The sequence below is a fragment of the Atta colombica genome, unplaced genomic scaffold (genome assembly GCF_001594045.1).
Source record: "Atta colombica isolate Treedump-2 unplaced genomic scaffold, Acol1.0 scaffold96, whole genome shotgun sequence".
Taxonomy (NCBI): Eukaryota; Metazoa; Arthropoda; class Insecta; order Hymenoptera; family Formicidae; genus Atta; species Atta colombica.
Window position 1 is genome coordinate 2,257,726 of NW_017259590.1, and position 72,089 is coordinate 2,329,814.

At 31.2% G+C, this 72,089-nt stretch overlaps 2 protein-coding genes across 2 annotated transcripts in view; both read left to right on the plus strand.

Moving 5' to 3' along the window:
- The window catches only part of LOC108693709 (neural-cadherin-like), an 18,711-nt gene extending 9,717 nt beyond the window's left edge, over window positions 1–8,994 (plus strand). Inside the window, exons 8-10 of the mRNA XM_018202781.1 lie at window positions 168–314; window positions 1,135–1,326; window positions 8,633–8,994. Of these exons, the coding sequence (XP_018058270.1) occupies window positions 168–314; window positions 1,135–1,326; window positions 8,633–8,917 (624 nt within the window). The 3' untranslated portion in view covers window positions 8,918–8,994. The remainder of the gene's footprint in view (window positions 1–167; window positions 315–1,134; window positions 1,327–8,632) is intronic.
- Window positions 8,995–23,486: 14,492 nt separating this feature from the next.
- Window positions 23,487–28,471, plus strand: LOC108693617 (neural-cadherin-like). The gene is made up of 4 exons (XM_018202651.1): window positions 23,487–23,636; window positions 24,372–24,554; window positions 28,149–28,338; window positions 28,425–28,471. The coding sequence occupies exons 1-4, from the start codon at window positions 23,487–23,489 to the stop codon at window positions 28,469–28,471; spliced, it is 570 nt and encodes a 189-aa protein (XP_018058140.1).
- Window positions 28,472–72,089: the final 43,618 nt, after the last annotated feature.

Genomic DNA, 72,089 nt, shown 5'->3' on the forward strand with positions numbered 1-72,089 from the left:
TCATATAGTTTACTATTGTTTCCTATAACAGCAATTTTTTTCTATAATTTTCGTTCTATCGTGACAATTTTTTAAATTTCATATTGCTCGTAGAGTGGTTGTACAATATTGTAAATATTAAGATTTCGTTATGTATTTGCATTTAATAATAAACATGACTGTTCTAGGTGTTTGATCGCGAAGGCGACGATGGAAAATTTGTATCCGTCACCGTTAAGGCGACGGATCAGGGTGAGCCCTCGTTGGAAGGTGTTTGCTCATTTACCGTCGAAATAACGGACGTGAACGACAACCCACCGTTGTTTGACCGACAGGTGGGTACACTTTACCTCAAACCAAGCATTTAGGAAGCCATACGGGTTAGAAACGCTGCAGCAGATGTCCGGAAATAAGACTGAGCGTGACAAAGCCACCATCAGTACGTTATGCATCGATGCATGTAACTCAAGATTATTCGCGAAGTAACTTTGGACTAGTTTTATCGCGTTTACTCAATCAAAGTACATACATTCTGCATACTACCTACATCAATTTAATATACGTACAGAGAATTTGTATAGCGAACGGAGAACAAGTCCATAATTTGTTAAGTTCACAACACGAAGCCATATCTAAAGTGGATCTCGTAAATTATGAACTCAGTTCATTTCTATTTTAAACACGCTTGTTATGTGAATATTTGAGAAGAAATTTAAGTTACATTTTCTTTTCTTTAGTCAATAAAATCCCGCTATATTAAGTAAAAAGAAATGCTTCATGAGAGACGACTATTATTTAATTTTGCAGATATAGCATAAAGAAAATTGAAATTGTTTAATATTGTTTTGACAAAGAAATTTATAATTGAATACTAACTTACTTTATACTTTAATAAGAATAATTTTGTAAATGTATAATAAGTTTGTAAATGTAATGTAAAGAAAATTGAATTGTTTGACATTTTTGACAAAGAGTATTTGTAATTAAGTGGGTTCAATAGATGTCCGCTCCAAAGGATTAATTTTAAAAACTGAATATTTTATAATTTTCGCTCTTAAATAACTATATCATATATTTGTATTTTATAAAAATGTAACTAAATATCTCTAAAAATATCAAATTGACGTATGAAATATATTTTCTGTCCTTTCGCAGAGGTATGTGGAAAACGTGAAGCAGGACGCGAGCATTGGAACAAACATATTAAGAGTGTCGGCATCCGACGAGGATGCTGACAACAACGGTGCAATCGTGTACTCGCTGAGCTCACCCAATAACGAGCAGAATCTGGAATACTTTGAAATCCAACCAGAGTCTGGTTGGATCGTATTAAAGAAACCCCTAGACGTGAGTATCCTCATTAAATCGCTGATCTACATATCGTCTCTCTTTAGCAGTATGGACAGCATCGTTTTCCTGGAACACACCCACTTTTTCGTGGGCGAGGCTTGCAATTTTTCTTTGCGGCTTGCCAGCTTCTTTTGCTCTCAGATACACTGGATACCACGGGAAACGAAAGTCTCAGCAATATAAGCCATCTCGCGATGTTGACAACGCGCGCAATAATGTTTGATGCTTTAACTAAATATATTTAATATTATTATTCGCGACATTTTCGAGAATGATATCCTGCGGATTCTACTCGTCCCGAACAAGTGTCGCGTGTCCCAGGAATATGTAAGCTATATACGTAGTATATTATATCTATTTATATATACATATATACGTATATATATATATATGATCTCGTATAAATATAAAACTTGAGTGTACACCTTCTGCCGATATATTGTACGTTTACGTTGACTTACGTTATATTTAATACGAATCCGTTTTGTTGCTGAGCGGATAAACTTGTATACTAATATACGTTTGGTCGGCAATTATTTCTCTCATCACTAATATGCAACGAAATGAGTTTCCTTTTTACGGCACATGTATAGAACTTTTTAATTCCCATTGATATGCACAATGTGTTCACTATGGTAAATACTTAGCTATGCCTGATTTCCTCAAACGCTTCATGTACCTGAATCGATCGACCGTTCGGGCTATTTTTGCAACAAAACACTCTCTCTCTGTCTCTCTCATTCTCTCTATTGAGAACATACTCGCGGCGCGAGTACCTTTTTAAATGATTCCAAACGAAGCCTCTTGTCCAGTTTTTTCATTCACTTTTCATCGAAAATCGGTCGTCGAGTTACGTATGAGCGGTCGAAAAAAAAAAAGAAAAAAAAATAACGCGCGCGTACATACTTTTTCTTTTCCGTCCTTCTTTTTCTCTTCACTTCATTTCTTTTGTTCGCTATTCGTTTTGCCCGCGTTTTCCGGTTTTATGCCGCGACGCCAATCATGATTTTCGATCAATTTGGCGAGTTGTAAAATGCCGACCCGTGTGATTTTGCAAAAAAAAAAAAGACGCGTGCGGATCGACGTGCGTGTGCACGGTCGACCGAACGCGAACGTGTGCACTTTTCATACTTTTCCCAAAAGTAGCCAAGAAAAGGATATGTGTGATTTTTGTACGTGTTACGCGTTGTGGAGAAACGGGAAAAAAATGGAAAGGAAAGATGCAAAACAATGATAAGAGACATGACAAAAGAGATGGAAACGTTCGGAGGAAACTAATGATCTTTAATTAATCAACTAACATTATTAATTGTGAATGTTTTTCAAAAGGGAAGTGATGTTTTTTGAACTTCCAGGAGCAGGTGGGAACAACATTTTTTGAGCCCCACGTACGGTGTACTTCAACCTCTACGCATTTTGTGGTGCATCAGACATAAACAATTTTTGACAATGCTTGCATATTTTATATGAATGTGTTTTTGATTCCTTTACAGGAACGGATCTCGCTCTCGCTCCTACATCCATCCTCGCCTTCTCTCTCTCTCTCTCTCTCTCTCTCTCTCTCTCTCTCTCTCTCTCTCTATTATCTTTATCTCTATCTTTATCTATATCTTATGTCTATCTCTAATTTCTGAATCATTATCTTTTTTCCTTTTTGTACAAAAAATATTTTTCAGTATGTTGCATTTTGTTGTAATGTCGATGATCGAATTATTTTTCCTGAATATTTTGCCTGCCCTATCATTACTTTTATAAGTTTGATAAGTTTTTCTTTCTATTTATCTATTTTAATTGATTTGTATGTTAGACGAAGCCTGCGTTCCTTGTTTAATTACTATTTCTTTTAATTCATAACATAATAATAATTTATTTCATCTTTCTTTTTACATTTCACTCTTCCTATTTCTTTTCTCTCTTTCTCTAATATACTTTCTTTCTCTGACGTTTCCTGATTTTCATCCCACTCTCCCGGTGTACCACGACGTGACTGACAAAGAAAAGGAAAAGAACATGAAAAGTATTTTTGATTGAGAGCGTTTACCAATATATAGATATGTGTACATATGTATAGATCATAAGAGAACTGTCCGTGGTGTGACATTTTTTCTTCTGTGATTGGGGCGGCATACCACTGTCGTGAAAACGGGAAGAATGAAAGTGAACGGAACTAATCACGGAATGAAAGGAAAGCCGAAAACGTGCGGATTAACTATCACGACGATCAGAAATAACGTCCATCGGTTTTTGAGTGTCGTTAACGAGAACGAATCAGACGAGGGGTCGTCATAATTTTTTTTTCTCCCCGTCTTAACTCTCTCTCCCCCAAAAACCTTCCAACCTCTGTCACCAATCTCTCTATATATCCCGCCCTTTCTTTTCCCTTCCTCGTCGATCCCGATGCCTCTTTATCGCATTCTCGCTTGCATGAAAATGCCTGCATTGGTTGATTTCGTAAAGAAACTAATTTGAACTTCTTATTGTTTATGTTTGTGTTCATTGCACCATTTACTTTCTTCGGATTTGATGATGACAAAAAAAAAGGGCTGTTTTCCAGTAAGTAGGATCTATATTCTTGTGTTTCACACCTTGCATCGAGACACATCATGATGTGACCATTGTTATACCAGCGTAAAAGAAAAGTATAATATTCGTTGCTAATACTAGAGCGCCTTTCCGTTCGATTATTCAACATTCTATCGTTTCGATGATTTTTCGCCTCTGTTATTATCGTTGTCACTCGGAGACGTCACTCTCTTTTTCTCTCTTTCTCTCTCTATTTCTATCTGTCTATTCTGCTCTATTCTTTTTCTCTTCTTGTTGCTCAATTTCTACTAAATATCTTTATATCTAATCATTTCTTTTCGAGCATTTTTCGAAACTCTTTATATCATGCGCGATGTATTTTTTATGTATATACACACGTGCTACCGCGCTGTCTACTTTCGCTCTTTCATCCTGGTCTCGTATGTATTCATAGGTGAAGGATGCCTTTATTGTGCTGATCTGCGCCACCAGTGATCTGTCAATTTGTCCGCGGTGAATATCCAATGAACGTTTCACAAACTTTAATATAAATAGTTATCCTTATATATAGGATGTCCTTTTCTATATTAAATTTTCTTTATATATTGAATTTAGAAAAATTCATCTTCCCCTAAATTATTTAAAAATTATATTGTTTTATGTTAAAAATTAACATTTTGATGCAATTTTAATGTAAAAATTCTCGAATACGTTGATTTTTAAACAAAATAAATTTATTATTACACAAGTTTAGAGTTATAATTAAATTAATTTATAATACTGTAATAAATTTTTTTTAAATTTAATTGTGCACTAAATACGATCTGCTTCTCTAAAAATCACATAAGGATGTGTTTTTATTTATTACTTTATGTATAATAAATAGCATCATTTGTGATAGTATTTCACATAAGCACTTTTTAAAATACTAATCAGCGTATTTATTAATGAAATTATGATTAAAATGTAAATATTTTATTTGTAATATATTTAAACTGTCCGTTGGATATTGACTATTATGGGGATCTAGTTCCATTTTACTGGAACAGCTTCAATAATTACTTTTAATGTTCCAGGAAGAGTGCTGATAGATTTTCGTTACTAAAAATCTTATGAGATAGCAAGATTATAGACAAATGTTCGCAAACAAATGTTCACTTGGAGACGAAGGATGCCGATTGTATGATCGGTTTCCAAATAATTGTTATGCGACGCTTTTATTAACATAAATCGCGATGTCGATGTTTACTACCTTAAGATCAGCGGGTGAATAGAGAGAATGTTGAAGAGAATTTTACAGTAAAGATTAAGCATTGAAAATTAAATTTTCACTCAGCTGTTCAATTCAATTTAATTCTATTAATTTTTCTGGATTATATTTTCGTTTATTAAATTTTTTACGATACGCAAGTTTTTAATATAACTCATAATATTTGTAACTTTAATATTTATCTTCTATTACTATTCACCCGCTATTGTACTTTATACTAGATAGTTTAGAAATATCTGCTACTTTTTAAATATAGATTCTCTGATGCTTGTAGATACTCTACAAAGAATTTGTATTATTTAAAAACAAAGTGGACATTCATAAATTCGGTATATAGTGAGGTGCGAAAAATCTGTTGTTCCTCAAGGAAAATTTTACTAAAATTTACTAGATTCTTAGAATCTAGAATTTTAGAATCTAGCTTTACATAATTATCAAATATAAGGCATTTGATAACAATAGGATAAAATATTAACTTAACTTAAGATAAAATATATTTAATCGAAGAATCTATAGATAGAAAGAAGCAATTCTAAAACATTTAGTATATCTTCCGCTTTCGTGTTATCTCGGATAAGCACAGTATTTCTCCAATGCAATCAACTAGTCAGCTAGTATTCAATGATTTTTAAAAATGCATTTTTTCATTAAAAAAAATTTTTATATAATTTAATATTTGCGATATATTATGTTATGCAATTATCAAATATCTTTGTTGACATAAAATCAAATTAAATCAAATAACATCACATTGATAAAAGTGTGTTTGCATCAACTAATATCAGTATAGCAATGAGCTCAAATATGCAAGCGTGTACATTTAACAGGTAGGTATTATCTATACCAACTACATCGTCTACATTTGTCTATGATCTTCGTAATCTACTTTTAATTAAATTTGATTTAATTAAATTGATTTTATTTAATTAAAATTAATTACTCTAAATGTCTATATCGATGTTTGTCATTGCTTTGTTAATCAACAAAAGTCGGCGATGTAATATTTTCATCGTTATTATCATTATAATCATCATCATCATCATCATCATCATCATCATCATGATTTTCATCATCACCGTCATCACATCACTGTATATTTATAATTACTTACGAAAAAATCTCACAGCATGTTTGAGTTCATTGCAGTAAACCTTGTTCTTATATGAGCGATGCGTTTGTGTTAAATTGAGCAAAAATTATTAGGAAAATTAATGGATTTGTACGTTAGGAAGGTAGTAAATCTATCACCGAGATAATACGCAGCGGAGTCACCCATGTCCACCAGGATACCTACGAGACTGCACGGTCCTTTATCTCTCTGTTTTTCTTTCTATCTATCTTTTCTATCTGTTCGTCTTTTTCTCTCTTCTTCTTCTGTTTCAATTTCACTCGCGAAAAAAGAAGAAAGACCGTCGAAGGTACTTTCTCATATGGACGCGCTCGACGCCGAGTGACGCCTTTAGCTCTTTCGTAAACTCCAACGGAAAAGAAACGAATAAAAAAAAAAACGAAAGAAAAGAAAAGTAAAAAGAGTGACGAAACGGAAAACAAAATCGCAAAAACAAAAAAAAACCGCCAACTATAAAATCCCGAAAGAAAATGTCCTATAAGTTGACGGCCCAATGTTTTGCCACTAGCGTGACAGCTATCGCCTGCGAGTACGGGCCTCCGACAGAGGGATGCCAGTCTTGTCCGCAGACGTGGACGTTGAGTTAGACGTCGTAGACAGAAACAATAAACCACCTGTGTGGGATGCGAATGTATACGGCCCCATTCACATCAAAGAAAATGTCACAGTGGGTACTGTAGTGACGTCGGTGAAAGCCAGGTTTGTATGCCACGACATGACCGAGACAAGACACGTGACATGCCGTGCCGTGCCATGCAGTGCTATCCCTCCTATCTCTCTTTTTCTCTCTCACTCTCTTTCTCTTTGATCTGTTAACCATCCCTAACTTATTTTGTCTCTTTCTCTTTTTTTGTTTCTTCCCCATTCAATTACTTACGTATTGTATTTGTCTTTCTGTCCCATTGATTTCCTTTATGGATTTACTCTCTGATACACTCTGGATTACTCTCTGGATTCTCTTTTTACCTCTGTTCTATTCTCTTTCCGACCCTATCACAACATTCAATCTCTATTTTGTTCATTTTCTTTTTACCTATTTCTCTTTTTAAACACACTCTTTTTACAGAACATACAATCTTTGTTCCTATTTTTAGTTGCGGAAGCACTTATGGTTAAGCGCGGCGCGGTAGATCGCTGATTGGCGGACACTCCTTCTCCTATTACTACAACAACTACTATTACTATACTGCTATCACTATCTTTTCCCAATATGTACTGTAGCGAGCCGCGGTGATCGCTCTTCGACGATATTTGAAGGCAGCGAGGATTCAATCGGGAAATCACTCGAAAATAATCGAGTCTTTTAATTTCTAAGTGGAGTAAGTTTTAACTATCGTATATAAACGATAATTTATAATATAAATTTTACAATTGATTATCCTGATCACCTGATACATCACATTACAATTTTCGAATGGCTGAATAATTTCCTTAGCATTTTTATTTTTTTGTAAAATGGGAAATTTATGAAACTTTTCATGAAATTATATACGTTCTGATTTATATATTATAGTTTTTCTCCATTTATTATTAGTAACATGGATACTATCGTAGAGAAATCTTTATCTTCAAATTGATCTTGAAGTACCACATAATCAGATCTTCTTGTTTTTTGTTGAAAATTTATAACAGATAATTACAGGACTGTTACAAATTGCGCGGCATCAAACGATACCGATCTGTGTAAAGATCTCTTTTACTACTGTATTAATAGATTTATTTCATAATTCTAAACTTACTTTACTTGAAAATTGAACAGGCTCTCGACAAACAAATCACTCGACAAGGAGTGACAAGAACCATGCTCCTTCAAAGACTCCGAAGACGCAGCGACCATCACGCGGATCATAGCGAATATACGCAATAACAACCACAATTGTGCAAATGCGGAAAGGCGGAGCGGTGATCCACAGACGTTTCTAGCGTGGTCATATAGTTTAAGCAAGGATGTAGCGAGAGAACCTGCTGTGCCTTTGCGATATTCTCGCGCAGAAATACAGGTTGCGGATCGTCGATCGTCCATCACGCCGCTCGTCACCCGGAGCTCGTACTGTTCGAGAACCACGTATCGCAATCGCGATTGCGAGCGCTTTTGCTATAACCTCACCGAACGTGCAAATTTGGCACGAGGGTGCGTGCATAATGCGAGCTCGCGCTCGCGTCAAAACCTTCCAGGCGTTGGCGGATAACCGAAGCAGGGCGTCCGCGAGTGACTGCCTAGCGGACTCAAGAGAGAGAGAAGCTTCTTCCCCTCCTCTCTCGAAAAGAACAACGGGGAGCAACATGTACCATGCACTCTCCCCCTGCCACGGGCCTTGGCGCCTTGACACTAACGCCGTTGTTTTTTGTTCCCGTTTGTTATACACGCGGTCTGGCCGTAGCGCGAGACGTACAAGCTGGAGGCGATGGCCAAAGACAGGGGCTACCCACCCTTGTCGCGAACGGTGGAGGTTCAGATTGACGTTGTGGACCGTGCGAATAATCCGCCCGTATGGGACCACGTAGTGTATGGCCCGATCTACATTAAAGAGAACATGGCCGTCGGGGCTAAAGTTGTGTCTATTAAAGCCAGGTCTGTCACACTGTCAATGCTCCGTGCGGCTCTCTGCACGAACCCGCCCTGCACGCAATCTCGTGGCAGTATTGTTCTTGTGCACGTTAATTGATATTGTGTACGAATCCACATTACACGCATCTCAAACACATTCATACACACAACACACGTGTCATGACTCGCAGAGGCGGCGCGCGCCACTACTCGCTCGCTCGCTCGCTCGCAAGCATACGCAGTATACACTTATGTTCGCATATAGGGTTGACTCGTAGAAGACACGATCGGAATGTCGAGTGTACAGGAGACGCACGATCGAGGATCGTGGAGAATATTGGAGGATCCTCGGCGCAGGACGTGGACATTAAAGCGATGGTTCTTGATGGATCGAGAAACTTGGAAACAGATTAGCGAGAGATAATTCATTACGTAAAGAAAGTTCAAATATCGAGGTATTTTGATTTTAAGAAACTTGGAAATAGATTAGCGAGAGATAATTCATTACGTAAAGAAAGTTCAAATATCGATCAAAATATATTTCGATTTTAAGAGAATTCTAAGAGAAGTAACAAACAAAGAAACAACACTTAGCTTCGAAGAGAATAAAATGACAATGGTAAAAATTAACAAAATCATTTCTGTAGATATCCGAAAGTAATTAGATTTATATTAACCACCGCGAATATCAAGAGCAATTAAAATCTTTGGTTATTTTTTAAAATATATAACTTAACTAAATTTTACTTTGCGAAATCTAGGTTCTCCTTCTGAGAAACATTGCGTAGGAACCATCGCTTCAGATTCGGAATCACTCTTGTTCAAGTCTTTTGCATTTGTACAAACACGCGAGACGTATTCAAACAGGCCAGGATACACCAATGTATGCATATTTATAGGCGCGGTGCACGTATATATAACTGTTCGCGAGATATCGGCTTCGTTAGCGTTGGCGTTTTATCTTTTTCGGCTTAAACGTGAACGCACTTGCGAACAATGCGATTATGTAGATTCCGCTAAGCGGATTATGTTCTTGAAACATTTTGCTGCATCTCAACACGCAGATATGAAGCTATTTTCATCGTTTCACGAGTGCTTTAATCAATTCCGCGCAGCGAGATTTAATTTCTTCCTACCATGACGTCAGTAAGACGTCTCTCTCGTGTAAACTAAATTGAATAAACGACATAACCGCTTTTCATCTGTAGACCGTAATTCATGGGAATATAAGAAACGGTTTGAGAACCGAGGAAGAGCCGTGTCGAGTATCTCGGCGCGTTTATCACTACGGTAAAGTGCATTTCTCCGAACAAAGCACAAAATCCTATTATTGCATAATAATCGACACAAGTAGAGCCATGTTATTATCACTACGATAAATAATACTTATTTGTCGCTTACACTGAAAAAAAAATTTATTAAATCTTGATACAAATTTTCTGAATAGTACTAAGTAAACATTTACTTACAGTAAATAAATATTTATTTAAAGAAATGATAGATTGATTAAATCAATGTGATAGTATATCAAATATAAATATATGTTTATATTTAGTAAGTATTTACTTTGAATTATTCAAAGAAATACTTATTAAAATTTAGTATATTGTTTTTCAGTATTGTTGCATGAAGATTATTGTTACTCGCATGAACAAGAAAAGCAAATACAATAGTTTTGCAAATCATGAGATATCGATTGCATTAATAGAATGTATTTAGTAACTTATGATCAAAAAAAGATTAGAAAAAATTATATTGTAATACAATTAGTATTATAACTTTTATGATCAGTTTTTTAGATACATATATATTATTTTACATCATATATCACATTTATTGCTTCATAAAGAATAAAAAAAATATTTTATATCTTACTCCAAAAGATACCGTATAATTTAATTATACGAAAAATTTAGTCTTGATAAAATAAAACAGTTTTACAATATAAAATAGTTTGTAATATGATGAACAAAGATCATAGACAACACACAAAACTCAATAATATAATGGATAATTTCTGAAATATATTAGATGTAGTAAAAAGAAATCCATTATTTTTGCATGAAATTGAATGGAAAAATAATGGATTTCTTTTTACTATATACCTAATATGATGCCAAAGATGAAAATTTGTGCTAATAGCGCACCTTTGATCTACATCATAGTTCAAAAATTATCCATTATTGAGTCTTGTGTGATATCTTCTATATCTTTTGCTCATATAAGTTACATGTAAAAACCAACTCATTTCACCGAGATTTTGCAATTTTGCATATAATTAGTGTGAGATCCTTTCATAATATATGACTTTGTAAAAAATATAGCGAATAAGTCATGTCGGATTGCGTGATAGCCAGTTGGTGGAAAAATATAGCTTACTGGTGCAAATGCGTCTTTTTGTAGCGGGATACCAAAAGCCGTGTCGAAAAAACGTTAGTAATGGGTTTGCGCTTGACGTACCGCTTTTAACGGTGGTCTCTCGCGGAGACACATGGACTTCCGGCGAGAACGTATTGGCTAATTACATATGTACATGCTGCACGAGAAGTGCCAGATGCAACGGTCACGCGTTGTCGGTGCAAGATAATACATTTTATTGTAAATTCAGTATATGAGTTTTGTACTATGAGTTCTGTGCGCAAATATTTCGCTTATCTCGTTTGAACACGCGCCAATTCGATTCTTCGCGAGTATATTAGCAAGAAGCAATGTCAATGCATAATCGGAAGTGCAAAGCTATAATTTGATTTGAATTTATAAAGAGAGTACGCATTGCATGGTGTAAATTGTACACGGAAAGAACGATTTTGCTGAAGTACCAAAAAAATTTAATTAAATATATAACTAAAAATAATTTTGTTGAACCTTCAAAATAATTATATATAGGAAGAATTATATATAGGAATATATAGGAAGCTCACTGGTTGCTAGAATATCAAATTTTTTGTAACATAGCTTATTATTCTTGAGTTTTCTATATAATTATTTTGATAGTTTAACAAATTATTTTTAAATCTAGCTAAATTTTCAAATATTTCATCAAAATCTTTTTTTTTTGGATTCTTATAATTCTCTTATAATTCTATAATTCTTGTTTATAATTTTTTGATTATTATTTTTGACGTATTTCTTTTATAAGAGAATAGTATATTATTAGAATGTATCATATATTGTACCTTAATTTAACAAAAATTAATAATTTTTACGTAATATTTGGATTAAATTCTGTTACGGTTTAAAAAAAAATGTCTATTTTATATCACAAATTTTTTATAGAATTTCTTTGTTTAATATTCTTATAATAAATATTCGTATTGAACTAGATCTCACCAAATTTATGCATTCACGCGCGTTCTGACGGGTACCACAAATTCCACACACCAGGTTGTTAGTAATGTTAGTGACATTTCGGAGGATTAATTCCGGAGAGTTTACTCGTTAGGATCTCGCTTTAATGGCAACTGGAAAGGGATGCAGCAAAACGTTTCGTCATTCGCGTTTAGTCCGCCATTTTCCGCGAACTTTCCCCATCAACGTTGTGGGCATAGATGAGCCTCAATGCAAAGATGTCATCAGCTATAATTATTACACACACACACACACACACACTAAAATATTATCCGCCGATAGTCTGCTTCTCTTATCGGGATTCGCGGTTCAGCAAGAAACGCATTAACATTAATTCGTGCCACACAGCGCGTTAAGTCGCAACGTTAACGAGCGATGGGTGTTTGAGTCACGTGTTTGTTTCTGCGCTGCGATTCAATAGCGTATATTGTATACTATAGTAATTTGCCAGCTATTTTGTATCACGATCAACTTTCGCGCCCGGAATTAGACGCAGAACTTTCTGTCTATCTATCTATCTATCTATCTATCTATCTTTCATACATTTGTTGTGTGTGCCGTAAACATATTTTTGGGCATGTTTTACGAATAGATGCTTCCCTGGATTATATATTATTAATTTTGACCAAACCGTTGTCGTTTTCTTATTTCTCTCTCATCATAATTTATCATGCGTGCCTCGTTTATTACTTCCTTCGTTTGAGTTATATCTTCATTCTTTTCGCACCGGATTGGCTTTTTTCAAAATTTACTTTGGTCTCATTTTCGTTATGTGTGCTCGTTTTGAGATTCCATCACCTATACGGTGAGTCAGTTAAGTATTATAGTTGCGGCCTCAAATAATTCAGCAGTTTATAATTTTCGTTGATCCTCCCCCCCGATGCCTGACTTCGCAGTCGAACGTATTACCCAAGTATGTCATATGTACATACATTTCGTTTTTATTCCTCCTTGGTTCTTATAAATTTGTCCGTTATCGCTATCGATTCACATCTTAGTTCGTCGCAAGGACATGCATACTCATTCAATATCCAGTCATCGACATACGTTTCATGAATGCCGTAATTAATTTTTGGGCATGTTTCGTCAGTTGCTTACCTTACGTTAGGTTACGACGTGTAATCACGTTTTTCTAATTTCTTTTTTCCTTTTTTTGCCCCTTTATTCTTCGAGAGCGTAGTGTATTCTCGTAGTGTCTTTTTGTCGGCGAGACCTTGTACGACCTTGTTCGACAGCAAGTTGAGTAACGATTTAGATTGAAGTTGATGAACATAGTTAGAACATCTTTGATTGCTGAAGTCACCGTCTTGTATTACGTCGGACAGTATAGTAGTGATTATACATATATATATTTCTCTCCAATTAAAATTGAGCGAGCAAGAGCATTTGCTAATTGACCTGCGCCGCTACGTAACGCTCGCGGATCGAAACGTACCGGACAGGCGAGAAATTTTATTTCTATTCTTCTCTTTATCGAAAGAGAGAAGCATTATGGATTGACGAAACTCGAAATGAAAACGGTTATCGATTTCCCACATCTCTCTCTGGCAAGTGAGCTGATAAATTTTTCCAATACGATTTTATCATTACAGAAAAACATTTCTTTCGAAAACACAGTATGTTGTCACAAAACAAATATCGCCGCTGTTACATTTTCATATCTAATTGTATATGTATGTTACATGGAACATATATTGACAAAAAAATTCTAGAACACCTATAAAGTTCTATAATGGCGAAAAATTTTTCGGAGATAAAGACGGAAATAAAATTGTAATTGGAATTATTTAATAATATGCTCACATATTCGTAAAATCACACAATACACATACATACATATACACAGACACATTTGCATTGTCACCGCGCACCAATGGTTCAAGGGTGGTTTATGCACAAATTGGGGTTGTAAGGTTTTCTAACTTTGTCCTTTTTATCATAACTTAATTACACGTATCACTCTATGCGACAGTCTTACTTCTACAAGCTCGCTTACTGCCCACATACTTGACGTAGTTGTATAACATGTGCGTGCACATACTCACACATTCACAATATGCAAACTTTCGGACTAAGAATCACGCTTATGAGCTATATTATCATACTAACCGAGACTATACGGTATATACACAACTCGACGCGAACGTTATACCGTCCGTCAGACGTCGTCAACAGATAACGAGCAATTAAAATCGCCGTATGAGCGTCATTTGTCAGGGACACGAGTTGCACTATTATTCCGGTAGTAATGTGGAAATTTTCCTAAATTAACATTTGGCTTGAATGACGCCGCTAACGAGCAATCGGAATTAATCAGCGAAAAGTTGTACGGCGACGTGAATTTATTTTACACGTGTGCTGATCGCGTGATTAATAAAGCATTGAATTAAATTTCACGGAAAAACTGAGATTTTATCCAAACGGAGAACGGCCAATCAATATTGACATTACGAGATACTGGCGTTTTCATGTGAGCTAACATTAACAATGTGTAACTTCCTACGTTCGTACGGAAGGTAAACCAATATGCTTTTTAAAGCCACTCTTTTTCTTGTCAGCTCAATTTCAGCGAATGTATTTTTTCAACATACGAATAATATAAAATGAGATAATTGCAAAAAAAATTTTGACAAATAAAAATTGGGAAAAATATTTATTCATAAAACTACATTTGTATGTATATGTAGAGATATTAGAAACGCAAAACACGCGTCTGTTCTACTTCTAAAGACATTCATATTGATAAATATTACTTTATATTTACATTTAACTGTGTTCATTTATATTATAAAATTATTTTTCAGATCTGTAACTAATTAAATTTGTAAATATTTCAACAAAATCGTTCTTTCTATGTATATGATAAGAAGATGATAACAATCGAAAGCTAAATTTGATTGATTGTAAATCGTAAAAATTAGAACACGTGCTTTCTAGTAGTCCAGGATACGTAATGATCGCTGGTTGCAATTTATCTCCCAAAGATGTAATATAATAAATGGCAGCATTGTTAGAACCTTTTGTGTTTAATGACAAGCTTGAAATTTGATCGAGTTGCATCGTCATATATTCCGTGATATTAATCGCGCGTTTCAAAGCTGCTTCGATTTTGTCGATATTAATGTATACTATATGTATTCCATGTTTTAAACGAATTTTAAATGAGTGTTTCAGAACAGTTTCGATATTGCAAAAATTATCTTTTGATCGAAATAATCTCGCTATGGAGTATCCAATATCGCCGGTCTGATAATCATTCGAACCATTATTTATTTGATATGCTGTACACTATGTCCTAGATTTTTCTTTTTTTTTAAACGATAAATTCTTTGCAGTCGTTTCGACTGCAAAGAATTTATCATTTCAACTATCAGTCGTTTTTTACTTGATGTAAATTTAATTGAAAGTTATTACTTTCATCATATTTTCGTTAATGTTAATATTAAATATCTTGATAATAAAATTTTAAATATAATTTTTATTAAAGGAAGGATATCTGGATCTTGAAAATCACGAGATTTTTATGAATTTATAGTATGCATTAATTGTTTTAAGGCAATATAAATATAACCTTTTATGTTATTATTTAATTTCGCAACGAAGAGTTTGCAATAAAATTGGTTAACTTTGAAGCAATATATTTGCACACATATATTATAAAGAAAAAATATACATTTATAATTAGAAATTCTGAGAATAAAAAAGATCATGATTATGCTAAGCATATATTTATAATAGCAGCAGGTTAAATATTTAATATTCGCGTGTATGCGTGCGCGTTTAAGTTTCGCTAGAAATTTATTTTGAAATTCAATATTGACAGTCTGTCAATATGAAAAAGCGACGCGATGTACACATCGCGTATGGTGAAAAAATTGCCGTTTTTTCGTATTCTATTAAATTGCGACAAAGTACCTTTCGCGAGTTTTAATGATCAAAAATGTTTGTGTCTCTCAATATTACTTTCTGTTCGTTCAATATATCGCGGTATTTCTCGTCAACTACTGCCAATTGCAGAATTCGATATACTCGGTTTGACACATAGCTTTCGACGTCCTGCAGATTTTGGCGCGACAAATATAAAAAAAAAGAAATATATATTTCCTGTAGTAAATGGATTATTGACAAAAATCTAAAATACTGATAGTTCAATCATAGAATCGCGAGAAAAATCGCTTTAAGTGTGACTAAATGTATAAATAGAATTACATCAATATATACATTTAATACATTTAATATATACAAGAGAGGATTTTTATCGCGAAATGCAATTACATTTTGTACATAACTAACAGTTTATTAATGATTTTTATACATATTTATTCAATACATTTAAATGAATATTTTCGCGTAATAGGATACATATTATATTGTATGTGTAAGATATTTACACACACGTATATGATTTTTTGTTGTAAATTTATTACTTTAAAGATAACCAAGTTATTGTGTAAGACTAAAAAATTTTTGTGGAATTATTCAACACAAAATACAAACTTGAAATCAACTTGTAAATTGTAAAAGCATGACAAAATGTTTTCTCAATTTTAATAGAACGTCGATTTTTCATGTATAATTTTCTCTTTAATTGCTTCTATTACTCACTAAATTAAAAATAATAAACGTTTCAGATTCCGTGAATAAAATATTATAAAAGTCAAAGTTTCTATGAAATCGCTTTTGATTCGTTAATATAGTCGACTTTATTCAATATTAACATACCACAGCATAAAGATGATTAAATAAACAGGATTTACAACTCCGGTTATATTGGTTGCTATCGCAATGAAAGAGAAACATCGCTCGATTTTTACGTTAGGTCAGAAAAAATACGGCTGACGTAAAAAAGAGGTGCTATAGGGATTAATCGTAAAATATGTCGAGCCACGCCAATTTTATCATCTCCAGAAAAAAAATACTAACACTTTTCACGGAAAATTCTTCTAACTACACATAAAAGTGCCATTTTTCGCAATTTAAACATACTTTCGCGTAGGTGTTTAAATAAAGCTCGAAATGTGTTCGCGCGAAACTATCTGTTCTATATTTTTCAAATAAAATCTTTGCTCTGACGTAATTTCTAGTAAATCCGAATATAAAATCGTTCTTAAAACGTGTTCAGCAGATACGTTCTCTCTCTCTCTCTCTCTCTCTCTCTCTCTCTCTCTCTCTCTCTCTCGACGAACGTGACTTAAGATCCGGATGACGTTTTAAGAATTCCCAGGAAATGACATTTTAATACTGAAACTCGCTTTCTGTTGAAAGTTAAGCGACGAGAAGGGAAGATAGTGCACGTTTCGTGATATCTAGTTCCGGGCAACTTAAACGCGACGATGTTTAAAACGTAACAGAGCGCCGCGTAAATGATTGAGAGCTCGGGGCGCAACATGAGCACTTAATAGATTCGCGTATTCACAAACGAGCTGTTCCGCTAACGGCGCTACCGGGGCGATGCCCGAAGATTAAATCTTTCAAAGATCTCGTTAAGCGTGATGTACAATGGCTGAGACGTTTGCTACATTTAACTCTTAAAATTCAGGATTTATGTCTGCAAACTGGAGATCGCGTGTGTTTAACGATGCGTTTGATTTAATTTTCACGAGTTTACTACCTATAATCTCGTTTAATAGAAATTATATATCTCATTTGATAATGGATAATACGGAGTTGTAGAAAATACAATTCACTAACCAAAGTTACGACATTAAAATTATTATATGGTTACGTTATCAAGTTGCATTATCTTATGCTATTTTATCTGGCTCTCGATTTTATATTATATTATAAAAAGATATTCATCAAGATTACATTAACTTTCAAAAAAATGTGCAGTATGTTCCATATTAATTAAATATTAATTACTGCTGCATAATTAAAGTTACACAATTTCGTTTTTATTTGCATTTGAAATCTCTTCAAAGTATATATTACAACAAGATGCAAAGTGCAGATAAATCTTTAAGTTTTGTTCCCGTTTCAGCTTCTATATTATGTTTGCAATAATCTTCCTATAAAAGGCAATGGATTTCATGGTTGACATTTATATAGGTATTTTAATACCGTACTGTAAATCATAATAAAAGAGATATTCTGCGAGAGCGAACTTCGACTTTTACGAGCGGCTATTAACTATAACGCGTTGAATTCAAAATTCTGTAATATAAGGGTTACATCCAGAAAGGAGAGAATCACATTTATACAAGAGTTGTGATAAGAATATATTCTCTAAAATAATTCTTTCATTTCATAAATTAAAAGATCTATTTAATATCAGAGATCCATCAGTTTTAAAGAATTAAATTTTCACGAAAAAAATAGTAAAATTTAATTAAATTTTTTTATTTAATTTCTCATCATAACTCACTCGATATTTATGATAAGATCATAGGTTTAAAAAATAAAGTAAAAAAAAAATAATGCTCGAATTTTAAGGAAAAATCGTCGAGAAAAATAAGAATTTTATTTTTCTTTGCCTTGTTTCTATCCGTTTTTCGGATAGAATATAGCCTATTCCAGATCTGACTATAATTTTAATAATAGATTACTTTGCGAATTTGGAGTTTTCCTACAATAATAAGACTATCATTTGCCGGCAACTTATTACAATGCAATATTAAATGTCTTAATAGTCAAATCTTTAACTGAAGTCTAGAAAACAGAAAAAGATCTTTTAAAATAACGTAAATAACATATGGTATTTCTTCATTTAATTTCTGAAGTATATACTAATTTAATTAAGAAAATTCTTATTTTCAATATCGTTTTACATTCTCTCATTTTTTAAAACACACTCTCTCATTTTTTATTTCATAACTTAGAAACTATTTCTTCTCGGAGATATTCTAATTAAATATAAACAAATTCTCTTCAAATTGACCAATGAATTATTAAAATTGATGGGCGATTCTGGGACATTTTGCGGGGAAGAGTCAATGTGTACGCTCGTGTTTGAACTGACAAATGGCGCTGTCAATTTCTGTCGTGTGCTCTTTGAATCAGGGAGAAATTCCTTTCGGGAGACAGTGAGATCCTTTCGGATCAATGAACATTTCGTGGACGTCGACGGATGACACGACGGCTGTCTAAAGCCATGTGTACACGAGGTACATCGTTCATACGCGCGGAACAAGGAACACACGCACTACATGCATAATACACACATAAACACATTCGTAACACACATGCGCAAGCGCGTGTATAAACGGTACACACCGGACGAGAGGACGATCGAACACGCATGTAATACAGCTATGCGGTTCGTTCGACCAATGAGATGAGAGCTCGGACATGCGGATGATTATATTGAATCAGACTGTTACGGTTTCTCAGAAATTAATTAGAAAAGAGATCCTTGAGATAATCCCCAGGTATTTGTTTCAATAAAATATATTAAAAGCTATGTATATTCTTGAGAAAATTTTAATATTTAACACATTTACAAAATGGAGATTAAGTCAATTCGTACCATATACTGATTTATAACTGTAATATGTAACTGTGATATGTAATTAAATAAAAATATATACTATTAATATTTTGTAATAATACACAATTTTTGATGTGCAAAATAAATTTCGATATAATATACTTAGTGGTATAATAATTAATTTAACTTAATTCAATTTAAATCAAAGATTAGGAGATTATGCATAATCGTGAAATAATTAATTTCGAATGAGTTACTATGCAAATCGCAAATTAGTAAATGAAAGCTAATTGTTGTTAATGAATTCTGTATAATTTTCGTTGCCTTGAAACGCGATAATTGTTCGAGCGAAATTTCAAAGGCAAAAGTTTATCCCACATCTTTTATTTAATTATGATATTAATATTTTATACATTATATATATTTCTCTTATAAGAACAATTTCAATAATTTATTTAAAATCAAACATTTAAAACTAAAATTAAAAATTAAACATTTGATCGTGTAAATATCTACATACTATTTATTGATTGACTTCATTAATTAGCGGTTTATTTTATATCTACAAAAAATGAATTTAATTTATGAATGAAAATAGCCATATTTTATCGAAAGATTTAAATGTATAATAAGTTACTAAAAAATATCGTGAATAGTTATATTCAAAAAAATATCTTTATTTGATGATATTGAAGATATTTAAATAAAAATTGATTGTAACGTGCATTTGTTAATTAATTACATCCTCTAATTGCGTTTTAAATAAACTTTACAGTTAATGGAATTTTAATGTAATATGTCAATTTCAATTCAACTTTAGCACGATTGAAATTAATTTTACCTAACAATATGTGCCTACAATGTTAGTTTTTATATTTCATATTATACTATCAGAATGTTTTATATTTCATATTATACTATCAGTTTTCTAATTATGACATATTAAATTAATAAATAAATTTCATGAAGAATGTCGTAATAATGCAATAATCTTCAAATAACAATACTAATTTAACATACTGTTTTCTTACACCACAAAAAAATTTTCTTATCTTTTTCAATATATATAAATATATATAAATAATCTTCACATTTTAAACTCGATCATAATGTCATCGTGATGTTTATATAATTCTCTCTCTCTCTCTCTCTCTCTCTCTCTCTCTCTCTCTCTCTCTCTCTCTCTCTGATGCTCTCAGGTAAAATTTCATGAATTTTATTAATCTAGTTACATTATTAAACTGACAGCTCTTTAATATAATTATATTATTAATGAGATATGAATATGACGCGTCGTGATAAATTCGTTATTGTCAAACGTAAATATTAATAATATTATTAAATTTAAAAAAAGTTGCACATCGATATAATCAATATAATCAGTAGTAATTTATTAAATTTTAAGCAGATTAATACGTGTATTATACATTAATTATATATTAATTACATTTATAATATTATAAAATAATAGAAAATAATAGAAGAAAAAGATATCTAAAAAGATCGCGCTTCAAATATCGGTATTTAATTTAAATTTTGTCTAACATTAATAAATTTCAATGGTTATACTTGTAGTTAGGTAAAGATATATATAATATAATAGTTTAGAGAGAAATAATTATCTTATATTACTCAAGAGTAGAACAGTTTACAGTCTACGATAACAATACGTCACCGAATAACAGTCTGATCGACGAATCACTCATTCACGAAGCTCGACTCTGCGCTCCGAGCTCCAACTGCATTTTAACACACAGCACATACAATAAGGTTGTAACACTTCTACCACTAAATTAACAGCGATAACAGTCGTGGATAGTAATTGGCCCGCGCGAGCGAACGGGAACGTAGCTAGAACAGCAAATGTGTGCCTTTTGATTGCGTGAACTTTGCCTAGGGTTATGATCACTTCTCGGTAAGAGCTCGCTCTTATTTACGTGCATATACATTTTACAATTATACACACACGCGCAGTTGTGTGTCAAGCGCATCGAATAGAGAAACGGAAGGGAAACAAAAAAAAAGGAACGGGCGACGACGGGAAGCAAAAGACGTGCGGCGCGTTAGGTAAAATCATCACTGATCACTATACATATTAATTAATTTTGACCGGTATAATTTTACTTATTTAACTTTTGCATAGCAGAAATAATAACTAAAAACTATATTATTAATTGTTATTAATCGTACAATTTTAGGTATCATAATAAAGAGATCAGCTTCGTGCACAGAATAGAAGAAAACGGTGTTATGGAAAAGTAGATTAACTCATTGTAAGCAGAGTAGTTTTCAGTAAATTAAGTTTGAAATGCGGAGTTTCATGTTGCTGGCTCAGCTGTGTGTATAACTCCTTTTTCTTCCTTTTTATTTCGCGGATTAACCCACTTTTGCACAACACCGTTCGGAGATTCTTTAATCACCGAGATTATACCGGTCCCGATCGTTGTACCGAGCGATATTGAAGATAATGAGAAAAAGATACGGTTGATGGAGTTGCCGCATATGCTTAATGTGTAGAGATCAGTGAGAATCCATTGTCGAACTATTATCTCTCGTTTTATCCTAGATGTATCAATACACTCCAGCGAAGGAGTCTCTTTTTTCCATAACGACGATCGAACTCATTTACTTGTCTCTTTCTCTTTTTCTCTCTTTTTTGGTCGTGTACGCATACGCTCGCGCGTGAATGAACGCGTATGCGACACACATCGCATGATGTTTTATTTCAAGATATGTTTTCTCTCATTATATCAGTAATAATTTATTTTCAATATACATATGTACAGGATGTATCAAAACATCTGCTATTCCTTTTGTCTATGGATAAATTAACGACTGATTTTTTTCTCATCATTAACAATATTTAATAAAATACTACATTCTAACATATTATTAAAAAATATGCTAGATATTGTATATTTATTATCCTTGTTAATTTATGATTTATAAATCTATTCGTAATAATTATATTTGTTATTTATATTAATTTATTATAGTATATATCTATAAATAACTAAGAACAAGTTTTTACAATTTTTGCTTTTATGAAATATTTTAATAATTAAATGATATTGCCATTTGAAATTAATTTAAAATAATGTATATTGGGTCTAATGAGAAAATAAAGCAACACATATAAATTAAGAACATTATACTCCAAGATATTAAAAAAGGCTGGATATATTTATTATTTCTATTGATTTTTGCTATCATATGTAATAAGTTAAAATTAAGATTTAAGACTCAAGTATCATAATGCAACAAATTATTTTGTAACAAGCAAATGGTTACGTATTGATTCAGCTGAATTATCTTTTGTCTTGTAAAAATTGCAAAATTTGTGTAAATATAATTTTTTTTTATACAAATCGGTATTCAAATCTTATATTTGGAGCTAAAAATAATCACATTCTCAGTACGACAACAATAAATGCAATCCTTACATAAAAAGATCAAAAATTTTATTTATTTTCCTATTTAACATTTAAATGCATGATGTGAAATGCGAATCGCAGCATCGGCAAAAGGGACAGCGGTTATAGGTTATTCCGTATATCCGTATCTTGAAACTAGAACAACCAATATCATTTTATGAATCGGAAAGAGCAGGTTCAACATTACATAACATACGTAACAATTGCCTCTCGATTTCCGAGTCACGTAAAGATATCAGTTGTTTTAACTCAAAATATCGATATGTGCATATATGTATATACGCGAGTCCCTCTCTCTTTTTCTCTTCTATCTTAGGAAATTTCCGTTCTCGTTTCTGTTTTTCCGTTTTCCGTTTCCGTTTCCGTTTCGTTAAGTTGTTCTCGGCGCTCCCGGGCAGCCGGTACGCTTTGTAATATGCCCCTTTGTGTGTGTCGACAGCTCTGGAATCGACAATAATCCGACGGTCTTTTACCACTTAATGCCGGGTTCCACGGCGCAGACGAACAAGTTTCATACGTTTTACCTTCAGCAACGCGGTGAACAGTCGACAACTTGGGCTGATATTAAGGTTAATCATCCACTAGACTACGAGAGCATAAAAGAATACAATCTCACCATACGAGTGGAGGTATGACTCGTCTTTTATCTACATGCTCGCTTTTGTGAGTGAAAAAGTCTTTACATAATCAAAGTATCTTTTAGAAAAATAACATATTTTCTGATGATAAAAACCTATACAAAAATAATCTAATCGTATATTAGCTAAGAATTAACCGCTTGGACTTTAAAAGCATAGTCAATTTTTTTATTATAAATTCTGATATAAGATAAATTTAAATCGATAAAAAAATAAATAAAATACAATCCAACCACTAATACTAAAAACTTAAAGTTAAAGTTTTCAAACATATAATTTTTTTCTAATTTTTATTTATTCTGGAAGAAAATACAAAAATCTGAAATTCAAAGATCCGGGTTACAGACGAAGGATGAAAATTTCACATTGCTAACGGAGGATTAATGGCAATAAAATTTTAGCATGATAATGTTCTATTACATTGACGATAACAAATTTTATGCAATTGATGCAATGTTAAATGTAAATATAGATGCATTAAAGTCCAATTTGAATATTAAATAATATAAGCATCTATAAAAAGAGAAACAAAGACTGATATAATCAAAAAGTAACGTTTACATCTTTGTATTAGAATAATGAATGCAGATCGAGAAAAGCTTAAAATAAATGTATTCAAATATAAATACATTCGTAATTTTACACGAGAATAAAAAGGAAGAGTCGGCATCAAGAAGCACACGAACGTGAATCGTTTTGTAATCGCGGTCAACTTAATCCCACCAGAATAATGGAGCCCAGCAGCTGGCTTCTGAGGCTACCGTGTACATCATGCTGGAGGATGTTAACGATGAGATACCGCTGTTCACCGAACGAGAACAGGAAACCGTACTCGAGGGTGAGCCAGTGGGCAGCAAAGTCACCCAAGTAAACGCCATCGACAAGGACGGGACATTCCCCAATAATCAGGTAAATCGATATCATGCGCTATTGCACACTAAACAAATTGACGCATCCTGAGAGAGTAATTAATTTCGATACTAGCTAATTACTTAAGAAATAACATATGGGTTCCAAACACTTGTTCTAAATTTCTTCTGCGTTTATGTTATGTGGTATCATTTTAATAACAAAATCTTAAAAGATAAACTGATATAAAAAACATATATATAAATCATAATTTTTAATTATTTTTCTCAATTTTTGCATAATAAATATATAAGTTGTGTATTTTGTATTAAACAATCTAAATTTCTACATTTTATTACATTTGATTCAATAAATACATATATGATTATATTTGTATTTGTAATGAATTTTATATTTAGAATATGTGAGAATAAATACGCATAGAATATTTCTTCGTTAAATTAATTTAAATTAATAATACTTATTCGTTTTTTTAATTTGAAATATGGCTATTGTATCCAATTAAATTTATCAAAGAAGTACACATTTTAAATATTTATGTCCAATTATTATATAAAATGCAATTAACGAAAAACTAAATTAAAATTAGCAAAGAAATTCGGTTATAATGAAAAATGGCTGAGAAAAGCGCATCACATGTTCAACACAGTTCTTTCTACATTTCTTTACTGCAGAGATCCGATTTCGCGTAGATCGATTGCAGGAGAATTGCGGCAAAGCTATACAAAAGAACTAAAGAACATGTTCGGGAACATGTATCGCGCTATTGCGGGGACCCTTGAGAAGGATTTAAAGGAGCTCAGTCATCAAAGTCCTGATTGAGGAGAGACGAAGGACAGCTGGGAATTGGGGAATAAGAGCGGTTACAGAGTGCTTAAACACATAGCCATAACTTAGACTGTCGTATAGAAACTTTAATGTTTCATGCGAAAATGCATTGCCGCCATTGGCAGAATGTTATAAACTCTGTAACGGAGTAACGCAATTCCGACGAGCACACGTTTGAGTGGCGTTGAATTTATCACGTATGATCGCATTATCGGATATGCCAGCAACACGAATGTATATCGCGCCGACATTTAATCGCGTGATTATCATTCGTTTTACATTGAAACCGAGTTGCTATGCTACCAAACGCATTTTGTAATGCCGATACAACTACCGATTAGGTGTAAACGTGCTGAATATTATGAAACAAGCTGCTAGTTTCTGAGGGAGATATTGTAAATAACTTTCAAATCTGGGCTTAAATTAGATGAATTTTGTCTTTCGATTTAAAACTTTTAATAATATACATACTTAATGGAACTTTTCTTGCCATTGTGGAGTTTTTGTAAAATCTTTAAACTTTTTAAATCAACGCACTGATAAGTATTTTATTATAACTTCATTATCAGTTTCTTCATCAAGATGTTAAATTTTCAATTTTTTTATTAATTAAATATTACATTTTTTTTCATAATTTACAATTCTTTGACAAAAAATTATAAATTTTTATATATATAAAATCAGAAAAAGTTTTAATTTCTGTTAAATTATAGAAAATTATTCTTTATTATATTTTATCTCATACACACATTTGTAAATTTTATCTTCTTTTACATACCCTTTTAAGAGAAACAAAGAAATGAAAAGCTGTTAAACAAAAAAAAATCATAGAGAATTTTACTACACATTTATCTTTTTTTCGTTAAACAAAAATGGGATAATTCTTAGCTAAGCAACTCTGTGAAAATGATATGCAACGCAACTGCCAAAAAAAACTTTACCTCCGTAGTAAAACGGAAACGGAGCAACCGTGAAATATCACGAAATTTCCAAGTGGAAATTTGCCGATTAAATAGCATGAGATGCGCAACTGTAAATTTCACCGATTACGTGAAATTCTTCGCGCGCAAAGGATCTGTCAAATATGCACATTCTATTTGTACGTATTATACACGTATATACATATGTACATATTGTACATACATATATATTTTATACATATATATATATATATATATATATATATGTGTGTGTGTATGTATATGTATATATACGGATCTAGAGTTGCGGGGCGGAAATGCGCACAACTACCAAGACAAAAGGATACAACGTGAATCCGACATGTAGTCGAGCACAGTAATCGCGTTGCTGCAAACTCGATATCTTCTTTTCCTCGCTCCTTCATCCGTTCTTTCTTGCATGCGCACCATTATTGGCGATAGCAAATAAAGACTTTTATAAAAATAAAGAAACGGAAATTGAGAAATTGGTTGTATAATAAATAATATATAAGATAAAATTGGGTGGTAAATTTCTAAATTATTTATAAATTTTTCACGCTTAATAAAAACTGGTCTAATTTAATGTAAAATTCATAATTTCAACAAGAAAACATGTACGTAATTATCAATTCCGTCAGTTTAAATGTTACTGTAATGAATATATAGGAAATATTAATCGTAACGATAAAATTTATATAAAATCCAACGAAAGTGTGTTCCACAACATACTTTAGGATTTGCTAAATAATCTATAACCAGAACATTGTTAACATCAATTTAATCAAGTTTTTCCGTTTTCGTCTAATTAAGGGATCACAAAGAAGTACCGAGTACGTTGAAAGAAAACCATTCCATCATTACATAAAATTGCACCGTTCCGTTCGGGTTACAGTAACGTTGTTTGCCGTTTCATTAAAGTAAAATTGGAAGGCACAAAGTGCCGACACGTTCGCAACTTGTGCAAGTAAAGTCTTGCAGTGCGAATTTCATTCAAATTTTCTTCCGCGATAACTATCTCAAAGTTTCGAGCTCTCGACGCCATTATACACCTCAGACGACGACATTTTTATGCGTTTCGCGTACTTTATACATACATGCATTTTAATATGAAACAGGGAGTTTCCACGAATAAAAGTAAAACAAGTCGAATAGATCATACACTCGCAATATACTGCGTGAGAGAACCGAAATTTATTCAGAGTTCAAACTACGTTTTGGATGGATATGTTAATGATTTATGCCGATTATTACGAATTGATTTTAAAAAATTTTTATAAAACAAAAAGAATAGAGACTAAAAAAGTCATTACCTGTTAACGTAAAACACACATTAATATAGGAAATGGAATATAACGTAATGTTATTACAATGCCGTTACGCTTTATTATTAATTTTTAAGTAGGTAGGTGATTTACTCATAACACTCCAAACAATTTAATTTTATAGTTTTATATTTTTTAATAATACATACAGAGTGTGTTAAATTTATATTACTTATACCTTTATGAGATAGAAGAATGTAAAAATAATGAACTTTAAGATTTAAACTTTTCTGAATAATACTTTTCCTTTTTCAGAGAGAATAAAGTTTTTAAAATAATTATTATGCTGTGACTACCTATCTACTTAAAGATTAAATCTTTGGATGTTCCACATTTTGTACAAAACATCTTCAAATTTTTAATAAATTAAAGAATTTCACTTGAGATTTGTCGTCTATAATATTATACTATTAAACTAGCAAATAAGTACATTTTTTTCTTCGTTAATGGCGCGATGTCGAACGGAATTATGATATTCTTTCAGTTACTTGCGCATGCGAGACACGTAGATAGAGTCAATAAACTTCACATTATTTATCCAGGTCACATATTACGTGGTAAACAGCGAGAGGAACGAAGGCAAGGATTACTTCGAGATCAACAGGGAAACTGGTGAGATCTTCACGAAAGTAATGTTCGATCGCGAGAAGCAGGGTGCTTACGCCCTGGAGGTGGAGGCCCGAGACGGAGCACCTTCCGCACGACCTAACGGCAACGGCCAACCTAACTCAGGTAGGTGGTACGGAAAATTTTATTTAAAAGCCGTCTGCGCGCGCCATACAGACTGTATTGCTCGTACTATAAATTCTGTTAAATAGCAGATTATAGGAACAATGTATTTATATTCAAGTTTATGAACGATTGAGGGCGTACCAGCTATACAAAGTTATCGTATAAAATGGTATTACAACAGGAACAAATTGCTCAGTTGGAAATTATAAATGAGTTCTCAAAATAATTTATTCAATGGATATTATATAGAGAGCTTATTATAAAAATTATGCAATGACATCACAGTGCCAACCATCATACTTTAGGTTACTTAATTTTCACTTCAAAAAGCACATGAAAAATATTTGCAATTTTTAAAATACAAGAAAAGATTAATTGTACGTTAAAAAATAACGTTTTTTAATTAATTTTATATAAAGTATGAAACATTACTTCATCGAAATCAATGAAATATGAAAAAAATATACAATAGAAGTATATTCTTTGTGCAAGTATTTTATAAAGTTGAGTAAATAATAGATTGTAAAAGAATGATATTTATATTCATGCAGAATATATGTACAAATCAGACAAAATCATCATATAAAATTGGAATAGAACTCGTTTATCGTTCGGCCAGTATGATTCAATACCGAAGAAAAAAAATCATGTAGATCCGAAACTTTATAGATTTGAAAAAGAACGTTTTAAAAATATAAAATATATTAATTGTATACATTCATGTTCCTATTTATTATAATTACGTATAGCTCTCTTTGATGAAAAATTGTTTGAAATTGTTTACATACTTTTATCTCCTTTGAGAAAAAAACAAAGTTATGAACTTTTATGTACTTCTTTTAATATTATAATTGTGATCTATTTTTGTGACATTATATGTTTTGTTTTTCTTAAAGAAAAGTTTTTATTCATATTCAGAGACACTCATAAAATTTTATGTCTGTTTTAGACATCATATTAAATAAATGCTTTAAAAAATATCAGAAATTAACTATATATCATTATATATTATAAACATCAAATTATATTAAAAACTCGATAGTATAAATACAAGAATTTTATTATACTAAATGATTATTGATTTGTAGTGATAAGTGAATTACCAGTGAAATTAATATCATTTGAGGGGAAAAGAGCTCTCGGGAAAATTCACTAAAGCGCTTTCGGCCGGCAAAGCATCTTAAGGATTTTTCACACAACATGTGATTTGCATTATCAAACTTTTATGGTATGAACTTTCGTGCATTAACATGATTACGATGTCGTCTTTCGTCTTCCGCAAGAGCTTGCATCTTGCATTAGTTGATTACATGCTTATACATTTACTCGCAATTTTGAGGGAACGGAATTGATTGGAAATAATTATAAATAAATGTTATACGTTTCTATGTAAAAGAGTTATAAACGATAATCGCCAGTATTTCGCGTAACGGGATAATACTCATTCATGTAATGTAATAACTTTTCCATAAGAATTTTTGTACATAATATTTTGAATATTAAGCTTTTTTCAAATAATATAATAAAACAGAAACGATAATCGTGTAAAGCTGATTATAATGATAGAATATAAAAGATATTAATGTATTCTGCAATTAAATTTGTATTCCTGTTGAATTTTGATCAATTAGAGAGATGAAAAATAATCAAAGACCTTGAAGGGTTTTTAATACAAATTGTGAATCGCTTTGAGTCAATTCGTGTAATTATTACAGTATTGTAAAATTAACAATAGTTATGTAATGCGATTGTTAGTTTAATGGAATGCAATGCAATTTGCATGTAATGCAAATCATTAATCTTGCATTACTGTTTATAACTTGTTGCAAATTGTATAACGTTAATTTCCGCGTTGCTCAGTATCTTACTTGGAGGTTAAAAAATTTAATCCAATATTGCATACGAAATTTATTGTCATTTATTGGATTAAATAAAAGACAATTGCTTCATTTTTTGATGTATCAATATATCCAATAAAATAAATGCTATCGTCTCTTATTCAATCCAACAAATGACTTTTATGTATTTAGTAGATTAAATGTTGATTTTATTCAATTCTCTTTTCTCTAAATAGAAAATGAAAATGTTTATTTAGAGATTTAGAGATTTAGAAATAATAAACGAAAAAGAGAGAGAGTAACCCGACTAAAAATTTATCTATGTTATATTTTTTTTTATATCTCTTCCTTAAATATTCAAAGATTCATAAAGAAATAGTAGACTTTTTTTTAATACTTCGACAGATTTTCTCTGTGAAATGGATACATTTCATCGCTAAAGTGGCACGTTGCACTTTTCATGAAATTTTAAACACTGAAGTTCCAATTCATCGATCGATATTAACGTACAGTTACTTTCCCTTCTCGCTACCGATATGAAATAGGGGAGACCGGGGCTAATAGACTAATTTTTTAGTTTCAAATTTTTACACACGAAATTAAAAAAACTTATCGAAAAAATGAATTCTACACCAGTTACTACATTTGATTATCTAATAATATTTTAATATTATAATAAGGGGAAACTGATAACTAATATAAAATATAAAAAATATAATATAAAAAAAAAATGCATTTTTCTAATGCATTCCATCTGATTCGACTAGCCCCGGGATCGGGGTAATTCAACTAAGATTATTAAAATAAAGATTAATAATTAATATTTTAAGCTACATCTTTGGCTACATATTAATAAAACTTTTATAAAAATATATTTTAAACACAAACATTCTCTTCGCAAAACAATGCTTCTTTTTGTAAAATTTGTTCATTTCAAAATGAACATTTCAAAAATACGTCGAATGAGCCTAGTTTTTGAGATTGGACATGAGGGAACTAAACTTATAACCACTTATTTACCACTGAGGAAAATCTCTTTAAAAGAATAAAATTTTGAGTAAGTACTATAAGAGTTGTTACTAAATGAGTACAGTTTCAAGCTGTGATTAGTCTATTATACTCCCCCAGTCCGTTCATTTTTTAAAAACATTAACAATATACGATAACAAAGACACATAAATAAAAAAAATCTGTTGTACTTTATTAAGTAAGAACTACACTTACTATCTAAGTAGAAATCAAATATTTTAAACAATCATATATGAAAACAAAAACTTCGAGAATAAAAATATTTATTTAGGTACGATTTTTTAAAATTGTGACATAACTTCTATCATAGATGTGTTCGCAACAAGATATTACAGCAGACTTAGCAGCAGTCGCTGCTGTGTGCTCAGACACGTTTTTACGCGAGTCTCGCGTGTTTTGTTGGGCGGAAAAAATTCATTATTATATTAAAAATTCATTATGCTTGAATTTCCTACATAATTATTTTGATGGTCCAACAAAATTATTTTCAGATCTTTATTTACTTCAATTTTTAGATATTTCAGCAAAATCGTTTTTTTCCATATATATATATATACGATAATTGACGGATAATTAACGTGGTTATAATCAAGATTTTACGAAGATAATGCGCACTTTCGTTAATTAAAAGTTAAACCTAAGAACTTCGAACGGATAGTTAAGTCTTAATAACATAATTTTCATTAAGCATCGAATTGCGCGATGTCACGCGATTATAATGCACGCACATATAGTGCACATACTGTTAAATAAGATTGATATATGGTCGATATGCGTCCCTTTCTCATTATTTGTTCGCAGAGAAAATTGAACATTGAAGAAGATATACAACAATTTGAAAGCTGTGTATAAGATTAAATATTTCTCAGCATTGCTGAGTCAGCAAACCTCCTGAGAATTTTTACATGCTACATTAAGACGATATATTACTTATTTTACAGGCTTCAGTTCGGGTTCTCAAATTATTGAGAGATAGGTTACTATCCGTCCGTTCTTTCATCTCTTTTGAAAGTTTAGCAGAAACGGGCTTTATATTCAAGTGAATATCTTCCTCAGAGGTGAATATTCTTCTTCTTCCTGAGGCTATATTTTCAGTAAAAGCCATGTAGAAATTGTTTTAATATCCAATTAATATATAAAACTCAAGAATAATATATGTAAATGCTAATAATCGAGCAACAAAATTTTAATCAAGTATTATTTACATAGTACTGGATCTCTATAAATGCGATATTATTACTTTATCAAATTACTTATTATTAGATTATTAGATTATTACTTTTAACGATTAAACAACACTTAAATATTGTTTTACTTAAACTATTTAAATAGCAAAATCTATTTAATATTTATTAACTAAATATTCAGCAGTATAAAGTGTAAATTTTAATATATAATAATATGTCAGAAATTTAAAACAAATTTTATTAAAGCGCAAAAATAAATTTCGTGTAAATATTTCGTATAAAGCCGCTTTATTTGAAGAAATATAAACACATTGCAAATGTTTCAATGATAAAATTTAGCTCGCTTAATAAATTTTAACATCACTCAAAATTGCAAATATAAAATTGCCTTCAAAACATATACGATACTCAATATCGCTATCTACAAAAAGAATATGAAAAAAAATTGATGATATTAAACTCGTAAGATAAATGATATATAAAATTAAAAAATATGAAATAATAATCGCTTTATTTTATGGATTTATTACGGAATCGCGAGAATTACATATGGATATCTAAAAAGTCGATATGAAGTTCAAATTACTATTCGTTGAAAGAGTAAATTTATTCGCCTCGCGTTTGTCAAACTTTTTCATATAACCATTAAAAGAACCGAATTTTATTGATTCTTATTTTTACAAAAAGTACATATGCGTATGCAAGATTTTATCGCGTGATCTCAAGCGATCTATATATTTATGCGTTCATATATATTTGTATTTCTATTAATTAATTTATTCGTTTCTTTCTATTTTTCACTGTTATTTAAATAATAAATTCAAAATCATGTTTAATAAATCATGAAATATCCTATTCAAAATAAAAAATTTTCATTTATATTAATAAGTATATAATGTAATAAGTATATAAGTAATGCTTTTTAATTGGATTTCCTGACAATAGAGAATTTTAGAATGTCCAGTAAAAGATAAAAGCAATAATATTTTTTTATTAGAAAATATAAGAGTGCACTTTTATATTATATGCACAAAGAAATAACAAATTAAATATCCTAGATCAAATATTGGTTCTAATATATTTGAATATCCATTTTAAAGCAACAGATTTATGTAATGTCATATTTAACTTTATATTGTTGTAATAACATTCATATACATATGTATCATGTGAAGTAGAATATACCTATGAATATGATATATTATATCTGAAATGTTTTCTCTCGAAAAACCGTTACTTTAATATAAAATAATTTGACAAACTCACCAGTACGATGTAGCGGAGTAGCGGAGTTGTAAACTACGTTGCAAATTCATCTGTAAAAACCAGATTAAAGTAATGCTCAAAATAATTAATAATTCAAAAAATAATTATTATATGACGAAGTATGTAAGTATAGCTGTGCGTTTTACAATTTTATAAAATGTTTATACAATTAAAAAAAAATTATAAAATTTCAAAAACGAAAAATCTTTCTTTCTTCTAATTATTAAAATTATTCATAATTCAAAGAAACGAAAGAAGAGAGTATTAATAACAAATACTTGTATAATAAATTATTCACCCCAAGGTTGTTCCACTATTTCTCGATGCCTCGCCTCCTAAGCCTCCTCCTCCTCTCAGGTTATCAGAGTTCGTTGCACTCGCACAATATTCGCGAAAACGCGATGAACTCGCGATGAATACTCGCTAAACGATCGCATGCAAATCAACTATCAAAATATAACTGTCGCGCGACTTTGCACGTCACTCCCGAAATATTGAAATTAAATGCAACACTAGCGTTTATAAAAAATTTCCCAAAGGTTCCTAAAAAAAATTCAAAGAGGAATAATTACAAACGTATGCTAAAATAATTATTATAACATATTCAAGCAAATACATATCGCGACACACTATGGAAGATATAAAAACTTAATGCCGAAGATCGTATATTCAAACAGAAAACAACTCTAAAGGACCTCTAATTGATCAATCGTAGTCGATTATTATCTTCACATTCGTGATTATAATTGGTCAATTTCTTACTACTTACAGCTTACTATCTCCATTGTAGATGATTCTTAAAAATTGCCATGTGATTCTATTTTAGTGCTGATGATTCTTAAAAATTGCTTTCACAACGAGCGTATATTCTTCATATTTTTTATAATGTACGAAAAAAGGGAGCACAAATGACGCGATGAATACGTAATTGATTATGGGATCGAACAGAATGGGGCTAAATGGGGCTAATTTCTTTCAATGCGTTTAATGCCAATCCGATTTGCCACAATTCATTATTATAATAGACGTCAAAATGTAATATAATAGTAGACGCGACAAGAATTGAAGCCAACCTCTGAGAGTGGCTCCAACCTCTTGTCTTCGTGCATAAATCACGTCTAATACAGTCGACTGTATTAACCGCTATTCATGTGAAATGCTAGAAATGAGTCATATGGTAGGGACACGTGAAGAGTTAAAGATACCCATTAGCGTCAATTCCCAAGATCAAACCGTATTTTTTTCTTTGAGTATTCAATTTTCTCGTCAGGATAAACTTTTTGGATACTGCTCTTTTATAAATATTAAAGTATCACTGGAAAATACGATAAATGCATTAATCTGCATTAAGAATAGATAGGTGGAAATCATAAAATGCAAATGCACATGTCATTTCGTCAATTTTTGTCAAATTATAGCCTCTCAAAAATCCTACGCGCGTAGACCGTTTATGAATGAACGCGGTACATACATACATGCGTACGCTACTGTACTATATGCTTAACTGATCAGCTGATTTATAGTAACCACGTGTTTCACAATTATGTATGAATCAAATAAGGTCCACACGTGCTGGTCAACTCCATTTCTAAGTCGCAGATATAATTATCTATGTTTTTAAATAAGAAATTTGTAGCAAATTGTTATTAGTCTCAGATAAAAGATAAAACTCTAATGTTTTAAAGTTAGATTAAGTTAGATTAATTTATCTTAATTAATTTATCAGATGTTATTAAAATTAATACAAAGATGAAATTGATTTTACTATCCGATCGTTTTTTTAAATAAAAATCACTGTGAACTAATTGTATTTAAAGAAATCATTGTATTAAAGAAATCATAAGATTTTAGTTTAAATCATAATATTTTAGTTTAAAAAACAACATTGAAAAATGCACGTTTTCATAATTAATTATATTAAAATGGAATATTATATTTTTCTTTTTTTTATTAATAAATAGAGAATATAAAAGAGAATATGAGAATATAGAAATGAAATTTTTAGTTTTTATTATGTTATATTTCCAATTCTATTATTCGCACAACTATATTTTAACACTCAAAATAAATAATATTTAAAAATAAAAAATATTAAATATAAAACAGTTATATGCTTTCCGAAAAAGATTTTTAATCCCAAATAAATTTGAAAAAATTGTATGTATAAAAATTGTAAAATAAAAATAACTTAATATCAATAATTCAGATAACAATAAAAAATGTTATCAATTACTCACGTCATACACCGCCATTGTCTCTTCTTCGATTGAATAAAACACGAAGGATCATCTGAAAATACACAACGAAAATTCACTATTGTATATGCGCAATATATATCGAATACGTAAATTGAACCGGAAATCGCTCATAAATATCGCATTGAAATAACAATTTATATTTCTCATCCCTTATCGTTTCGAACTCAACTCCGAATAAATAAATTGCTTGCCGAATACCTTGGATAAATAACCATCGCCTCGAATGCTCACAAATCGTTAATCGATGAGAGTAAATTAACTACATGGGTTGATAATCGTTAATCATTCACAGAGAATAATCGTATTTTCCCCTGATACTTGCCGCGATCGTTACGAGGAGTAATGTGATGATACACGAAGTTGCCAGAGCTGTCTGCCCATACTCGAGTCGAATAGTAAACAAAGCGGCTTTGATATAAACGTAACGTATCATAAAAACAAGTTTCGATGACAGCTTTTACGAAATACGCTTTATAAAATCGATGTAAATTTTTTCATATTTCTGATTAATTTGGATAAACGAGCTGTTTGTACTTATTTGTTTTGAGAATTTGTTATCATTATCGGAAGATTATTTTTTCTAAATTAAAAAGATTTTAAAAACTTAATAGAGATATCATTGGAATTTTAATTTAACAAATGTATTGCAAATTTATCATAATGTGTATGAAAGTCACACACACACACACACACACACACACACACACGCGCGCGCGCGCGCGCGCGCGCGCGAGTCAATAAATAACTTCAATTACCACTTTGATTTTTAAAACAAAATTAAAATAATTCATTGATTCACCTATATGTTATTACAAATATGTATAATTTCATATATTATATGAATATATTATATGAAATCCTTTGTCACATATATATTAAAACAAAATTTTTCTACGAGTCGAAAATGTAGTCATACTATCACAGAATTTTATTCTTTTTTTTGATCCTATTCCCCATTTTAACTAGCTATTTCGAAAAGGAAGTGTTAACATTACAATTGTCGCTTATAAATATATCGGATATGGTAAATATAGCATATAAACCTTTCCTTCTCAATGATGCCATACATGTATTTTGTAATATCGCATGCAATATATTTTTGCACGAAACGATTCATACAATATGGAAATTTAAAAGTATTCAAATAATATTTTTACAAATGACGTAAAAGATATAAAAGAAAAGAAAAAAGTTTCTATTGTTCTGCAATTACTTTTCACGTAAACTTTTATAATCACAAATTCTATTCTACAAAGTTTAAAAATTAATATGTGGAAGACATTAAGTTAACAATTTACTGCCATTTACATTTTTGATTTTCCAATTAAAATTGAAGCTGTTTGTTACATGTTGTAAATTTAATTTTAAGATTAAGAAATGCAAAAGTTAGTATCAATTTACGTTCAGCGAAATGCGTATCGCCGCCAAATGGAAGAATAGAAAACGCTAAATCGTAATTATGCAAAATTAAATTATGCATTGCGCCATTGGATGTTAAAGAGAAAATGGAATGAACAAGCATGAATTTTCAAGCAAGATTCTTAGATAACTCGATCTTAAGCTAACAGATTATATTAGTCTATTCTTGTCGTGTGTATCAGAAATTATTCGACGCGAAATTTTCTTCATGAGAAATGTAAAAAGAGGAACATATTTTCTACGCGAGCTCGAAAATATATGATCTCACAAATTTTATGTATCTAAAGATTAAAACACTAATTATTTGAAAATATTAAAACATTAATATTTTAGATGTTTAATAAATCTCCGATTTTAATTTTTCTACATCATACATAAAGATTACAAAAACTTCAGAATTCAACTTAATAATCGTTTCTAACCTTAAAAAATACTCATATAATTTCTTCCAGAGTTAACACTATGGGTGAAAATTATTATATTTATCCATAGTTAAGAATTTTTAAATGCTTCTTTCTGTCTATTTTGAAGGTTGCAAAGTGTTGGAATATCTGAATTAATTTCAATGTAGAAAGATTAATTTTAATATTAAACGCTTCTATTAAATGTTATTTTAAACTATCAAAATTTTTATAACAAAAATTATATTAAACTCAAAGAATGTATGGGTGAAAATTCTCTTACAGTAGCACTCCGTTAAAAATATATTTCTTTTCAATATTTAATTTTAAATATTTTGACTTTTCCTGAAATATTTAAAATTGTAAATTACGATTTATTTTATACAAACTATTTACATACTTTTAGAAAAGAAATTTAATAAGTAACAAGTAACGCAGTATCATCTACTTTCCTTTGCAAATAATGTTTATTTCAGATTCTATGAATACGATTGAGGTGAACACAAGCGATGTGAAATTCGGATTCGCTTCAAACAATGTCGTAACATTGTTGCAAATGATCAGGGTTACTTCTTTGTAATGCATTTCAGCGGTAAATGCGATGCTCAGCGGCAATAGTGGCGAGTGTTAAATAACAATTATGCTAAACTGCGAGCGTAACCCGCGGCGTTTTCGGGGCGTGAATGTGCATATTATATCGCAGGTACACGCTCGTTAACAATACAGGGCGCTGTTAACAATGCAGCCATACCATTGTAAAATTTTGTCCGTGTTCTTTGCTACGGACTTGTACATTCAACTGTAATGTCGGCTGCAATTAATCGCATAATAACGATAATTAACGGCAAAGATAGCTAAGTTTGAAGTTAGAGAGCATACGCACTAATTATTCATATGAATAATTTTTTAATAAAAGACAGTACAGTGTAGAATCTCCTTCTTTTCAAAAGCATATAATTAACTCTGCATTCTGATATCGAAAATAAAATATAAAATTTCCAGTTTAATTCACGTTAAATTTTTAATTTTTAACAATAAACATTTATGACATATATCGATTCTAAATCTATATCAGCAATAATGTTTATAATCAATCTTTACTTTGCTTGATGATAGGTATCTTGCACAAAATATATTAATAACCAAAAGAATCATTTATGCTTTCTAACATATCTAAAAGTAGATTTACAGAAAAAATCAATTTAATTTTTAACAGTAAATATTTATGACATTCACATATCAATTATAGAGCCATCAACAAATTTATAATCAATCTTTATTCCATTTAATAATATCTTTTACAGAAAACATTATTTAATTATAATACCATTTAATCATTAAAGAATTTGCGCTTTCTATAAAAACATACAAATTTGTCTACATTTATTATAGAAAGCGTGAATGATTCTTTTGATTATTAAATAATGTGTTTTACATATAAAATACATTAAACAGAAAATATTGATTATAAATGTGTTGATGGATTTACAGTCAATATATGAAATCATCATAAATATTTATTGTTAAAAATTAAAAGTTTCTTATAAGTTAACAAAAATTTCGTTTCGACAAAAATATTATTATTCTAACTCTGTTATTGAATAATATATATATATATTTACAGTACTGAAAATTATTAACAAAAAACATTAATTCCAAAAATCTTTGATTTCTCGATCTTTATATACACTGAAAAGAATTTTCTCAAATGTTTTGTGTAACGTAACAAATGTAACGAAATGCGCGAAATTGCCGCAATTTTTGCTGAAGAGCTCCAGTTTTATTTTTCGAACGTTGATAAACATCAAAGATGTTGTGAGCGTAGGATTGTTTTTGAGAAAGATAACGAATGCATCGCGCACGGAGGGTCGAGAGGTCCTGTGATCTTTGTTCGCTTCCACGATGATTATTTTTATTGTCATGACTCGCCGGGAGCATTTTTCTCGGGGTTTTAAGTTTTAAGTGGTGGCTTTGGCGGCCGACGTGTGCGCTCACTCGCAAGGCCGAAAAACTGAGCGTTTCACGCTCGCTGCATTCGCGGTCTGCAGTCTTCTCGGACGGTGTTCTTGATTCTGGAGTTAAAGGGTCGACTACAACCCAGAATATATGCATACCGTCTGGGTAACAACCGAATTACGTTGCAACTTTAGCTATACACGCCGCTTCTGTGTTTTTCTTCGGATACGCTTCAAACGGGGGAGGTTAAATTGCATTCGTAGTTTTGGCCACGGAACCGCACTCCTGCTTGGGTAAACGCGAACGTTCATCTCTTTTCGGGGTTAACGCGAGTTTCTTGCTCTTCAGCATGCAATGTCGCGGAATGCATTCAGTATACGAGTGCAATCAATAACATCCGGGTATCTCTTTGAGCTTCGAGATCGACTATATCTATTCCAAACTGTTATGCAAACTGCCCATGATAATATTTGCTTGCTTTCCTGCTAACGAGTTTCACAATAATTAATTTTTGTAAAGAGTTTAGAGTTAACAATTTTCGTTTTCTGGCTATTCGAAATTCAATAGAGGAACAATTTTTATTCACAGATTTTAAATTATAATTGAATATTGAAAATAAAGTTTAATATTGCAGTCTAATATTGCAATCTACTATTGGAAATCTAAATTAAATTCTTATTATATACAGAGAAATAGATTTATTTTATAGTAAAAATAAATTTTGTATATGAATGATAAAATATGAAACTATTAGAAAATTTCTGATTATCGATTTGTTATTTGGTAAATAATGTAATAATCTCGCTACTCCTATTGAAATTCATTAAGTTCATTAAAGTTCATTAAAGTCGAATTTTCGTTTCGATGTAACTTATTAATTTTTTGCATTTTTTCTAATAGAAAACTTTCTTACAAAGAAAATACATTTAATTTCTTTAAAAACAAAAATTTAACATTTCTATTATAAATTTAACTTGTTTTGTTTAATTTAATTTACATAATTTAACATTTGTGAAAAATATATATCGATAAATTATAATTGTTCTCTTATATTTGAACAAGACGATAATATTAGTTGGAGTAACATTCTCTCTATTTCCTACACAGCATGCGAGAAATTTGCATCACTCGGCGATATAATTCGCATCTCATCTGTCAGTTGGAAAGGCGTTTGAATTGAAAATACCTGATGCATATGGAGGACAGACAGCGGCAAGCAGCGGCGCGTCGCGGTTACGAGAATCTTACTTACGATGAACGAAACGTCAATATTGCAAATTGTTACTTTGACAGGATATTGACACGCACTATCGCAAGATAACGGGATGCATGGTATAATTTTCTGAGAGAGTGCTTTCGCGAGTTTGGCGACGCGTTGGACGTTTGCGATCTCTCAATTTTGTAGACGGGTATTATGCGTGACGCACGAAACTTGAAGTTAGAATCAGTGACGTTTCAAGATAAGGGGCTGAGAATCTACATGAGGACTGGTAGGCAAGATCCAATTGTCGTTCGCTGGTCCATTAAACTCCCTGCAAATCTCATTTCGTGCGAGGTTGCGGAAAGGAATATGGCGTGATAGCTCGCAATCAGCATCAGCGTCCTACTTTTCCTCAAACAATTTTTTTATCCATTTACGTATATGAACGATAAAACAGACAAATGAAGTAATAGTAATAGAGTTAAATATTATTAATTCATTTTATACATTGGATACTTTTAAAAATAATTTTACGTTTTGACTACTTAATCAAAAATTGATATTTTTAAAAAATATGTAATACATACATAATAGATATTTTATATTTGTAATATAGATTATGCAATTATTTTATTATATATGAAAATTATCCAATGCATAATCTTTCAAATTACTATTAAATTTTATATTATATATAAATTAATAACTTAATACAAATTGCTGTATTAAATAAATCGAATTAATATATTATCCAAAATAATTAATCAATAATTTCATATCTTTATTTTTAATTTAATTTGTTTAATTCTATTTTTCAATTCTTTTCATTTGACGCAAGTTATGTGTAGCAAAAAATTCATTACAAATTCTGACGGCGTTTTGGCTCATAATCTATTTATTTTACAAATGCAAATGTACACATAAACATAACGCAGACCATAACTCAGAACTTCGCCGTTTCCGCAAAAAAAAAAAAAGAATTTTTCACGTGGGAATTGCAGGTTTCTGTGAATGTAGAGAGCGGAGAAGTATGATTCAATATGCAGAAAATTCAATTTTCGGAATTCTTAAGTTGCGCTCGTTGGCGAGCACTTTTTAAAGGTTAGAAGAAAAAGAGAAATATGCGATTTTATTCCACCCTTGTTCTTTCATATTTTTATTCTATTTCGTTGGACAACTCTGATGTCAAAGATACTATTGGACGTAAAAAGCTTCGTAGGACTTCTAAGGAAGGACTTCATAAAAACTTCTAAGGAAATAATAGAAACTATATTTTTCGTCTAATTTTATTTTAGACATCTTTAATTTAAAAATTTATTCAATTGCCATATTGTCAAGAATAATAATTAGCTAATATAACGTTTATTATGTTGTAAAAATAAAATTCTCCTACAAGAAAAATTAGCATTATGTTAAAATAATAACGAGTCGACAAAAGCTAAGGGATGAGTTCCAAGTGTTTGAACTAACGACCACGACATTGTTTATTTAATGCCCTCAAGAACATCCAGAAAATGAAGAAACGTTTTAAGCAAGAAGCTTAACAATTTTACAGTTCGCATTCGTTTACAATGCGATGCTATTTTAATTTATTAAGCTTGATACTTTGATATTCTTTTTAAATAGATGTAACTTTAAACATAAATTATAAACATTATCTAATTATTCGATATTTAAAATGTCTTCTCTTGTGGTATTCATTACTGCCGGATAGCGAGAGAGATTCTTTTTGTATTAAACTTTTGTTTGAAAAAAAAAAACACATTTGCAATTGCCTGCAATGTATATATCGCGTGCAAGCACAATAGGTAGAATATGACGAATGTCGAGGATGAAGAAAATGTTGAGAAACGAAAGAAATGATACGTTCTGTTGCTCATAATTTCCAGCGAACTATGTGCATCACAGCCGATTTCCCAGGAATGACAATCGACCACGGCCACATATAGTTGCACGGGCGAGCATTCAACGCGAGTGCACAACTTATTTATTTACTTTCTTGCTAGTTACAGCGAAATGCCAGCGATGGGTGGTTAGAATGAATGAAAAATAAAAGAATCGACCGAGATAAAATATGAATAGAACTCCGAGGCTCGCACAGAAACTGCGCCTATAGCGAATATTGAAACGAAACTCCAATGTCGCGCGACTCGCTTGCTTCTTTTCATATTATAGAATACGTTCCTGTATACATGTTTTTATTTTCTGAAACTTGCGACGGAAGTATGTCATTTCTCGGCTATAAATAATTAGTGAACGTCGTTGTGAATGAATCTTTCATCGCCAGATGCGGGGATAGGGTTACGTGAGTTCGAGCTCAGACGCCTGCGATAATTACAGCGTTGTTTAATTATCTGGAAACTTCATCAATGAAAAATGCTCTCATTAAATATGATATATTTCATAAATAGAATATATCTAATTATTGTAAGATTTAAAATATTTTCGTATTAATAAAATTTCGAGAACAGTTTATATGCCCAGTAAACATTGCGCGTACTTTTAATATTTTACATTTTCATTTATAATATCATGATATTATATATATTATATATATTTATGCGTTATTAAATAGATCATATTTAAGAAAAAGCAATGAGATTAATGTTTTTAAATTAAATATTACATAACCCTCCAGTGAAATTTTGCACCTTCCGTCAGCAATTTGAATTTTGAGCTTCATTGCAGATTTTTATAGGTATACCTGAAAAGAACAGTTTTGCTGAAGTATCTAAAAATTTAGCTAGGTACAAACTTAAAAATAATTTTGTTGAATCATAATAATTATGTAAAACGACAATGCTGCAAAGAGCTTGAATATAAGCTTGAATAATTATATAGTTTGAGCACCCTACATAATTATTTTAATAGTCCAAACAAAATTATTTTCGGATCTGTATCTAACTAAATTTTTATACAGATGCATCAGCAAAACCGCTTTCTCCATATATTATTCCATATATATGCATTTTTTCTAGATGTAAGACTAAAATATTCTTGTTTAAGATTGTATAAAAATCTGAAGAAAGTCTTGCATACTTGTGTGTCTTAACAACTTATAGAAATCGGATCGTATTTTATAAAATAGTCAAATTTAAATTTTAAAAATTAATAATAAGTATACTTATTATTTTACTTCAAATTTATATTTATCTACTAGACTTCACAATCAAAGTAATGATTGTATCTTTAAAGTACAACTTGATCTGTGAGGAGGATAATAATTTTGCGAACTACATGTATTTCAAGGAATTACAATATCATTTTGAAAACAAATTCAAGCTTCTCGATACCTTTAATTTCATGTTGTTCTCTTATTTCTTTAAGTAAAATTATTGATATTTACACTTATTAAAATTGTAATTTTAATAGAGAAATCAAGGCTATAATTTGAAATTACCATTTATTAATTTCCGTTTGACACAGCACTTCCGTTATTTTATAGCATTCGTTCATAGTTTATAAATGAAAGCCGCTAGAAACTACCAAACATCTGGGCTCGACGAAGAATCGTCACAGAGACATAAAACAAAATCCAATTTTCTTTGCGTTTCAACTTGCGCTCGTGCACAAATAACACACATATGCATAGGTGTATAACATGACATAATTCTGTATGATATGCCATAAAATGTGGATGGTACGGAGAAATAAGCAACATGAAGATATGAAGTATAAAATACAGAGGGGATTGTAATAGGGGAAAACTTCTCCTATAACCTGCTCAACAGTTTTAGAAAAGAAATGAAACATATACTATGCGCAAAGAGTGACTTACGAGATTTGAAGCGTTTTATAAAATAAAATGTTTCAAAACTTGTTTTCAGGAATGTATAATTAAAGAAGAATTATTTAATTTCTGAAATTATACATGTCTAAAAAGAAAGAATTTTGATTTTTAATATGGAGTAATAAATTGATCAGAATGTTTTAATGCAGTTATTAAAAAAAAAAAACCTATTTCCAAGTTTAACTAAATATTATTTATTTATTCTATCTATGAATCAACCGCGATCTGTGTTAATTATGTTAGAATAAAGCGAATTGAAACTGTCGTGCAATGGCTCAACAAATACAAAGTTATATACAAAACTTGAGAAACTCAATACGAAAAGTTGTAATAATTTTATACTGACGGAATAATTAGATTTCAGGCAATTTAAAATGCAGACAACTTGATAATTGAACTTTGTTAATTAGAGCCCGATTATGTAAAATCTATTGATTATTTCTCACGCAAATTCTATGTTAATTCGGACAGAACTTGCAGTTCTTACAAATGGAAAATACTCAAACTGAAATATATTTATATTTAGTAGATCTTGATTTTCAATACAAAAGAATATCAATTTAATATAAAATCTAAAAGTTACTCACACACACACACACACACACACACACACACACACACACACACACACACACGCACACGCGCGCGCGCGCGCGCGCGAGAGAGAGAGAGAGAGAGAGAGAGAGAGAGAGAGAGAGAAAGAGAGAATATAATGATAAAAATATTCAGATGCAAATATTTTATGAAAATATTGATAAATTTAGTAACCGATTTAGTTACCGATTAATCACTTTCTGCCACGACCAACTTGTCTGTATTAACTTTATACATTATTTATTTGAAAATAATCTCAGAAATAGAATTTTACGTCCAGACTATTGTAAAATTATGCATTAGCAGGAGACTGTAGTGAAATTACATCGTTTATCTAGTTGTGTTTGTACGACGATGTACAATAAAATAATAAAAAAGAATTTCCATTGCCTTCGTCATGTCTATCTACTCGAGCTCGCGGTATAACACAGCCCGCGATGCAGAAATATGCGAAAATGTTACATTTGTCTTTGTCAGATAATCTCGTGAGCGATTTAAATTCTCATTAAAAAAGTGCGCAGATTATAACTTTACGCCGCAGTCGTTATATTAAGCCAAATATATTTTAAACATGAATATATTTTAATTGTCAATTTTTGCTGAAATATATCAATAGAATGTCTAGTACATTTTTATCATAATTAGGCACACATAAATTAATTATAATAAAAAATCTAAAAATTATAATATTGCGTTGTTTAAAAAAATATTAATTCCATCGTGGCAAAAATTATAAAATTTTATATAGCCATATTTCAAAATTAAAATGTATAACTTCTTTTTAGTTTGCTAATTATACATTGTAAGATAATCCATGACACAAGTAATCTGGAATCAGTATATAATTTACATACGAAATAAAAAGTTAAAAGGAAATTATAGAAAAATTTTAGTAGATAACTAATAACATATTATTATAATAGACTTCTCAATAATTATTGTAATTACAAGCAGAAAAGATTATCAGAAAAGTACCTACATATATTGATCGTCTTTTCATTATTTATGATTTCCAGAAACACCTTTTTCTTCACAATTGTACTGAATGCGATAATTTTAACACATATCGATGTCGTTCCGAATAGCTCTTTCAATTGACACATGTAGCTTACAGTATCACGTATTGTATACATCCATAACAGAGGAAACGTTTACGCTCGTCGATAGATATAATTGGTCCACACTGTGTACATTTAAATTATTGAAAAAATAGCGTCTATGTATTTTATAAAATTGAGTTCGTGTTATATCAAACTTGTCGATAAGAAAGGAAGGTATGTTGTATGAAACAATAAATCATTTTCCGTCATTTTGAGTAAATCCTTCATAACAAAATTTTTTTTCACTATACATTGATATCAATTTTTTACTTGAGCTAACGCTTGATTATATATACGAAAAAGAATTGTGACCTTTTTATTTGAATTTTTATATAAGATCGTTAATTTCTTTATAGATATTCTTTCATACTTAATTTGATAAAAACTTTTATTTTTTTAATAATAAATAAAATTTAGATATGACAAATATGTTCAAGGAAAAAAATTAATGTAATAGCGAAAAAATATCATAGAACTTTGTGGATACTCAGCAAAATTATTCTAGATTTTCGTAAAATTCAGTAAAAGTTTCGCGTTATGTCAACAAATTATAGGATTCACAAATTAAAATTCTGTTAGAATCAAACTATGTAAAAACTAGAAAAAGATTTAATTTGCCTTTTACAAAACTAATTTAGATAAATTAAACATCAATCTGGGCTAATTCGTAACGGAATTTCGAACGAGTTAAGATAAAGTTAAGACTTGATCGATATTAGGTTTAGATAGGTCTCCAAGACTTGGCGTCGGTTAAACTTACGCATAGAACGAATTGAGTTTTGGCCAGGATTTGGTTAGGATCGAGCTAGAAACAGTTGCTTCTATAAACTTACGGCAAATTTGACTTGATTCAGAAACAACTTGTTGTTCAGAGTGGCGCAAAAGAAAATGTAGGATATCACATAAGAATCGATTTATGCCCGTTTCTATCAATGTAGATTAACTTTAATCTCGGTTTTATTTACTTTTTATCTTTTTCTAGTTATAAAAATTAGAAAAAAATAAAAAGTAAGTTAAACCGAGATTAAAGTTAAATCTACATTGAGATCAATGGACATTAATCAAATACATGCATAATGCTATAAAGCTATTTATCAATCTGTTTAAATTTAGAAAGAATTTCTTTAAAGAAATTTTCTCCTGATTTATTAGATATTTTTAAAATGATTATTTATTATTGAATTCTTTTACATCAAAAATATCTATTTTACTATTTATTATCATTTCAATTATTTCGGTTAAAGGTAGCATATTTTTAAGATGCAATAGCACACAGGAAGCTTATTGTTAAACGCTTTTTTTGGGTTATTCGGTATATTGAATGAATCAAAATTCCCATTACAAACTTTAACAGACCAAGAACAACAACCAAAGTTTCAATGGATTGAAAATGTTTCCTTGCTGTATTATCTGTAACAGTTCTGTATTTTCTGATGATATTGTTGATTATGTTGAGCATGTTGCTTTAAATTGTTTGATTAGATCACTTCCTAATTATAAGATATCTTTACTATGTGAGAAATTTGCATTCTCATAAGGTGGATGCAAAGAAAATATTCCTTATTCTATGTTGATAGAAATTTTTGTTATTCCAATGATTTCCCAAATACGTTTTTAATTTGTTAAAGAACTCTTGATTTATCTAGTCACCTACGATTTCCTACAAATTAAATTCGAATTGCCAAATTCTTCTTTAAAATTCCATTTATAAAATTTCGACGTACTTTCAAAAAGCGTTTACAAGGCATAGTATTTTTATTATGAAGAAAAAGATATAACTCTATTAAAAGGTTACTTTGCTGATATAATGCTCGCGGAATTAAAATGCACGCTGATCCAAATCTTTTACGAAGTAAGCTATTCAATTAGGGGGCATTTCAACAGTCTCGCGGCGCGCTTCCGCCAGGATATCGATTCTGTCCGACGCAATCTCTGTGGACACGGAGACCACCACATAGAGAGGCGACTAGCTCGTCTCTGGTTCGCCGACCTCGGCAGCTGGCAAACTTACCCGGGAAAGTTTCAAAGCGAGAGCGTACGATCTCCTGTTTATCTGCGCGCGATGTGGCGACTGAGAACTCGGGAGGTAGAAGGGCGACTTTAAGGGTCGGGTCGAGCCAGGCTGGGCTAGTCGCCAAAGGAAACGGTCTCTGAATTCTGATTGCTAGAACCACTTGTGTCCCTTTCGACTTTCCTGACGTGCGATACGGCTCAACTATCGTTCCGCTTCAACTGTAGTCGTGTTATAGTAGAATCACGGTGGTTATTGTCGGGCAGATTATTCCATGTTAAGGCAATCACACGATACGATTATATGGTTTTGGATAATTTGAGTTATTTAGACAGTTGTCGAGAGAAATCGATGAAGATTTTGTAGAAAATGAAACAACAGAGGTTTAAGATAGGACTTTATTTAGCAAGATTTTTTATTTTTGTTTTTATAATTAGATGGAAAGAATGGTTTTGTTAAAGTATCCAAAAATTCAGCTAGATACAAATCTGAAAATAATTTTGTTATATACTCACTGATTGCTAGAATGTCAAGATTTTTTAAGTGTCCTATCTAAAATATTTGGATGAAAAAAAAAACAAAATTACTTTCAAATCAAAATTACTTTCAAATCTATATCTAGTTAATTTTTTGATATTTCAAAAAAATCGGTCTTTCCTTATAAAGATTTAGCTAGATATGCATCAGATATTTTTGTTGGACTATTAAAATAATTATATAAGACGTTCAAACTGATTGCTAAAATATAAAAATTATTTACAGAATTAATTATCATACTTGAGTTTTCTAACTAATTATTTTGATGTTGATAAAAATAATTAAATTATTTTCAGATCAGTGTATTTAGTTAAATTTTTAATTTTTCATTAATATTTTAAATATTTTAGAAAAATTCTTTTCATAAGAAAAAGTATAACATATAATAGCAATGTAATATAGATCTAACGACATTTCGAGTTCTTTAACATATGACTATATTATTCAAGTTTTTGAAATATTGCCTTTTACCAACTTTTACTTACTTTCGCAATACCTTTCCGAATAATACAAATCTTTTTCCCGTGGTTGATTTTCTTTATATCACTATGCATTACTATGCTACAGCTCGCGGTAGAATAAAATTTTAAGAGCGAAGTCCATTCGCTGAGGGAGTTCCGGATCGATGGACGCGAGTTTAACTTCGTTCAATGCAGCTATTGGTGGAACAGAAAGAGAGAAAACGAGATCCGCGTGATGGCGACCGTCTCTGAATTTCGATTGCTGCACTTTCGTCCGTCGCGAGTGTCGCATGCAATGTGATATCGTTTAACACGTTTCCCATTTGTTGTATTCGCGCGTGTGCGTATTCGCATGGAGAACTGTGGAATCACGCAAGCGTAGAATTTCGCCCGCAGAGTTCCCAAGGATAATTTCACGTGCCAATAAATCGCCAATGACGGACCGTATCGAAATAACGCTGAGTGAAACAATCCGTGGGAATATGTGAAACTTTCATTCCGATACCTTTATAGCGACTACTCAAGCAACATTGCAAGAGAACGAACCACGTCCAGTGTTGCAGTTTAGGCTGTACCGCGATGTAACGTTTTCAGAGAATTTATAGAATTCGTGAATATCAAGTAGTTGAAATATATATTAATACTGAAATATTTTAAGCATTTATATTACATTAACTAGTTTCAGAAAGAAATTAGGAAATACCATGTCGAAATTGTTTAACAAGAATAACAGAAATAAAAATCACACAAATTTTCTAGTATCTATTCGTTTTTTACATATTAAGTTTTTACTAAAAAAAAATTTACTAAAAAAAAAAATAAAAATTGTTTGGAAGAAAAAGAAATTAATAAAAGGATAGTATAATTATTTACTTTTTAATCTGCTATATTGTAAAATATTGTGATTCGTGAAAATAAATTTAAAATTTATATAAAATATATATGATATAAAAAAATGTTTATACTTAAAAGTTTTAAAACTTCAAATTTGAACATTTTACTTTTTCAAAAGAATTTTGACAATAATACTTTCAAAAGTTCATAAGTCTACATAAGTCTATATTTCTCCGTCTAAATGTAATAAACTATCAAACGCGAAATTAATTAGAGTACTCTTTCATATGGCAATAAGAATGCTTCCTTTAACGTTCACTTTGAGTTATTTTAAAGCAAAATTGATTTCACGTCGAGGTATTTCGACGTGAACGGATATTGATGTTGGATTATATGAAAGCTAACTCACATTGATCGGCTTACTATCGAAAAGAATTGGCATTACACGGTTGAGAGGTTTTACTCCAATAAATGAGTTCTTTAAATCGCGGTATCGCAATCGTTAAATCAGATAGTTTCGTATGAATATTTTTCCTATTTCTGCAGAAATATCAATATTTATAAAGAATTTTATGTCTTTTCGAGCAATATTCGCAATAATATTCCAATAATTAATTGTAAGGATTTACTCTGAAAGTTTTATTAGAAAAGAAATTTTTTATTTATAAATATGGGCGCCGCGCGAAATTTTCTATTTATAAATATGTACGTCATGCGATATTAAAATGTTATGCCTATTATATTCAGCTTTAAATAACTTTTATTACGATGGCAAAAACATATTGTGAAATATTATTACATTCATTTTTCATTTATGGTAGAATTCTTCTTTACATTTTTTGCTGAATACAGCGAAATTATTTTCGACATTAAATTTGTCGTTGGCTGTATTCACTTTAGCTGATAACTTTTTATTTATACGACAAATGTGATGGACGATAAAGTAATGGTTGAATAAAAGATTTGAATAAAATGCTTTAACACACGCTGTTCGATTTGATTAAAAAGTAATTACAGTCAGAAGGGTGGTTTGTTTAGAATTTACATGTATATTTTACCATTCTCTATAATTTTCTTTTCTATGAAATATTGTGATTGCGGTCAATCATATTTACGCGGTATATTCTCTTTCGAGACCGATAGCGCATCATGTTTCAATATTATTGAAATTACATTTTCAATCCAATCATTCATGACTGATAGCGATGAAATTAGAAAATTCTCGTAATTAACCTTCCAGAAAAGACCTTCCAGAAAAATCATTTATATAGCAAATTAATATCATGGTATAATTATGAAACGGTCAAAGCATCATAAACCGATAATCACCGCGAAAATAATCGTTTACTGGATAAACGTGTCATACTTTTGATAAAAGAACAATCACTTTTATCAAATGCACTGAATCTTTCTACGTTGCTTTGCGAAAGAACGTGTCTATTATTTATTATTTTCTTGAAAGAACATCAAGTCAAAGAAGGTCAAGTTTGATCTTTATAACGTAAACTTTTCGCTTTATTACTCGATGGCTGACAATAAGTCATTAATTTTGTTGGAGAACTTCTAATAAGCGTCAGTGACTAATTATCATTGAAATAACATTTTCTTTCACTTTTCAAAATTTTACTATTTCATTTTTTATATTTATGTTTGTAATTTGTTATTATTAATGTTTTAATTTTAAGCCTTTTTATACTCTTGGTAATCACATTTATTAATGCACAGATATAATGCACAAACACAAATATAATTCTTTAAATTACAAAATACAAATAAATGGACGAATAAAATATCCGATAACAGTAAATAATATAATAAAATACGTATATTTGTATAAGTTCCATAAGTTACTGTAAAACGAACTTTTAATCCATTTTTCATGTAATCGACAAATTGCATTTTACACACATTTCTGTCACGCAAAAAATCCAGTTAATGGAAAAATTTTTATCGTAGAGCAATGAAAACTTTATACATATTTTCGTTTCTATTTATTTTTTCATTCCTTTTAGTTTTCAGTTATTTTCTTCAATTTTTAGTTAAAATATGTACATATATGTATGTTTTAAAAGGGCAAGAAACTTAAATAATTATTAAATTAATATTATAATTCTTTAGATTTGATAACTTTGTAATGTTTGAAAAATGTAATGTTTCTTTAAAAAAAAAAATGAAATTTTTCTGTATAAATGATTTTTTTACATTACACAACAGCATATAATAATTATTATAACTTTATATAAATTGATACATTTCACTCGCGAATGTACAAAATATGTATTTTGAAAATGTTACGTCCTTTGAATAAAGATTCCAATCTTGCAGTTTCTAACTGTGGTCGGATATACATAGCACTTCGCCAATGGTCCATGGAATAATATTGGAGCACAGAGACAAGTTCCTAGCAAACATACATACCCTAACTTTTATCGAACACGATAACGTCCATGTTGCGCGCTTCTCCATAAAACCGAGTGCAACCACAACAAAATAAAATAACGTGTATACGAGCGCAAGCTTTACTCATCAATTTCTACATTTTATGCTGGAATTCCCAGAGAAGCACAGAACACCCGCGACTAATTACGTTCCATGTTGTTCGCTCTTACAATGGAGATTAACGCGAAAGCCTTGAGTTGAGATAATTTATCTATCAAAATTGTTGCGTACGAAAAATTGCAAAATTCTTTCTCGTATGCTAAACATCATTTTTCATATATTACTGAGAGAAAATCTTTTGTGAAATTTTACTGAAATCTTCACGAAAAAAATGTCTAAATTTTTTAAAATTATGTAGTTTTTACAAATGTTGAAAATTTGATTGTAATAGAATTTTTATAAATTTTACTATTTAACAAAGAATACGTGTACAAAAAAATTTTTGCACAAAATGGAAATTTAGCAGAAATATAGCACTGTAAAATGAATCGTTTCTGTCTTTAAAATTTCTCAACTTTATTGAAATAAAATTATGAAGTTTCTCATTAGGAATATAATGAGGAGTCTAATTCTCATTTCTCTTAAATAGATAAAATCGTCATTTTTCACACGACGTAATACCATACTGAATTTGCTATTTAATTTCAAGGCGCTTTGATATGAGCATTTTTCAATCAACGTTAATTGCATTGTACAATCGAAATGGGCAAAACTGATTTGACTGAATTGATAGCCACCAAACGAAACGTTAAAAAAAAAGGATGTTTCGCAAAAGTTTCCATGACAATACGCTCTGTAGGCGCGAACGTAGAACTCGGTCAACGATTCCCTGTAATCTAGGATGAATGTGTAAAACGGTGCAACCAGTGGTATTCTGACACCTCTTTGTCTCTCTCGCGATACGCCATGCATGCGGTTACAATGGAGGATCGACTATCGACTTACAGTTTGCACAGCACCCACGTGGGTCTCTCGTTCCACAATTTGCGCACGTTACGCTAGTGAATCGTAATGTTCAAGTAGAGTTTATTTTCTACAGTTAGCATTAAAGAACGATTAAGTTTCCCTTCAATCGTCATAGTAGATATTTCGATATAAATTCGTATTTAATTGATGTTTGAAATAATATGTATGCTTGAAACAAAAAGATATTCCCGAAGAAGCACAAAGAATCAATTATTAAACAAAATTATTAGAATAATGATACTTTATACGCTACAATAGTTGCGCGATATTTGCTCTAATTTACTCGGTATAATAGACACGTATTCTTATCAAAATATAAATTTTAATTTTAATAAGACCTGTAACATTACATAAATCTTTGTGAAATTACTTAATGAGAAATTTAAACGCATCTAAAATAAAGTAATTAAATTAATATGATATTATTTCGACATTCAATATAACAATGAAAATTGCTTTTTCTAAAGGAAATTTTGATTATCAGCAAAAAATGTCTCCCTTTATTTTCTCCGAAATCCATTATTTTTCTATGCTTATAATATATTAAAAATGACGCTCCAATCTTTCTGGAAGCCCAAAATTTAATCAATTTTATGAACTATACTAAAATGAGATTCCAGACTTTATTACAATATCGATTAGAATATTTCAGATCAAGTTGGTAATCATAAAACTTTACATTTAATGCATGATTTATATGTAATATCAGTTTTAATAAAAGTAAAACGAGATCTCACCAACATTTCCGCGATTCAATTCTTACATCGTAAGAATTGAATAAAATTGGTAAAAATAAATTTCTCTTAAGTTCGCGGAGACAAAATTCTTTTTCTGCTGATTTATCGTTCAATTTCAAATGGAATAATAACGTTATCGAAAGTACTTTTCAATGCTTCTAAAATTATTTCTTATTTTTGTAAAAATGAATAATAATAACGAGAGAAAACTGTTTTCTACTGTTGAAAACTGTTTACTACTGTTCTCATTATTTAACTCTTCAACTTTTCAATAAAATTATAGTGAATACTTTTAAGAACTTAATTAAAATTTTTCTCTTTCTCTTCATAAAAATGAATTTATAAAGCTTCAATGATATGTAAAATTCGAGTTGCAATAGTTCCAGCAAAATGTCAACGAGAAGTCAATTCAGAAGTCAATTTATATCCCATTAAATGGGATATAAATGTTACTTTAGAAATAATGAGAAGTGAATAAATAAGCATTCGTTAACGCAAAATAATCGTGCACAGTCTATGACATCAAATTACTTCTTGTACAATGACATTCTTAATATGATAGTACAATTTGCATATTCAAAAACACGTCGACGTTGTTCATGTATAGTGACGCTCGAATTGCGTTAGTTTCCAATTAAACTCCTCTTCCATTATTAATATCAGTAACTATAAACTTGTCATACGAGTATTATTGAATTTCAACGCTAACTTGTTGACGGTTTCAGAACATGACGTAATACCTTAGCTCCTGCTTATTCCCGTTGTTACTTTAATGATGAAAATTCAAGAAGTTTTGTGACATGATGTTTTAAAATAATTATATTAAAATAAAAAAAAATATTATAGAGAGAATTCTGAAAACATTTATTTAATTAAAATAAATTAACTTATATTAATAAAATTAACTAAGTTATCATATTTATCTTATATCAACTGGCTGATAATGGAATTATTAAAATTAATCATAATAATAAAATTTTTTTACATTATATAAATAATGTACTAAAACTTGTAATAAAATTTTTAATTTATAAAATCAAACATTATTAACAAAATTCGATAATAGTTAAAAAAAGGAATTTTCATTAAATATTTACGATATAAAAATATTTATATAAAAATAAATTAAATGCATTGCCATGTTATTAGCTAAGAAGTATACTAAACAAAATTTTACACTTAATTATGTTTCACAGCCGCAGCCGCAGCGAAATTTTCTCGGTAGTGTTAACATAATGCATTCTTGTATCTATTTTCTTAGCCATTTTAGCAACCGAGTTTCCATCAAAAAATAATATTATTACAGTCTACCGTTTTTGTTTATACATATAACATTATGGTGTTGAAAGCATCGCGAATATACTGCACAATTCCTATTAAATATTATTCCACACACATTCTTGTGTATTTTAGCTATTTAAATTGCACACAATAGACATAAAATATTTTAATCAAAGATATAAGGAGAAAATTTATTTTTCACAGGGACATATATTAAACCTTTCTCATCAGATATTTACTTTGAATCATAATTAAGATTACCAATATCGATAATTAAAAAGCTTCACTGAGATTAAAATGTCGTAACCTGTTTTCATTATGTAGCCATAGATTATTTTCGCTAAGAGCTAATTTGAAACTTCATTTATTTCATTATTGTGATAATTGGTACTAAATTCAATAAACTTCAATATTCCATTCTTATTTTGTGGTCGCGCGCGTATTACAGTATTTCGTGTCTCCTTTACATAGAGAGGCGAACGAATGATTTCATAATCGGTACGAAACGCATCGGAACGCAATTTTCTAATCGACTGGCACACCTGGTAATATGCGAACCAAGCACACATTGGTCTGAAAGGCTCCTGTAAATGCAGTCAGACGTTAATAGTAACCGCTATGTATGTACAGCAGTATATATCACAATGACAATTAATAACGGTAATTGGACGAGGACCATTAAGTCGCTGTGTCCCGAACTACGTTCTACGTGCTCTATGCATGGCAAAGTGCATTTGACAGCAGAGAAAGAGAGAGAGAGAGAAAGAGAGAGAGAGAGAGAGAGAGAGAGAGAGCTGCAGCATTTCGTGTTGCACAATTCGTATTTGATATCGCTCCATATGCACATCGGTACTTTCTGAAGTGCATCCTGCAATAAATGAAACCAGTCTCTTTTAGCACGAAATATCGACTCTTCGGTTTTCCGACTTAATGGCGCGCGATTTTTCCGGTTATTTTTTTGCAATATAGTCTTCTTTCACAATCTCTCTCTCTCTCTCTCTCTCTCTCTCTCTCTCTCTCTCTCGCTAGCTCGCTCGCTCGCTCTCTTTCTTTTCTCTCTTCTCTTCTTTGCGTGCAAGCCTCTATATGGTGTTCGATTAAATGTGCGGATACGTGTGCGGATTTTCCGGATCGCCCAGCAAAGAGTAACGACGCGTCTCTCCCTTCGCCGAGATAAACCAACGAGATCGCGACTATTAGCTCTGCTATCACCAATAATTTCCCGTCTGAGCGAAAGGATGAAAGAAAGAAACAAGGAAAAAATAAAGAGAAAAAACACACTTTCAACCAACGAAAATTCAACAAGCATATAATATCGAGGAGATCGCATTTCTCCTTGTTTCTGATGCACTTCGAGATGTGTATTACATGCATATTTCAGTTCTTCGGATTGAACGAACCCATCGCGAGTTATTTAATTAATCGCATTATTCTTCGGTGTGTCGTGTTTACTCTATTTCGGATTGAGTTATACCAAAAAGCGTCGCGAAAATATATATTTGCAATTTCAGTAACGTTGACGATCCCGCTTCTGTAACAATGTGCATCCCTTCATTCCGATTCAACCGTCATGTTATAAAGAGCCGTAATATCTTTTCGATTGATTTTAGTATCGATAAAATTACTTTCATTCGGTACTGCAATATACCGCCGTGCTTGATCGAACAAGCGTAATAATTATGGTATACGCAAACATTAAGCTACCGCACAAACATCCATTAATAACTTATAAAATAATGATCAAATGCATATACATTTGCAATAATTTAATTTCAGTGATATTTAATAAACATCTATTTTCGTATATTCTGAATATTTTCTCTCTAAATTATTTGGAATCTCATTCCAAAAGAGTGAAATCTTACTGTTGCAAAAATTTTTTTCAAGAATGAACATTATACATTATATATTATTATATATATGCATATATAAAGAATAAGAATGATAATAGAATTAGCTTATCTCTAGTGTGATAACGTATTTATTGTTAGATAAACTTTTTTCATAAATATTTAGCCACTAGTTGCATTAATTGATGATGCACCTTCGTGCTATGCATTTAATGTTAATGTGGTTTCTCGTTTGCAAGTTTTATTTGTCCAATTAGCTGGGGTTGTCTGTGTCTCGCAAGAGACGCGCGCGTTAATTTGTAAATTAGATTTCCCTGTCCTTTTCTCTCACACTCATAAAATTATGGTAAAATCGAAGCAACCGTATGTCTTTTAACATGTAAAAATCTTTAAAATAATACTTTATAATAATGCACATTCTAAGTAAAAATATGTCAGCTATTTTTATTATTTTTTAAAAATATATACTGCAATTATAATTATATCGATATATTTTCTAAAATTCGTCTTCTCGCAAAGACGCTGATTTATAAAGATTTATTTATTTTATTTATGTCTAGGCATCGCTCATTTGCTACAACAACATAACTCAAAAAGCAAAGTTTTTTCCGGAAAAAATAAGTTTCAATGTTTTGAATCATGAAAATATTATAATATTAATTTTAAAATACAATTTTGGTATAACAGCTGATTATAGAGAAATAAAATATATTTTTTTTTATTTTTTTGTTCTTTTCCTGCAAACATTATATAATGAAAATTTATGTCGCTGTTGTAGCAAATAAACAATATATATTCAAGCTAAATTAGACATAATTCAAGATTTTGCTCTCGACGAACACACGTTCTCGATCGTATTGCGCGACGTCAATTCACAACTGCTGAGATTATTTTTGCCGTTATTAATTATTTCCGAAGTACAAGAAAGTTTCGCAGCGCTCGTTTATCTTGCGGAGCTATCCCGCTTATTCCGCGTAAAACGGAAGCTGTCGTTCGAGGAAACGTTATAAATCTTAGATATTAACGGAAAGGAATACATGGTCAACACGAATATCATGAGTATTCTGCGATTCCTTGAACGAAACACCACTCTTTCTGCAAATTATCTTGACATGTAATGGACTTGGAAGACGAAAGAAGCTATCTCTGCTACAGAAGGTCATGTATTCCTGCCACGTTTTTCTCTTAAGATTTTTAACGTCATTCGCAGGAGGATGCGATGATGACGAGATGCACGACGATGGAAAGTAAAATGGTTTCTTATAAAAGCACGGCAGGAAATAAGCGATATTTTCTTGAATCGCTATTAACGAAGTACGTAAAGTCATATCAAGCTGCTGTACGGAAGTTAAACGTCAAACAGATGTAAACTGCTTCCGATAAATTTAGCGATGGCAGTGTTCAATCGTGAATTTAATCACGAATAATTATGATAGAGTGAAAAAATTAGATCGATAGAATAAATCAAATAATATAAAAAATTCTATTTTCGATCGAAGCGGATCTTGATACTTAATAACATGCAAATTTGCAAATACATTTTTTAGTTCCATAAATTGCGCTTTGATTCGGTTTATTAAAAAATGCAATAATTGAAGCTGGAAATAACAGCACAAATTACATTGATCAATTTAATAATGATGTTTATAAGCAACTTAAAACATTGCAAAGAATTTTAATTTTACTTTATTAAGCATCGCTTCAGTCAAAAATAGGAGATTTTTTGTATTATTTAATCATAAAGTTATTCGGTTACGCGCATATTTGTTATTATAATCCAACTTAAATTGCTCAATTAAATGACAATTATAAATATGAATTTCTACATTTTAATTTTGAAATCGAAATGAATAAAAATATTTAATTAAAAAGCATTTCTTAATTAAAGCTTTTATTTTTTTAATATAATAGATAATAAAGTGAATGTAAAATTATATATTAATAAAAAAATAATTTAAAGTAATATAATAATGCACTAAAAATTTTTTAATGCATTATTATATTAAATTTTAATATACATTTGATAAAATGATACTAACTGAATATTTATTAAATGTAAATATATAATATTTATTTAGTACAACTATTAATTTAACTTAAATATTATTTTTTTATTTAATAAATATTTATTTACTATAAGTAAATGTTGAGTTGATGTCAATAAAATAAATATTTCTCAAAATTTAGTTTCAATATAGTAAAAACATTGTTGCAAAAATTATCGGAACAATTCTTCTTATCAACTTTGTTAATTCATTTATTTGTTTCATTTACTTAATTTTGTCGAACGTTTGGATTATAAATCAATGTCAGGTATCGGAAGTCGGAGACCGACACGACGTTTCGATTCAGAGGGTTAATTCATGACGACGCGCTGACGGGATATGTAAAGTGCGCGCCAAAGCGCAATTCCTATAGTGCGACAACGTTCAATCATCGCCAAAGCCAAACAAACCGGACAGTTAATCACGCAAATATAACTGTATTTACTCACCAGCCGATCCATCGTCCAATGGTCATTTTTTCCACCTTATCATTGCGCCTTCTGGTTGTACCACAAGTCGAGGGGGGAAAAACGTTACTTGCTGGGTTTGCACTCACGAATTAACGACCGCCCGCAAATCTCCCGACACTTCTGATACATCTGCCTCGTATTTTGCATGAGATCGAATGTGCGACGCGAAAAGACGAATCGTTGCATCGTGCGACTTGCGTCGCCTCGTAAGAGATTAGGCACTCGAGATATTCGAACGACGCGCTGTCAACTTCACTTCGCTATGGCAGCATGACGTCACGCTTCAGTAGCACGCAAACCGCGGATCGCGAGGACGCGAATCGGAGACCTATTCGTGTCTAAATATGAATTCAATTATTACACATATTAGAGAACGTTGGCTGTATTCTTTTTAAGCGACAGAATCAATAGAAATCATTTTTTTCTCGCTTTATTATTTATTGAATGCCGAAATAGATATAGAGATGTTTGTGTGAGTGTTTCTAGCAAGAGACAAAAATGTAACATGATGTTATGATACAAGTTTGTTTACCAACGCTAAACAAATATAAGATGATCACTGTGTTAATTGTCTCTTGCTATATCTTGTCTCTTACTTGAGGCACTTGTCTCCTGTCGCCTTGTGTCGCCTGAAGGAAAGCAACCATTATCTTAAATACATAATGACCAAGTTCAGCAAGGTATTTATTTTGCAATTGTTGGAAATGTTCTTCGCGTTCATTGGACTATACTTTCTAGTCTATAGTTCTAGAGGAATAGTTTATTTTAGAAAAAAAAACTTCCAAGTTGCGAAATACAGGTACTATTCGTCTCGAAAATCCGTTCGACATTTTCCCCTCGATGTTTCGTCACTCGGCAAACAATGCGAAACGGATGAGCGAAGGTCTCGCCGAATGGACGTAATTCAGAACGGCGCGATGCAGTGACAAGGGTTGAGGGATGCTCACGACAGCGAATTATTCCGTTAATTAATGCTTCGGTGATCGCCCGTCGCTCGATTCGACACTCCAGACATTCGTCCGTATCGCGGAATTCGCCTTACAAGTCTTACAACAAGGATGATTCAGCGAGAACGAGAGAACGTCTTTTCGGTGCGAATCCTGTAAGGATAGTCGTGACGTTGGCTCAAAGTGAAGTATGGCGCTATTCAAAACATAGAGCGTCGCGCCGCGCCGCAAAATTCAAAACAAGACTTGTTATTGTTGCGTGTTCAAACGTATATAATAAAGATTTACCGATTAACGTCGCACGCTTTAATACGATTAATGTTACCGTGCGAATGATTTAGCGATATCGTTATGCGATAATTGTATTAATACGACGTAATGCGATTTGATTTCGAGCCTCGATGCTTGTGTACGATACGTTGATAAATGGAAGGGCATTTAATTGCCTCCCGCCGTATGCAATGCGAAAATCTATTGTGTGCCTTTTAAATCCAACAAAAATTCTCGGGGAAACGTCGATACGATTCTGGACGAGAGTCAAGAAACGCACAATAGGTACGATAAATGAACCGTCGTGAGAAAAATGCCACGCTCTTCTGGAAGCAGGATTTCGTGAAACAGGATTAGATTATCTCAACTTTAATAACTTTAATGACGCAACGGAACTTTCCTTCAACTATCAATGGACACATCCCAAGTAAAACAAAAAGTCATTAAAATAGCGTCAAAATGGCATTAAAATGATTATAAATCCTCCATCTACAATCTTTTACTTTGAAATAAATGGCAAAGTCCGGGTTCCTCTTCCTAAAGATTCTCGTAATATTTGTTTAATGTAGTAGAAATATTGAAAAATATCCCTAAATTTTTTGAAGTCTAGAACAATAAAAAAAACTTAAACCGGACGAAAAAGACCCAAATTGCAGATGGAGAAAGTAAAAATCAATCTGTGTGCTAAAAATCAGATCTCTCCACCGAGTGCAGCGTATGACTATAATGAACTATATGATATATACAATAGGCTGCCCGCGGCGTCTGTTTATGTTTACCTTCCGTCTCGCGAGCCGACTCGCAAAAACTGCGTAACCGTTGTGAATGTGCACAAACACTGCAATACACTCAGCGCGAGATATTCTTGTCGCCGCAAAAAATCTCGGCACTCCGATGCAGTTTAGACGCGATGAACGTGTCGCGAAATTCCAAACGTTTCACACATAATTTGCGTAAGAATAAGAGAAGAGGGGAGGGGGGAAAGAGAGAAAGAGAGGCAAGTAGCTTCTTCATAAATATTCATGAGGATCGAGAGACGGGATCGCTCACCGCTGAGAAATTTCCGAGACGTGACAGTTTTTCATGGAGCGACGCTTCACTCGAATCATCGTGAATCCAATTTACATTATACATATGTACGTAGAACGCGATCTAATTCACGCTACGAGCGCATATCCTCTCACTACCGCCCTTGGATGAGCAAAGGACTTGCCTGGCAAAGGATTTACGCTTCACCGAAAAAGAAGAGAAAGACACACCACTTGAAATTCCTTATCTTCCTCGCACAAGCATCTTTTTCACCCGCTCCAGCAGGTCTTATCGCATTCCGTAAATCCCCGTTAAAGAAGAGCATTTTTTTTTCAACATCCCAGAATCCGGTTCAGGCAGCCCCCAGAAAACTGCAAACATCCGCTTAAAGGTTCAGATAAATGCTTTAAATATTCTTTTTTATTTCGTGATTGAAAACACATTCGTTATTATTATTAAATAATAGACTCTCTATTATTAAATAATAGAGAAGCATAAGAAAAATATAATTATTTTTATTTTCGTAGAAATCTTTGTGTATAGAAAAGATGATTTTGTTGAAGTACCTAAAAAAAGCTAGAGCTGGAAATAATTTTGTTAAACTATTAAAATAATTGTGTAGGATATTCAAATTAGTTGCTGGAATATCAAAATCATTTACAGCGTTTATGCTTTTCTACGTAATTATTTCCCGCATTATAGAATTTTGTAACTCTAGACAATAGCATCGTTATATTATCGTTATATTATCATTGCAGAGATAGTATATAAGAAAAAAAAGCTGTGTAATATATATAATGATAACTGTCGTTAAGTATTACAAAATCCAGTGTAGATCTAGTTAAAGTTTTCGATATTTCAGCAACATTCTTCTTTCCATGCAGGATCTACATTAAATTTCTTTAATTGTTTTAAAATAAAGAAGATTTTAAAACAATTAATTAAAGATTATTAAAGTTTACTGAACGATTTATTGATTACTGCGCAAAATATTTTTTTTAATTGAAAATGAAATAAGTTACAATAATAGATAGCATCTGCGAAAATTTAATTAAAGGAAAATGGCGACGATAAATCCGGCGAAGGATTCGCAAATAAAATAGTACGATTGTTTCGAAATGAAATACGACAGGCTAAAAATACAATGGTGATCTATTACTCGTCATTGATTGGAAGTAGAAAACCAGTGATAGTAATTTAATATTATCGGATGGGGATGTGATGCATTATTGTCAATTAACGTCAGATTGAGGAACTGTATTGAAACACGACTTTAATGGATAGTTTACGAAATGAAATACTATTTAGAATCCCGTAGTCGATGTTGATCTAGTATTAACGAACACGATCGAATGAGATGAGACTATATAGCGATAAATACGCACGTTTTAATGGAATTACTTAATGCTACAGGACAGTATCTATACGTGAGCGTATAATACATGTGAACGCATCGACAAGCCGTCCATATGAAGTTTCATTTATGCAATAAATTTCTAAATTTATGAAAATGTAGTCGAGTTTCACCGTTGCACAATGCGTTCTGCGCGTTACAAGTATGATTATTACGAGGAATTTTTCAGGTCACATTACCACAAACCGGAAAGGAGACAAAGAGAATGGTCGACATTTATAGAAATTATATAACTGTTTTCTTGTTTCACATAGAAATGATAATAAAATAAGTAACGCTAACGAATTCGTTAACTGCATTTGAATTGAATTATTATTAATCATCACATGGCACGAAAAAATAAAAATTATTTTTGTCACAATAAAAATGCGTTTTTGCTTTCGATATAAAAAGAGATTAGCTCAAAATAAAATATTTTAAATAAAATCAACTTCTATAAATAAGATTTAAATCTAAAAATTACAAAATTTTGATTGTGTCTTCACGACTTTAACAATTCGTATTAAAGGCTGTTTTTGTCGATTGTCTTCTAATCAATTAAATAATTATTGTGTAGCACATTTGATCAGTTAATAATAAATAATAATCATAAATCATTGTATATATTGATACAAAAAAGTAACGTTTATATTAGATTTAGATATTATTATCTTTAAAAATTGATGAAATGTTAAAGTTCTTAATTTGGTTTATTCTTTTTTTTTATTTCTAACATAAGTATTAAAAATCTTTCAAATTTTAATATATTTAAATAAATTTGGCTTTCGATGATTCATGTATATTTAACACATAACGTGTTGTAATATAAAGATCGATTATACAACATGCAGCACATACAGCCATAGTTAGATTAATCGATTGACGATGAGAGTATCGGATACAATTTATATCCTGCATGTACTTGGATATTGCGAACATCGCAAATGCATTCTGCATTCCATAGCGTGGTGTAAACTGCATACGTGACACTGAATGCATCGTCAGATACGTGTGCAATGAATGCAGCACTATTTGGATGATTAACAATTTGTATTTTCCACAGATAAGCTCAAAAATATTTTTATCAAGTCATCTCATAAAAAAATAAGATAAATTACGTTTATTGAAAAAAATTCCTTCGATGTTACTAATGTTTTAATAATATGTTCTCTAATACATGAAAAATTGTACACGATTCTAAACTTTCTTTTTTAAAATCTAATTAATAACAGGTATTGTTTTTTAGATCACTTAATTAATTATGCTACGTAGCTAAAAACGTTATTAATAAAAATATTGAATTTGCCGGAAAGTGTTGATTTTGATATAGAAACTTGATGAATATATATATATATATACAAAGACAATATTTGCACATATAGATATACATCTACATATCTTTACTCAATTATATGCTTGTGTTCTACACTTTTTTATATAATTTGAAAATCGTTATACTTGATTATTTTAGCGAAAGAGCTTTCCTGCAGCACACGGTTTTCATATAATACAATACGTTTTCTTTCCGAAAAACAAATCGATGTATTACATGATGCATTGCATGACGGATGGCTTTATTTACTTACGAAGAATGAAATTTTACGGTCCATTGCCAGATTTCTCCATGTGATGTATTTTGTATACAATGTATACTGGGCTACTTGTCTCACGATATGATCTAACTGGAACTTTGATGCAACTTTAATAAGATTACTGTACGCAGCGTGTACATTGTCCTAGATTAACTTTGTACGATCTGGTATGACCTAGCTACAACAACTCTGGTTAGAATAATCTATAGTGGACGTGAATTGTATTATCAATGACAATTACGTTAAACATGACTACTATTCTCTGCAGTGTTTTAAGCATGCTCATTAACATCAATAATAAATTGCTTGTCAATTTAATTTATATTATGTACTCCAGCTTCAATTTAGGATATGTTTCGAAACAAACAAATAATCGGTGCTTAATTTGCTTGACAGAAAATTGTAAATATATTTACACAAAAATATTACTAGGCACTAAGACTTGTTTTGACTAAACATGGCCTTCTTCGTTTATTTATATTAAACAGGCCATTATTAGTTATAAATTATTAAAATGTTTATATTCGAAATAAACAATTGAGTAATAAAATTAAATTAACGAGAGAATTACGTTAAAATATTATTAATTAAAGTTACATCTGTATACAGATGTAAAATTTATGGGTTTCAGCGAAAAATTTTACACAGTTTAACTGATAGCCGAGATAGGAAAAGATATCTCTGGTATCTTCTCGCGAAACCGGTCACGTATTACGAGCATAGATTTTCAAGGGAACGCTCGCCTAATGTAAAAAAGTGCACGACAGACCAGACAAGCAATTAGTCTCCGGCGACTAACTGCACTTACGAAGTAAGTGCATCATCATCGTACCGTGGAGCGAAGCACGAGCGGGCAGTAAAAACTTCCTAACGTCGCAAATTTTCCCGTCGCGTAAACAAACCATCGACGGCGCCCAGTCACGCCAGCATAAACGGAAACGGTAGCGACTATATGGATGGAGACTGCACGATGCACGATCATTTCGTTGCACGTCGGCAAATAACGAGCGCAATAATGCATTCCGTTGCATCTCCCGATTTCGCCTACATAGAAAATCGATTTTGTAGAAGAGCGATCGAGGCTGTGAAGAGCAGTCGAGGTCGCTTAGATACTTCAATAGAGATACTTTATGATCCGTGAATATTCTATCTCTCTTAATAATAACAAATTATTTCCCGCCAGCGTGAAACTATTAAATTTGAGCTTGAAAGCATGAAATTCTTGTACAATATATCGAATACCTCAAAACTGTAATCCAGACATAAATGGTCAAAACAAATTTGACATTTATATAGCTTCGATTTTATTTTTTATCAAAAAATATTCGCGGAGCTTAAATTTTTATATTTTGACAATTTGGTCAATATGACTATTCGATACTTCTAGTGTTAAAATAACTACATTTCCGTCAGTATGATATCTGTGATTGAAAAGATGTTCGATCGTTTTGGGATATTCTCCAATTCGGCCACGTACTTTTCACCGCTGTAAATCCGAACTTGCAAATATCGCTGTTATAGATGGTGCACGAATACGCCAGTCTAGCTGCAAACCGATCTTTTTCGAACACATTCAGCACGAATGCATTTCTTATTGCGTGTGTAGAGAAAGCTAGAATTATAACTGGCGAGGTACAGGTTCGAATGCACCATAATCTCCTGTTAATACCGCCAAGTTCGTGTTTCATCGCGCTCGGTCCGACTAAATAATTCACGCAGGCGAATGCAGACAAAATCACACACAGGTGGCCGGATTGTATCGAAAAGCCATAAAAGCCTCCCTTGCGATGGTCTGGGATTAATTTCGCATCGGACACCTTCGCGCATGTATCAATCGAATATTTGAAGGATCAGTCGCCTATTGCTAACTATTGATCACCACACACACACACACACACACACACACACACACACACACACACACACACACATTCGCGCCAACGAAGAGACTGACTTGTTCACTTCGCTAGGAAACCTCAGTGAAGAAAAATGCTGTTTTGGCACATGTAGAATTTTTAATCCGTGTAGTTTGCGTTGCTTTTTTAATTAATACATAATACAATGAGTTACTTTTCGACAGATAAATAAATGACTTTTCTGTATGACTGTTTTTATTTATTATTTGGACTTGAACGCATTTCAAAAATACAAAATATTTTATGTATAAAAATAAGATACAAACCGAATATGTAGATCGCAAAAAATTGTTGTTCGAACAAATACGAAAGTTTCGTTTACTGAACATTTAAATACATTATATAATGCAGTGCGATCATTTTTAAAATTTACTATTGCCCATTTGGAAAAAATCATACTTTTATTTAATATCAAAATATAAATATCGTTTTCATGTTTTGTCCATTATAAATTTATTACTAATAAAAAAACAATGAAGAATTTATGATGAAAAATTTACGTTGCCTAGTTTAATTATTTTTTAATTACATGAACTGAAAAACTCCAATCTTTTTATACAAAAAATAATTATAAGCACACATACATATACATATATATTTGTAATGAATTATAATTAAAGTTTCCAGTTAACATATCGTTTTTTATATATTAATTATTATTTTATTATTTTTTTTTTATGCACTTGTTGAAGATTGATATATTCGTACGTAGACATATTGTCAAGTAATTACATACAGTAGATTTATTTTCCTCTAGGGAATACTATGAATGCGTATGTACTAAGCCGAACTTTAAAAAATTATGAGCAGAAAACTAACTGCAGCATCGATATAAAATTCTCTGGGGTTTTCGAGTTGGCACGTGACTGCACCTCTGCACTGCGAAGTAACTTGTTATACACTACTAGATGCAGAATATTCCCAATGCGTACTACTACGCTCCCATACATAAATTCATATCACTTGCAAATATATAATACTTTTAAACACGTATAAATATTTAACGTCGAATAATAATTTACATAAAACACGAAAGTTAAAGTATTTCTCTTTCTTATCATATGAAATATAACGCGTCTATGTGATATATGTATATAAATGTCTGTTAGCATATAAAGAAGAAACTACGAAAAACGATCAAACTTTACATACTAAAATACGTTTGTAATATTCACAATTAATACGATTAAAAATTATATAACACATATTTTACACATTAACGTATATGAAGATATACAACGATATATAAAAAAGATAATAATTATAAAATAAATAAAACACATGCCGTTTTTTAATTTTTAAAATCCATACATTTGATTCTATAAAATAAACATACAATATTTTATAAAGCACATAATACGCAACGTGAAAAGAATTAAATATTTGAAAGCGTTTAACCATATTCGATAAAAATGTGATTTTTCTCAAATTTCATGTACGTTTAAAACGTTAAAAACAATAGAAAATTTATATTCTGTCATTTTAATTTTAGAAGCCGAATAAAAGTAAATCGTACGTGTTTTTAAAGTTAAATAAAATGATATGAAACACGAAAAACATTGTAAAAAGGTATTAATACGAAACAGAGGAAGCCAAATACACATAAGATTACTCTTGGGAGCTTCGCGCGAGGAGCTTTTTATTTTGTCGACGCAAGCGATACTCAGCGAGCGGAGAATTGAGATCGACGCGAAACTACATTTGGCGACTTCGTGAACTAGATGGAAGAGTTGTTATCCCTTTTACGCTCTTTTTCTCGTCTACACCTTTATTTTTCTCGCGATTCAATTCCTATCACGTCGACGAAGTCGGAAATTATTCTGCTTGCGGCGCCTAGAAGCAGAATCCATATTCAACGTGATTTCCGCGATTGCTGGAAACTTCGACTTCCTGTACATGCCTATAGACAAACCAAAATCAATATCTCATTTTAAATATAAGGAAACATTTTCCATTCATCCGATAACATGGTTTCATATCTTCTGACATCGCGAATTCTATTAGTCGCTCTACATATGATGATAATCCAAGCCGATCGATAGATAAATAAATCTAGAGCAAACATAATATTTTGAATTTTTATGCGCGTTAAGAAAAAAAGATGAAAATTTTCTAATTCGGTTCAGTACAGAAATGCCCATACATATTTTCTCTTCGTCATATTTCCAATGCATAGAAATATCTCAGAGTATCCGACATAATAATACATTTAATCTTTACATTTCCTCTTAGTTATAAATTACCTATTTGATGTATGTATTTCAGATGGATTTTTCTTTAGTTTTCTTTAGAACTCACTCTTTCCATTCATAAATCTCTCGCATTTCTTTTATTTGCAATATTAAATCTTTCTATAAATAAATTTTATATTATAAATATATTTCTAAGGTTAAAATTTTATTTGCAATTCTCTTTTGAGCGATTTAATTATTTATTAAAAGTCTTAAATTTCGTTTAAAATTTCGCTGAAAATGTTTAAAGAGAATTTTCAGTTATAAAGCTTAAGTTAAATTGTAATAATATTTTAGAGTATATTAAAATAAATCATAAAATATTCTTATTTCTTGCATTAAGCATCTTCCTCTATAAAATATTTAATCAGCTATCAATTATGCCATAATAGATAGATACCTATCCGATAATTAATTTTCTAATTATTTAGCTAATCCTAAATGAATGGGTCTACATTAGTAATTCTAGTTTATTTCATCGCTATATTACTTACATGTGCCATAAAGTACTGAAATGGTCATGATTTGTGCGGATTATGTTTAAGGAGTTTCCGCGGGCGGTACTGAAAACGACGTTATTAATCATTCGGTAGCTTAAAGTTTTCCGCGATTTCTCGTAAATTTCATCTAACTCGCATCCAACGGAGTTAGAACAACTTGATACTGGGTCAACGATATGTAAGGCGCGAGTACAAAGTGCTAGGTGCGCCCTGTGCTGCACATCTACGAGCATTCTGTAAGATTCAGAGTTTCGCTACGTAGCATACGGAACAAGTCCTTGTAATTAAGTCAATTCCTCGTCCATTCGAATTAACTTTATTAATTTATTTTGGAATGCATCTTCTCTCTACTCCGTCGGAGTAATCATTAAATTTTATGCAAACTACTAAATATTTTGCAACATTACATGTTTGCTGAAAAAAATGTAATTTCTGTAATTTCTGTAAGTTTGTATTGAGCGATGACCAACGTAAAACATTGGAAAAATTACATTTTAAATCATGGTTTTTCATCCAATGTGCCGTAGCACACCGATGTACCTCAAAGGCTAGCCGCACGTGTCGCAAAAATTTTAAAGGTACAAAGAAGTGAAAAGTTTTAAAATAAATAAAAAAAAGCGAATATAGGAATAAAATATATTTCACGCGAAGTGAAAAATATTTTTGAAATTGTAAAAATTACAAAAATTCTGTTTTATATTTGCTTTCATTTTGACTAAAGGGATATCATTGCTGTAAAATCACTTTCAAAAGAATAAAATAAAAACAAACTCTAAAAAAACTTAATTGTTTATTTTTTAATGTTGTGTTAACTGTATCCAATTTACTGAACATTGAAGCGCGCGCATCTACATACCTCAATAAATTTAGCTTGCTATTTAATGTGCTGCCAATTGAAAAAGTTGAAATACTGCACTACATTAATAGCATTGCATAGAATGAACTATGTAAATATTTTGCCCCAATTGTTTATTATTTGGAACGCATTTCATTTCATTTTTATTTTATTAGTTTATTTTTATATAATAACTTAATTAATAATAAGTTAATAAAAATAGAATTAATATACAGAGTTTAAAATGTCACGACTTTTTGTTTTCTTCCATTTTCACTTTCCATTTATTATATGTAACTACATACCTATATTATATATGTACATTTTGATTTAATAATGTGAAATGAAAAAGACAAATCTGCAGAATTTTGAATTTCCGATTTATACCATTCGTTTCTGCCATCTGAATTTGATTTATTCCAATCTCGACAGTAATCCGACATCTGAATATTCGGCTGTATTCGGAATTCGGATTCACTTCTCATGGTTCTAGCTTCCAGACGCAATATCGACGGTTCGCTTAGGACGCCTATCGCAAAGAAGACAATCGTTCGCCTTCCAGACATACCTTCTCCAGACGAATGCATTTTGCACAGTCCGCGATTTTCTTCGAATTCGGAAATTCATTTGCGTGACGAATATCGATCCCATTGCGCTTTCGAATCGCTTGTAGCTCCAACGGAGAGAAGACCCTGCTATTCCCCTTATTGCACGTACTTGCTGTCACGGCGTATTGACCCGGAAACACGGTATATTCTGATAACAACATCGATGCCGATCCCCGTGAGACTTGCAGGTACCGCAGATATGATTCTAGATAATGTTCAGATCGCGGTGCTATCGAGTGTAAGTTTAATGCGATTTCCACCAGATATCTTGGTCACCGAAGCGTTGATCCTTTCGACACGATGCATTTGAGGATTCTCGATTGTCTCCTCTTTTCATTCTTTAACGAGGGTTACGATGAATCGGATAGAATCGAAGTATAGCTAGTTTTTGCCGTTCACGGACTTTTGATAAACGGCACTGAGAGATTGAAGGCGTTGATGGATGAATTTGTTCGCTACAGGATATCCGCGGTGTGAAACCAACTCGTAAAAAATACATGATTTATAAAAATAGTTCATAGAATTTATTTTCTCCAGGAAAAATATAGCGACAAATTCTTTGATGAATATGACGTTGAATTTCCGCTGAGAATTTTTTAAGAATTTTAGAGACATTCTATGCTTATAATTAAGAAGTTTATGACTTATAAATTATACGAAAGAGAGATTTTCTTCTTTTAAATTTTTCTTATAAGGAAAGAAAATTCTTACATAATCAAGAGCTTCAATTTTAATAAGCTTTAGATATGTAAAAATATAC

Bases quoted from the DNA above. Each gene is read 5' to 3' on its own strand.
- LOC108693617 (XM_018202651.1), top strand. From the start codon at position 23,487: ATGCCGGGTTCCACGGCGCAGACGAACAAGTTTCATACGTTTTACCTT. The intron at 24,555-28,148 runs GTAAATCGATAT...TTATTTATCCAG, and splicing joins GGACATTCCCCAATAATCAG to GTCACATATTACGTGGTAAA. The intron at 28,339-28,424 runs GTAGGTGGTACG...TCTGTTAAATAG, and splicing joins CAACGGCCAACCTAACTCAG to CAGATTATAGGAACAATGTA.